The sequence below is a fragment of the Protopterus annectens genome, chromosome 7.part0 (assembly GCF_019279795.1).
Source record: "Protopterus annectens isolate FY-2018-M chromosome 7.part0, PAN1.0, whole genome shotgun sequence".
NCBI classification, from domain to species: Eukaryota; Metazoa; Chordata; order Ceratodontiformes; family Protopteridae; genus Protopterus; species Protopterus annectens.
This window is the reverse complement of record NC_056739.1, coordinates 1,535,309,036-1,535,381,124: the sequence shown is the minus strand read 5'-3', so window position 1 is coordinate 1,535,381,124 and position 72,089 is coordinate 1,535,309,036.

Sequence of the window (72,089 nt, the reverse complement as noted above, 5' to 3'; positions counted from 1 at the left end):
TAATCCATAGAACTGTACCCTGTAAAGCAGTAAATATACAACAAATACCTTTTGTGCAGACAAGCTTATAGCAGCAAGTTGGGTGTTGAGTTGCACTACTTACAGATTTAGCAGAACTCAGTACTGTGTAAACATTAAAGTTAGCAGAACATAGTAGTGTTTAGCATAATTTGTTCCAATAAAGCACCCTTAGTATTGTGCAAACATTAAAGTCAATAGAACCCAGTACTGTTTAACAATCTACACCAAGAAAGCACCCTTAATAGTCTTCCAAACTCAATACACCACCCCCTTGAAGATCAACAACCAAAGGGCTGGACAACAAGGATATGCAATTTCTTAACTTCTCTATAGCCTGCATGATGGATACAGGCATCTTGAGACAATGTAGCAATTGTCTCATGTTTATTGACAATCACTTAATCCTTAAAGATTATGGTAATTTGGGTTATCGGATTAGGTCTGTGCTTTAAGAAGGCTGTTATGCTGCAGTCCAGGGTTTGATTCTTCCAACTTCTGATCCTGAGGCCATCATTATTCCTGTGAGCTCTCTTCCATTGCTGCTGAAAAATCTGGGTTAAAGAAACAGACACAATATGTGACAGGTGTGCTTACATAGTGCCACTGGATCTAAGCTCTTGCATATAAGCGCACATGAAGTTGTCAAAACCATGCACACAACAAGCAGCACACACATTCTAATATTTAATGAGGCACCTAAAAGCAATCTTCCTAAAACAACAAATACTGCCTAAACCATCTATTGGCAAAGGTATGCTTCAGTAGGCACAAACAGCTATCATCACACATACAGTCACACTCAGAGGAGCCTCAAACACTAAACTCATAAGGCAAGCAAACACACTTCAAAGGACTCTCGATTAGGGGAAATCCTTTGTAAGATACTGATGCCCCTCTAACCAGGCTAAACATGGAAAAAATGACAGTTGCTTGTATGGAGCCAGGATATATCAGACCAAGCACACACTCAAGTCACTACACCATAGGTACAAGTATGATTCCATCATATTCCACGTAGATGTAAATGACCTGAAATGTATCTCCCTGGACTAAGTGAAGAGAGACATAAAAGACTGTGTGTCCCAGGCTGGTATGAGACTAGCACTGAGCAGCATATTACCATCACCAAGGATTATACCACAGTATGAGCAAAAGATGATTGATTTTAACAACTGTATGTATTTCTGGTGTCATTCTATGGGGATACAATATTTGTCAACTTGGGAAGACACAGTTAACAGATCGTCTGTACAATCATGTCGATGGCTGAAGAGAAGCTGTTGTACCTACAAGTAAGCCCAGAACCAGTGTCAGAAACAAACCTCCCTAACAGAATCCTCACTCAAGAATACAGCTGCAATGATAGGCCCCAATAACATCCCAGAGTGCCTGCTGAACAGTTTAAAATACGACTTATCAGAACCACTGGAGGCACTATTTAACTATAGTTTTAAAACCAGCTTTGTGTCATGAGAATGGAGGACTGAAACAGTCATCCCTCCCAATAAGGGAGGACCTTCAATAGATCCTGGAATCTACAGACCCACTAGCCTTATTTACAAAGCCATGGAACGAATTTTCATGGAAATGATCAATAAAGACGTGAGACTTCCAGACACTGGATCCACCCTAGTTTGGCTTTGTCAGAGGAACGTCATGCTGTCTGAACAAAGTGGACTTCTTTAACAAGTTCACAAAGGCAATGGATGAGAGGAAAGAGGTACATCTTGTCTTCCGAGATCTGGTTAAAGATTTTATAAAATACTCTACTCAGGCACTGTCAACAAACTTACAGAACCATGCATATACCCCTTTATAATATGCTGGATAGCTAACTGGCTCATGAATAGGACCCAAAACATTAGGATCAGTGAGAAAACCTGCACAGAGAGGCCAGTCACCAGTGGAGTCCCTCATGGCTCTGTGCTGGCCCCAGTCCTTTTTGGCATCTACTTCTCACACATCAAAGCTAAAGTCAAAGGCATCTGACTGACCAATTTGCAGGTGATTGCAAACTGGGAGTAGTCATTGAATGCACACAAAATGAGAACACTTCAGGAGGGTGAAACAGACAAATGCATCATGGCACAGTTATGGCTTAAAACTTACTTCTAAGAAATTCATTATAGTACTTTTTGGGAAGTCAGCCACCATGAGTAATGTCATCATTAATAAAACACCCCTAAAAGTTGATTCACTCATTAAAGATCTGGAAACTCATATAGATAGTAACCTAGCCTTTGACCAACATGTCCAAGGTACTAAGAAAATCATTGTATGTTGCCCAACTTATAAGTAAAGGCATGGCATCTAGGTACAGAAAGGTCATCATATCACTGCACTAAGCCCTCATCAGACCCATTATAAATTATGTCTCCATTGATATTTACCTTAGCATACATATGTAACTGGTACAGCCACAAAGGTTCCTTGCAAAAAGAATAATGGAAGTTAACAAAATTTCCTATGCTGATCACCTAAAAACTCTGCCTATTTACTCTGTATCATACAGACTACTGAGTGGTGATCTTTGCCTGGCATACAGAGCATATCTGGTCCCTGTTTTGACATCTGCAAAACAAACAGCATTAGAACTACTAAATGAAAATACCTAAATGTTGCTTGCAACATAAACAGGACATGTTGGAGAGACAGAAATACTTCTTGGAGAATTCCCATTCTCCGGAACAGGCTCCCAATTCATGTGAAGCATAGTTCCTCCTTAACCCTATTTAAGGACAATTTGGACCAATGGATAGGTAATCAGAAATTCACCTATGGTCTGGCCCTATGCTCCTGGTTTACAGAGGCAATCAGTAAATCTCCCTTGTGTAAATCAAATTTGTGGATCACATTTGGTTTGCATGGTTAGGTTTATAATGGCCCTTGTGCTCATTAGCCTAGTATCACCTATGAACCTACGATTCCATCTCACTACCATTTCCTTACCAGGAACAAGTCTACCTAAGTTGCATTTTGGTCACTGCTGTATGTGATCTTGTGACTCTTGCTGAGTTGTGTGTTGGCCACCATAATGCCATTTACTAGACTGAAGTCTAGAATGGTCTTTCCTTCTTTATTCCTGCTGCCCCACCCATGTGGACACAGGCAGTCCTATATCCTGTTCTGTCTTTCTGGATATGTACATTCAGGTATCCCATTATCAACTCTGATTCATGTTGTCCTGTTTTATCTCACAGATCCTGCAACTGCTGTCTGTCACTACCCGTGCTGGGGCAGAGGCTGCCCCATCATTATACTGGAGTCTGAATTCCATGCCTTCTGAAGCCTCTCCCTCGCTACAGTTCCCATGTGATTTCTAGTATGTCCTCCTCCTCAGTAGTAAAATATGGATCCAAAACGAAGTGGCTTTGCTGCACTGCCCTTCCATCTTGTCTCCTGGAAACATAGGATGTTCAGCCGCCTTTTTGTCATGTCATTTACTTCCAGTTTCCATCCTGTCAGTGAAACTACATTGTTAATTCACATTTGGCAGGTTGACTGGTTTTACACCCAGCTTTCACTCAACAAAGCTATTCCAGGTAACCCAGTCAAATAGACACTGGTCAGCCAAGAGATTACTGACCCAAGGCTGCTGGACTCTATGGTGGATACACACTGGCCAGTAGGGGCACATACACCCCAACCACCATTCCTGGCATAGGATGGAGTAGGTTGGGTCCTCAACCCAGTGATCACAGTCAAATATCCATGCCCATTTTGGTGACATTAGTCAACATGACTGAATCACCTAGGGTAATATATTTATGACCGAGCAGCTAGACCTGCTACAGCATGCAGTCTGTGAATAGTGTTCTCCTATCTTGAGGATACTGCGCACCACAGTAGATGCCCAAAGCAGTTAGTCTATATAACCTTTGAACCTACAGAAAAATGTGTAGTCTTTGTTCCTGCTCACATCTTCCCTCTTGGGGGAGTCTGAGGGAGAAACAATCAGCATGTTTTTGGGAGGTGAAAGGAACCTCAGAGATGCACAGGAAGAACATGCAAACTCCATACAGGCATTGGCCAGACGTCAAGATCAAACTTTTTATTTATTTATTTATTTATTTTACGTTTGTTGACCGGGAAAAGTTCAACTGAGCTAAAATTAGCCCTTTATCAGCAGAGGCCCAGGGAGAAAAGCCCCATAACATTATATAGCACAGTATACAAATAATGCAGTAGACAATTTAAGCCACCAAACATTATACAGTACAAAAGACAATTACAGACAGTTCTGTACAAATCCAGTAGCATGTCTATTATTTTAAATTTAACTTACAATTACTGAAGCAAAGTCCTAATTCTAAGACAGCAAAGCATTGATAACTAATGATTGTAGAATAACCAGACATGATTACTTTTGGGGTAGTAGTAATAGAAAGATTGGATTTTGTGTTGCTGTCTCCTAAACCTTCTGAATTCTCTCCCATGCAATGCAAGGTCTATCATCAGACAGCTAAAGATAATCAGAAGTCTTAGTTTGCAGGACTAATTTATGCGTAGAGAACTACAAACTGTATTCTACAGGGTTGCATACATAAAGACTATATTTAGGAACAGAATTAATATACATTTTTCCAGGCTAGGGGGAAACTAATAAAATATAACTAGTATATTAATGTGGAGGGAGCTAAACCTATGGCATTGCTTACAGTAGAGTATCCATCATGATTTGTGAATTAATAACTATCCGTAGTTATGTGTCAACAATTAGTAACAAAGAAATAGAGGATATTCTAGAATAATGGGTATGCAGTTAAATAAATTTACGTGGAAAGTTTTGAAACTAAGTTTACTTTGTACTATTCTACTCCTCTCAGCAATTACAACATATTCCACAGAACAGATAATGACCGTTAAGGGAAGGTTAGAGGAGGTATTAAGTCTAGGTTTGCTGTCAGCAGTCTAAAAATATAAGGGTACACATACATTCACAACAGGGAGAAACAGAATGACTATAGTTGAGCATCAGAGAAGACAGCTATGCTATGCAAATTAATTTGACTTAATCATCACAGCACATATAAAATAAGCTATGTGGGATGAATTGTATTAGCTGCAAAACTAAAAGTTTGTACTTAAATGAAAGTGAACTTTTTCACATATATTAGGGAAAATTGACTGACACTACACGCATTCAAGAGATGCATGTGAGGGTGAACATGGATGTAAAGAATGCAGACATAAAAGATTAGCCATATTCTGGCTGCCAGAAATGGATACAATAAGGGGGTAACTATTGTTGCTCACAAAATTAACAAAATATCAATAAGAAGTTTGACCATAATCGACTGCACATTGGAGTGCTTGTGCATACCCATAATGGGTCATTTCCATGTATATTCCTAGTAGTGTCAAGGTCTTATTTTACATATGATGGACCAAATACTGGAAGAGCATGCAAATAAACTTCTAGTAATAACTAGGGCCTAGAATATGACCCTTAACTCAATGAAGGATAAACTAAATTCCAAATGCAAGTGTGTTATCATGAGATTAGACTTGTTAAAATAAATATGCAGATCACATAAATTACATGATCGCTATACAAATACTTTGACATCAAAGAATATTATTTTTCTTTTCAGCACACAAATGTAATACAGGGTCAACTTCCTTCTAGTCTAAGAAACACTCAATGAGGGATGTAACAAATGGCATTAAAAGCCAAAGAATGATATCAGGTGAGAGTTAATAGATTGAGCACTTTTTCAGTGAGTGTTGATACTCTAAGTTCAACTCAATGACGCAACTTTCAGAGGCGATGCAGTTTTCTTTTTACTATGCTGTTGTCTGATGTGAATTCTTGAATTACGTATTCAGGAGGGTAAAGAGGTATCCTCCAAATTAGGTGGAGCAGAGGGCTTGGAATCTGCAAAAAAAAAATGCCTTACCCCAGTGTTCACTGAAAGTGATTTCAGTCAGTTGGCTTCCTTGGTTAATTAGTTGTTGATCAACTAAAATGATTCTATTCATCACCAGGATCCATTATTCTGAGCCAAAAGTACATAGTTTGTTCAAAATGACAATTAAATGGCTAACTATTAGAGGAAAAGAAAGTTAGGAAAAGGGTAAACTAGTACTTAGAAAGTTTTAATTAGTAGATAGACTGGGCTAAGGGCTTGTTCCCTCAACAAAAGGTCTGCCAACCCTTCAAAAGTGGTGACCTGATATCCACTCACCCACCTATGAAAATAAGCGCTCAGTTCAGCAACATATTCACACACACTTTCATCTGCCTTGCATCTATGCTCACAAAATGTTTTCCTATAAGTTTCAGGTGTTAGTTTAAAAAATTCTCACAAACAATTCTTAACAGCAGTATAATTAAAGCAGTTATCAAACAATTTGGACAAAATAGTTGCAGCTTTACCATGGAGTAAGGGGGTCAGGAACTGTACCCAGAGCCTTTGGTCAACATCATACTGTTTACATACCCTCTCAAACATATGAATGAAACTATCAAATTATCTCCCCTCTGTAAGTTGTGGAAGAAATTTACTGACCTTTTGTGCTTCTGGGGTCCAGTTACTCCCTTCCTCATTACCACCATGACTCTGGTGAAGAGTCAGCATCTCCTTTTCATGCTGCCTCTGCCTTTCCTTCTTCTCAGCTTCCAGGCATAGCAGTTTCTCATTCTCCTCATCTTGTAGACATCTCAGTCTCTCTGCTGCTTCTGTTTCCAAATGCCTGGCCTGCAATGCAAGTCTCTTTAGCTCCAGGTGGATTTTTAAGTCCTCTGCAGAAAGGTTGAGCCGTCCCATTCTCTGAGTGTTGTACATTTCCATGGCCAGTCTGATCACCCTCCTGATTGCTGTTTTCTGATGCAGCTGTGACCAAAGCTGCAATCATATCTGCCTTAGTCAGGTTTCCATGCACCAGTCCCTTAGCCTGGCACATCTCAGCCAACTGGCTCCTTGTCAACTTGCCATACTCCTCTGATGACATGCTTGCTTGTTCTCCCTGACTAACTAAGGTAACAAAACAAAACAATTGTGATCTGAACTCTGAATATTCACTGCGTGGCTGATTCAGAGTACAAAAATACCCTCAGTGATCACTGTACACAAGCTATAGGAATTCACTATTCACACCACTACAAGCCAATTGCCAACCAATTAATATGTAGTGCAGATATCCCACCACTGCCAAACAATTAATATGTGATGCCCATGCACTGGCCCAGCAATTAAGGAGCCTCAGTCCTCACCACTAACACCAGTGAGGGGCATCCACAATGGGAAGGATAACAGGTACACACAATAAAGTACAATTTTCCTTAAGAGCACACAGAGATCACAGTCAGTCTGGGGCTGGTTTCTCCCTTTCTCTCCAGATACTCAGTAAGACTCCTCACTGGCACAGCTATAGAGTGGGGTCCTTAACCAGGGTGCCAAGCCAAGTCCTCCTAGCACTCTCTTTGTCCAACCAGTGCTTCGTGTCCCTGCTCAAGTAGCTGACACACACACACAAACACTTTGAGAAATGATTTATATACAACTACACAGACACTCCTGGGGAAGGCTGTCACAGGTTCACTAGCTGTGCCCCAGCCCCTTCTGTCCAGACTATAAGGTGGTAATGACTGCCACCAGGATCCTTACTTATCAGCTACTAAAAATGCCCTTACCAAAGGGTGTCCAATTATTACTGTACAATATAATTATCCAACTGGTAAGTGTGACTCAGCAGCAAGACTTATTTGGAGTGGCTTGGACAGTATCACTACATATGGGCAATGTACTCTAGAGCTTAAATGATCTCTACACAAAGCAGCCACAGTTGAAAGGTTTAAAATATTTAATAATAAATAATAAAAACACAAAACAATAATTCTTACTACACCATGCAAGTCAAGAGTTCAGAGATACTTGAATCAAAGGTGAGGCAAAAATGTTGTTGAATGCCATCAAGCACGACCAGTCAGCAGTTCACCAAAAATGTTTAATAAATATCCAAGGTAGTTTAAGCGCTTTCATCAGGAATACATCAATGACTTCATCAGAAACATTAAAAAGAAGTTGTCCAAACATTTTAAAGCATTCAAAATTTCATCACATGATAAAAACCACCAATAAAAAAAACTGGTCATACATTTGATAAATTGAAGTCAATCAAATTCCTTTAAAGTAACAACCCCCCATTTTCCTTCCAAATAAAATAAAATGTATGTAGATGTAAAAACAATCTAAAAAAACAACCACAATTAACAAATGTGATGTCTGAATGGACTTAGGTTAGAGGAAATGTGCACATTTAAAGCTTCTAATTTTAAGACACTATTTATAGATACACTCTCATGTCATTCAAACCTGGTGCAGAATATGCATTTAATTTAATCTGCCAGAGTAATTCTTTGTACTCAAGTACAAATTTCCAAGGACCCTCCCCGTACCTCATTTTTTACCATATCAATACCTGAAAAAACAAAATGATGGATAGGAAAGTTGGAAATATGTTTAGCAAGAGCATTCTTATTGTCATTGTTTCTAATATGCTCATATATATGGTCCCGAAACCTTCTCTGGGTCTTACCTATATAAAAACAGGCACAATTCTCGCAGAGTGCACAAGAAACCAAACCAAAGGAATTGCAGTCAAAATGAAAGGGAATTTTAACATTAATGTTATTTAACCTAAGATGGTCACAGACATTCATAAATGAACATTGTCTACAATTCCCACATCTAAAGTTACCATTTCTTCTGTTGGAAGCTGTAAAGTGAAAAATGTTCCAATTTTTAACAAATATTGCCCTTAACATCTCTGACCTGAAATCATAAACAGTTAGAAACCCCCCTGAAAGTCTTTGTCAATATACTCCTCATTTTGGGGGGTGACATCACTCACACTTTCATCACTGATGCTTAGCAATGGTTTAAACAACCCCCTCATACCTCTTCTTATCCACCTCCCTTTCAACATTATGTATCAAGTCCTTGAGATAACCCCTAGTTGTAAACATCTCAATAAGACAAGTCACCTGGTTTTGGTACATTTGATCTTCTGAAACTAATCTAGCCAACCTAACAAATTGGCCTTTGATAACAGCCCTCTTTTGGTACACTGGGTGGTTACTTCCAAAGTGCAAGATGCTGTTGCAGTAAGTAGGTTTTCTATATAAATTACTGCAATATTTATTTAAACTCGCATCTTTGGTCACTTCCACATCTATATAATGCATCCTTTCTTCGTAAAAGGAATGTGTAAATTTTAGAAAGGAGGTCGTATTGTTTAACTGAGAAACAAAGATTTCAAAGTCATTAGGTGAGTGTTTCCATATAAAAAGCAAATCATCGAGAAATCTTGCATAGAATTCCCAAGGTACAGGCTTAAATAAACAAAAACTTAGTTTCCCACCAAAACATAATAATTTTCGCAAAGATGGAGGCAAAAGCTGCCTCCATCGCCACACCATTCTTTTGTAGAAAGTATTGCCCATCGAGGTAGACAAAATTGTGTTTTAGAACCAATTTCATTAATACAACCAAAACCCCCACATCATTGTTAGATAACTGAGTGGCTTCGAAGAGGAATTCTTCGAACCATTGCAAACCAAGTTCATGAGGTATAACATTAAACAGGTTGATTACATCTAAAGTACAAAATCCTTATCAAATTTGGCTGTCCTCAGTTTTAGTAGGAAGTCCCAAGAGTCACGGCACAAGTGCTGACTTCCATTTAATACTTTTTTTTAATCTAACATCAATGTATTTACCTATAGGGTGGATTTTTGATTTAGCTGCATTAACTATAGGTCTCATGGGTGGGTCATTGAGATCCTTGTGGATTTGTGGCAATCCAAAGATGGAAGGTACCACTGGGTACTGACAGTGTAAAAATGCCCATTCATCATAGGTTATTTGCCCCTGATCCAAACGGTCTTGTAGTGCAAGGTCAATTTTTGAATACGAAATGTTAACGCAGTTTAAAGAAGTTTCTTCATATTGATCACTGTCAAACATGAAACCATGCATTTTCTCTAAACACAACACATTTTCCATAACTATAACATCCCCTTCACTTGTCGAGTTTCATCACACTGATACTTTTGTTGGTAGCTAAAGATTTAAGAAGTGTAAATTCAGAAGGAGATACATTAAAATCAGAGTTTGATACTCTTTGATTCCATAACTTCCTAATCTCAAACTCGCACATCTTTTCAAATATTAACAAGGGGGGTGCAAGTGAGGGGTTGAAGGTACTACTTCCCTTCATAATGTTGTAACTGCATTTATTCAAGGTGTCCTTGCAATAAATTTTTAAATTGAGCTCTCTCAAATAAACGTTAAAATCAACTAAACATCTTTCAACCCAAGTAATAGGGTCAGGAACAAAATTAAAGCCCTTAGAGAGCAAGTCAGCATATTCAACTCCAATGTTCAAACTACTGAAGCTGCACATCTTAAAATCACCATTAAGGTTACAAATAATGGAAGGTAAAACCATGTTAACCCCTAACTCAAGTTCATTTGAAATGTTAACATCATAAGCAGTTGGAAAGTTAATAGTGTCAAAACTGTTGTCACAAACTAAATCATTTAAATCTCTAGTTGAAAGGTTATTGTCCCTTTCATTTATCAAATTATACCTCTGACCAGCAAAAAAACTGCTGTCAGCATAATTGTTGTTTGAGAAGAGTTAACCAAACATTTAGCCATTTCGCTGGTTTCAAATAATTTAAAAGATGTAGACTTGTCACTCAAGTCCATCGTTACAGTCTTACCCAGTTATTCTCATTTACTACATCACCAAAAAGCGAACCAGTAGGGATGAATCAAAACTATAGTTACACAATTCCATCTCACCTTGAGCCGCCGAACCACAGTCAAGTTGTTCAAGGTAAAGGGAAAAAGAATCACTATTGTTTGCCTGGCAAACAGAAGTTGTAAACCAAAATTCCCAAAACCAGGAGAATAAACAGTCTCAACATATCCATAAACCACATCAGTTACTGTCTCGCAACTCTCAAAACTAAAACCCTTGTTTTCCTGATGAAAGTTGTCCAAGGTTAACAATGTTGTAGCTTTACTACCAGAGGTGTTAAAAAAACTCACCTCCTCTTTGTGTATTGTGTCATGTTTCCCCTGTCATTCTTTTGTGCTGTATTCTGATAACCGGTTCTTTGGTAGTACTGAGCGTAGTCCTGCACCTCCATTTTCCTGATCCTCTCTGATCTCCGCACGCCCTCTTCTGGTAAGGGAGGATGTAGATGATCCACCTCCTGCCGAAAAGAAGCATTATCATTGGCTGCATTGTAATTTGAACGTTCGTTCTCCATCAGTGAGTCTAGTTTGGGATAAGCCACCCCCTTCTCGTAATCTAAGTGATCACGGTTCAATTTGTTTTCTTTTCTGGCATTTATACCAGAAATAATCTTATCCACGTTCGAAAAAACATTATTATAACTCATTGTATGTTGTTCAAATAATAAATCTCGGTTAATGACAGAATTAAGTTCAGTCGCTTCCAAAATCAGATTGTCAATACCCTTTTGGTTGCATTTGATAAGAAATTCAAGAAGTTCACAACCTTGTCGGTCATATAATTTGGTAAGTTCTTGGTAGAATTACACATTATTCTATATTCCATTTGGAATTTTATTTTGTCTCAAGCCTTTGGGAATTCTTTTTATCCTAATGCTCTCTGTGAAATAAGAGTTTTCAGTCTGTAATTTTTTAAGAGTTTGTTTTCATACAAATCAATGGAGTTTTTTAATGAACCAAGCTGACAAAAAATTACCTTGATTCATATGTATCGGTCTCTTCAGCCAAACCCCAAAGTTGAAGTCTAAATCATCATTGTTCTTCTGGTGGTTTTCTTCATTCCCAGTTAAAGGTGCCATTTGTTCTTGTCTGGGAACCTGGCCAGGTGGAATAGAAGAAGATGGAGTGAGACTCAAATCACCACCACCATGCTGAATTATAATGTCCACTGACTGGGACAGCTGTTGTACTAACTGGGTGAGTAAACCCACATTGGTGTTTAACTGCTCCAAGGTCAAAGAAGGTGCCACAGAATTCATATCTGCTCCATTGACTGAAGACATACTGGAAACCAAGAACCACACACAAACACTTGAATCAAAGGTGAGGCAAAAATGTTGTTCAATGCCACCAAGCACGACCAGTCAACAGTTCACCAAAAATGTTTAATATCCAAGGTAGTTTACGTGCTTTCATCAGGAATACATCAATGACTTCATCAGAAACATTAAAACAAGTTGTCCAAAAATTTTAAAGTATTCAAAATTTCATCACATGATAAAAACCACCAATAAAAAACCTGGCCATACATTTGATTAACTGAATTCAATCAAATTCATTTAAAGTAACAAACACCCATTTTTCCTTCCAAATAAAAAAAATGTATCTAGATGTAAAAACATTCTAAAAAAACAACCACAATTAACAAACATGATGTCTGAATGGACTTAGGTTAGAGGAAAGTTACACATTTAAAGCTTTTAATTTTAAGACATTACTTATAGATATACTGTCATTCAAACCTGGTGCAGAATATGCATTTAATTTTATCTGCCAGAGTAATTCTTTGCACTCAAGTACAATTTCCCAAGGACCTCATTTTTCACCATATCAATACCTGAAAAAAAAACAAAGGGATCAAAGTAATGGTTAAGAAAGTTGGAAATATGTTTAGCAAGAAAATTCTTGTTGTCATTGTTTCTAATATCCCTAAAATGTTCATATATATGGTCACAAAACCTTCTCTGGGTCTTACCTATATAAAAACAGGCACAATTCTCACAGAGTGCACAATAAACCAAACCAGAGGAATTGTAGTCAAAATGATTCAAGTATGTGTGTTTGGTTCTTGGTTTCCAGTAAGAGTTCAGAGATCACAGGAAAATGCCTAAAATAATACAGTAGAATAGTTCTGACATCAATACAGAAAACAGCTAGACTAAACTTACTATTTTCTATCTATATCTAAGAGAAACACTAAAGTCTAAGATCCTACTTACATACAGACAGAGCAAAGCAAGTTCTGGTGAGTGGTCAGTTCTGAAGACAAATCCAAAATGCTCTCCCTCTGTCTCTGAGAAAGTCCTTTAAATTATTAATACATCCTGCTGACTCCTTTTAGATTGCATCATTCTTAACAATTATCTCATTTCCCAGGCTAACAGAAGCTCTACATTAACATTTCTTAGTAAGCTTGCACTTGCTCAGGAAACTACAGCAACTAAAGACATTATATATGTAAAATCTAGCAATTAACTCTGGTCTCAAAACAATAGAAAGACTCTGCTGGTTCAGGCACTACGGTTCCGAGCCCTGAGATCAAAACAGTCATAAAATGATTGACTTATCAGCTTTCTTAGAGCAGAGTGCACTGTTGTTACATTTAACATCTAATACAGTCTTTTCACATTTAAGAGAACAAGCCTGTGGCTTATATTAATATTTACAAATTACAGAATTATCTACAAAATTCTATCTAGCTAGGCTGACAGCCCTCACATATCTTCACAAAAGCATCAACTGAATCCATTACTGCCCTCACTAACAACTGACAACACCATCTCCAAATCTCTCTTCCTTCAAAAATGTTCTCAAATCCCATTTAGTTAGCTCATGGATACACACCTGTTCCCACCCAGGCTAAACTACTTACACAATTTATACAGACATTTTTGCAATGCATGTGTGCTACACAGAAAGGCATAACTAGGATGTTATTCACATAAGGCTAACACCATCAGTTGTGCCTAATAGTATCTTTTTTCACTGTAGTAAGTCCACTATTTTATTATATTTCACTACCCCTAAAATCAAATCCTGTAATTGTATATCACCACAATTTTATATTGCATTAAGTGAAACACTTTGCGTGCTCACTTAGCTTGTTTGAAAACTAAGCTATTCTACTCTAGATTAACATATACAGGTCTGACTCAGCTTTTTCACTTCTATTTTTTATTCTTTCTTATCTCTGTTCTTATTCTTTTTTATCTCAAAGTGTTATCACTGTCACTTGTGTATTTGAATGTATCTTTGTCCACTGTATAATGTGCTATTTATTACTATAACTACTGCTAAATGTAACCACCACAAATTGTGTAAGACAACAATTTTATAATGTATTAAGATAAGCTTTCTATTGTACACCTACTGTGATGCATTATTCCTATTTTTATAATCTTGTACAGTCAATAATGTAACTTTTCTTCCTGGGCCTCTCCTGAAAATGGGCAGCCTGCCCAGGTGGACTTTCCCAGTAAACAAATGTAAAATAAAATAAGTAAATAAATAAATAGCACAGTGCTGTACAAAAGAGGCAGTGCAAAAATTTAATTGGCAGTATTGAAGAAAAAGATTAAGAAAACACAAACTAGATGCCAAATAGCACTAGAAAAAATAAATCTTTACCTAAGAATGTAGAGCAAATCTATTCAGTGTTTGTGCCACTAAACTGTCAATTTATGAATAATGTGTACCAGATGTGCAAAGCTGAGGAGCAAACCCCTGCCACACTTCTGGTAAGCATTCTAAAATTCTAAAATTAAAGAAACACAGAAACTGACCAAATAAAAGTGTTGAACAGGACCAATATTGTTGTCTAACTACAGCATTTATCTAACTACAGCATTTATCTTAAATATCTATACTTATCTCAAATTCCTTAAATTAATTAAATTACATCATATAATATATTTAACAAATTTGGTGGACGTATGATAAAAGAGGATAAAAAAGAATGGATACTCTAAACATTTATCCCAAATATGTGATTCCTGGGTTAGTGGAAGGATCATTGTGGTTACACTGTCATAAAGATTTCTCATTTCTCTAAGAAAGTGTGATCTCAGAGTCCTTTGATGAAAATGTAAAGCAGATTAGCTACATCTGATAACGCAAGTACAAACTAAATGGACTACTCAGTCAAAAAGCTGACAGTATCATCTCATCAATTTTATATTATTTTATGTAAGCCTATAGTCTATGATGTGTATATATGCACACAAACGTGCACACATACAGAGGATATAAAAGTTTACACACCCCTGTTAAAATGCCAAGTTTTTGTGATATAAAAAAATGAGACCACAATAAATCATTTCAAAACTTTTCCTACCATTAATATGACTTATAACCTTTACAACTCAACTGAAAAACAAACAAATCTGTTAGGGGGAAAAATATAAAAAAATAAAAAACGTACAATACGCTTGTTACATAAGTGTGCACACCCTTAAACTAATACTTTGTTGTGTGTGCACGCCCGCAAACTAATACTTTGTTTAAGCACCTTTTGATTTAATTACAACATTCATTCTTCTTGGGTTAGGAGTCTATCAGCATGGCTCATCTTGACTTGGCAATATTTTCCCACTCTTCCTTATAAAAGCACGCCAAATCTGTCAGATTGTGAGTGCATCTCTTGTGCACAGCCCTCTTCATTTCTCCCCAGATTTTCTACTGGATTTATGTCTGGGCTCTGGTCGGGCCATTCCAAAACTTAAATTTTGTTCTGGTGAAGCCACTCTTGTTGATTTGGATGTATGCTATAATGTATTTTTTTGCAAATTTTAGCCTGCCTGGATATTTTTCTGTTTAAGAAAAGGCTTCTGTCTTGCAACCCTACCCCATAGTCCAGACATATGGAGAATACGGGAGAATGTTGTCACATGTAGTACACAACCAGTAATTGCCAGAAATTCCTGCAGCTCCTTCAGTGCTGCTGTAGGTCTCTTGGCAGCCTTCCTGACCAGTTTTTGTTTTGTCTTTTCATCAATTTTGGAGGGACATACTTCTTTGCAACTTCACTGTTGTTCCATATTTTCTCCACTTTTTGATGACCGTCTTCACTGTGTTCCATGGTATATCGAATGCTGTGGAAATTTTTTGTACCCTTCTCATGACTTGATACCTTTCAACGATGAGATTCCTTTGATTTTTTGTAAGCTCTCTGTGAACCATGGTTTGGTGTAGCAGGCAAGTGAGTAAATGTCAGGAAAATCCTACTAGGACAGCTGAACTTTATTTGGGGTTAATCGGGGTCTCTTTAATTGATGGCAGGTGTGTACCCAAGAAGACTGAATGCTGTAATTAAATCAAAAGGTGCTTCAACAAAGTATTAGTTTAAGGGTGTGCACACTTATTCAACAAGCGTATTGTACGTTTTTTATTTTTTATATTTTTCCCCTAACAGATTTGTTTGTTTTTCAATTGAATTGTACAGGTTATAGGTCACATTAAAGATGGAAAAAAGTTTTGAAATGATTTATCATGGTCTCATTTTTTTAGATCTCAAAAATCTGACATTTTAACAGGGGTGTGTTAACTTATATATATATATATATATATATATACACACACACACACACACATTTTATATATCTACGTTTTTAAATTGAAAGGACGGTTTATCAAACCATACTTCCTTGAACACACTTCTGCGGAATAAAAAAATAAAAACTAACTAAAAAAACAAACAACACACTACACTTATTATGCATTATCCACTGAAAATGCACTTTAGTGGAATAAAAAAATAAAAACTAACTAAAAAAAAAACAAAACACACTACACTGTATTATGCAGGGGGGCAAGCCCCCCTGCACCCCCCACACCCCCACCTACTTTAATATTCTCACTGCGGGATCAAACTACAGTGGGGAAAAGGGAATATTCCCTTATCCCCACTATACTACAATCTCAAAAAGACTTTCCTTAGTTGTACATCAACAGTATATGTTGATGTGCAACTAATGCTACATGGAAAAAGTATGTTTTTTTTGGTTTACTTTAGTGAAAGTGCATTTTCAACAAAATCCACTTTCGCTAAAGTAATTTTGACAAAGTATGGTTCGATGAATATATATATATATATATATATATATATATATATATAGAGAGAGAGAGAGAGATTAGCATTTTGGGGAGCTGAATATTGTATGTGATATAAATACTGTAAAATGCGGAGTGGTGCAGCGGGTAGCATTGTCTCCTCACAGCAAGAGGTTCTCTGGTTTGATTCTTGGCTGTGGTGCCTTCTGTGTATAGTCTACATGTCCTCCCTGTGACTGTGTGGGTTTTGTCCAGGTGCCCTGATTTTCTACCACATTCCAAAGACATGTATTTGGAGAGTTTCTTGCTGGACCGCTGCTGAAAATGGGCTCTGCCCCAGTCATACTTTTCCTAGAAAGCAAATGTTAAATAAATAAAATAAATAAAATAAATACAATTTTGGCTTTGATACATTACTAATTCTATTATGTAACATAACATCATGCTTCTTTAAGACCTGTCTAGTAATTGCATATATTAGCCAGAGCACAAATTTCTTCATGTTGGGTTAATGGGTCATTATGAGATCAATTAATTAATTTATTCTTGTACAAAAGGAGTGTTATTCTAAGCTATGGCAGGCTGTTCTGAGTCATGGAGAAGGCTCACTGCCTCATGTACTGGAAGACTAGAGTACGATAGGAGACTCTGAGCATGCCTCAATGAGAGGTGGGTCTCCATAACTAGAGAGGGGTTCTTAAAAAGGAAGGATGTCTCCAACCTCCTGGAATCAGAAGGTCTATAAGAGAAAGATATAATCACGAGCACATACTGAAATGTTTCAGGTAAGGAACAAGCCTCCTCACAGTCTGCAAAAAATGTATGTTAGCTGGAGAAGAAGACTGCTTTCTATTTGTTTATTTTACTAAACAACTGAGAAATCTGTTCCTGGACATGTTTCTGCTAGTGAGAGATTTAGAATGGTCATTAAAGATAAATGAAGTTTGGAACAAACTAAGTTGTCCTGGGGCATCTTCATGGTGGGGAGGGGGGGGTTAGGTTAATATTAAGGGGAGTTAAGTGGGTTGGGGAGTTGGAAGGGTTAAGTGGAGACAGGGATGGTTGGAAGGAATTGAGATAATGATGGGGAGGGGCTTAAGAGGTTTAGTCTAGTGTAGTTGGGTTAAGCAGTCACATTTTAGCATGAACTTGCTAATTGCAGGTTTATGTCCATGACGACCAGTGGGTACTTGGTGTTGAGGTAGGCCTTGGGTTGAAAGTGGTGTGAATGAGGAGGTGAATTAAAAAAAAAAAAAAAGTTTTGGGTTGTGGGTGTGGATATGAAGGGGCTGGCTCTGGGATGTGGTTAGATGTGGTCCCATGCATTGTTTGTTTTCCTGGTATCCATTGGGATTGGTTCTGGCATACTGGTTAAGGATACCTTTCAATTTTTTATTTATTTATTTATTTATTTTTTAATGGTCCATTTCTGGCCCGAGTTATCTGTACAGCTTCAGTGGTGCTTGTTTGTGGAATTTTGAAGCCAGTGAGTGATGACTGTACAGCTTTATCGATGCCTGGGCATGGGCTTTTAGGGCCAGCAAGTAATGGCTATTACAGCTTTACAGCGTTATTGATGCTTGTCCGCAGGCTTTCTGAGGTGGTAAGCAATGACTGTTACGGCCGCTTGACTAGACTACTGGCACATGGGAAGAGGATGCATGAGTAGTGAAATACCTAAAGTAACTACAATTTTTTTTTCTTCAGTCAGGTTGCAGTGGTGCTGCAGGTTGGTCTGATGGATTTGGCAATATTAAAAAAATAAATAAATAAAAACAGAAAAAAGGGAATATTCGTACATTTCCCATCTGAGTGGCTGTTTCCAGGGGTCATGTTTTCTGTCTGAGTATCTGTTTCCACGAGTCACATTTGAAACTAGTAAGTTTGGTTGACTCTAACATGCAGGTATTTTCTGTGTCATCCTTGGTTGCTCTAGGAGTACGGCAATGGTTCAGTGTGTTCGGGGCAATACCAAATCTTGCAAGTCTGCATGATTTTCAAATAAATGGAAGCTTTTTGTCTTGCTGAAAAACACTTGTTTACAGGCTGTCCATATTTTGCTCGTATCCTAGGCCGATTTTCATGCAACTGCTGTTTCAGAAATTAAGGGTACTATTGGGTGATGAAGTGAGGAAGTGGCATCAGACAGCTTGAGTTCAGACTGCATGCATTACAAGAGAGTTATGGTAGTGTGAAGCCAGTTTTAGTTTGTTAATGCCCAAATAGTTCCAAAAAAAAAAAAAAAAAAAATGCTGTCTTTTCAGCTAAGTGTGAAATACATTTTACTTTTATGGGGTGATTGTGGAATATAGGTTGCCCGCATGCATGGTGGAATGAACTTAGCGTTGTTTCTGTAGAAGGAGCTCACCGGTCTTGCGAGTAACTTGCGATTGAACGGCATGGCTGAGTAACTGTTGTGGATCATGCTTCCTTGTGGTGGGGTATAGGCCTACTAGCTGTACTGACCATAAATTTTCTACTGATATGTTAGGGCTAGTTCCATTTACCGTTCGCTATGGTATGTGTTACTGCCACCGCATGCGCAGTGTAACATTTTATATTTTAGGAGATAGTTGAAGGAAATATTTGTAAGATAGCAGGCACAGAAGAGCATAAGAAACAGTTTACAGGGTTTTCTGTTCTCTTTAGCCGTATAAAATAAATAAAAAGATGGCCATTTCACGGGCTGTGAGTCTGGTGGGAGAGGAGTTTGCCAATGCATGCGCAGTGTAGGGAGGTGCTTAAAAAAAAGGGGGTGGGGCCCACAGGCTGCATGTATAAGGGTGACAAAGGGCAGACCAGGCATGTCTCTCAACTGTCTAATTTTAGCTTGGTGTCCTCCATTCGCCTCGTTGTTAGCGGGTCATTGCTGAAGGTGAGGAAATGGAGGTTTTTATGGCTTACAGGCAGTGATGTATTTCTATGCCAACATATGCAATTTGCTGAAGGGCAGGCTTTCTGTGGCTGACAAGTTCTCTGGGCTTCCTTGGAAGTAACCGTTGAATTTGTTGCTTTTCCTACATGTGAGGTGGTCTGTCGTTGAGGTAACTGCATGTATTTCAGCCAATTACGAGGTGATACTGCCATTTTAATAAAGGCAATCTTAATAGGTTAGGGAAAAAAAGAAAGGGATGTGGGGCTGCTTCACATGTCGTTTGCGACCTGTCTCTGTAGATCTACCATATCTCTCAGCTGTACAGATTTTCACAGAACGTCCAAATTTTGATCCTATTTTGGTGTGTTCCTCCTATAATATGTACTTTTCTGGCAAATAGGGTTAAAGTCATTAAAGAATGACAAACATGTGAGTTGAGACTCCACAGCCTTCAGAAAATCATGCTAATGCAAAAGGTGATGTCCAAGCAGAACCTCGTCATGTGTGTTATTGCACATGCATGGACTGGTTATTGTTATTTTCGTTGAGACGTGCCTGTTATGTCTTTATTGGCTCTGCAGCCTGATCCCATCAGAAGGATAAGTTTTCTTTATGCTATCTGATGCAGGTGGGACATAATGGCAGCAGGATAGGTGTATAAGAAAATGGAGGGAAGATTTAGGGATGGTGAGTTTCAGTTGTGCAGGGCTCAGGTATATGCTGTCAAGGTTCTTGGATGACCGGTTATACTGGGAAAGGGGAAGTTTGGAGGAGGCAGCCACCATGGTCTCTGTGGAGCACATACTAACAGCTGTCTAACTGTGATATGGTGAAGCCATGGTATTATAAAGCATCAGTTATATTTGGAGTACCATAGAAATTCACGGCATCTCACCGTAAAGGATGCATGCTGCTTTTCACTATGCTAAATGTGTGTATAACTTTTCCGTCTAGACACTGACATTGCATTTCTAGAGACTCTGTCTTTTGTTTTGCATAAATGGGATTTCTGGGGAGGGGGTATTCAGTGTAGGTTCTGTCGAGCTAGCTACTGAGTAAGTTGAGTGCAAGGGTTGGAGTTTGCCCGTAATGTTGAGCTTTCATCTCCCCAGTTCAGCAGGCTTGCGGAAGAATTAGTGGGCTTCCCTAATCACCATTATTTTGATTAGCTATTTATTGGGGAACATTGTAATAACTTTGATCGCTGAAACATTGTCTGACAGGCCTGAAAGGTCATTATCATACCTTTCAACTCTCAAGAATTTTGCAGAATGCCCAGATTTGCACCTCATGATTTGGTTCATGCCTCTTGAGATTTGTGTTTGCTGGCAAACCATTGTGGAATGCTGTCAAGAATGGCGCAGGTTTTTCAAGGAGTGAGCCAGGGGTATGAGGCCAAAAGATGGACATTGAGAGATCATAGGAAGTTAAGAGGCTGGCCCTGAGGCCCTTACAAGCCTAGCCAAGAATTTAGCCCATGTTCGCAACAAGTTATCACCCAATGCCATGGTCCAACAAGGACGCAGGTGGAATCCCAGGGGGTGTATCTTCTGTTTGCTTATCCAGGTGGCCAAATCTTGCCTCACATTTTAGCCTGGGTGGGTGTTTTTACTTCATACATTATCAATTGGGTGATGCATGTGTCCCCCTTTGGGGACACTGCAAGAGAATTAGATCAGGGGTCAGGGCTGGGTGAAGTTATCGTCCTAGTAGTAAGCGGTTAGGTTTTCTGCATTTTGTCTTTTGGTTCTACATTATGATGGCTAGTGTTCCTCATTTGGGGGATGAAAGGTTGAGAGTTAGGTAGATGGTTTTACAATCTAAGTTAGCTTGGCCTATACAGGGCGCTGATGGAGGTGGTATGGAATCACAAGGTTACCCTGATTTGTACATATCGATATGTCCCTTCATGTGTGGGGTTTAGTTGCAACATACTCAACCGATAAAAAAAAAAAAAAAAAAATTACATTAGGTATTTGATAGGGTATTAGAAGCTTAGTTTCTGTTACAGCTGCTTTGTTGTAAGGTGTTTGGTAGTGGTACATTCCTTTCCGGGTTGGCAGTAGAGGCTGTCTTGGAAGATGTTTTTGAATTTGCGGTATGTGTATTATATGATATATGTGTCCTCTTCTTTCTTGCAGATGGTTTTTTTTTGGAACACTGCTGTGATAATTTGGAATAGGTGGGTATAAGGTGGAATTGTCTCTCTACATTGTGGAGGATTCACAATTGTCCTTTTCAGATGGTGGCATCAGGAGTACCAGTTGTGGCACTACAGTGAGTTCGCAGAGAAAGCAGTGGCAAGCAAAGATGCTGCACCTGTGGAGGTCAAGGTGGCAACAGTTACTGACTGAAATTGCTGAAGAGCAGAAGGCATCATGCGGTGGCCTGGATCTGAAAGATGGGGTCTTGAGATGCTGTGGCTGTAGTTTGGAATAGGTGGGTTTAAGATGGAGCCTTCTCCTTACATATTAGAGGATTTACTTTTGTCCTTTTCTTTGTAGATGATGGTGTGACGAGTTCCAGTGGTGAGATAGAGCATTCCCAGATGATCATGCTTTGGTGGCAAATAAGCGGTGGGGTCATTGGACAACACTGAGCTGGCAGATGGGAGGTGCAGAGTGGACTTTACTGGATGGGCTAAAGGAACGTGGACTCGACCTGCAAGATTGAAGGCTGAGGGATGTGGCAGCTGATGGAGGGGATGAAAGAAGTTTGGTTTTCCAGCAGTGCAGCTGAATATGTACTCACAAGGTAATGTCTTGTTTGCATGAAATTGTTGCGGAGTATCAGATTTGAACTTCACATTATATGCTTAGCTGGGGTCTTCCTTGCTAGGGGTCGGGTAGTGTTGGTGATTGGGGTTGAGTATTCTTGCTCCAGTGGCTGGTGAGGTTTTGGTAAGCATTAGGTAATTCCCAAGGGCTGGTAAGGTCCGGGTAATTATTGTACACCAAATGATGTTTGGCTTGACCATTCCCTTTATGGGAAGTGGTTTGAACAATTTTGGGTAGAAGGGAGGGGGAACAGCCTGGTCAGGCTAGTTGGCGGGGAAGAGGGATAGGCTTGCCCTCTTCTGTTCCCCCTCTGATGTCTGGAAGTTCATTTCAAGGATCTGAGGAAAGGAAATGAGTATTTGGAGGAAGCTTGCTGAATAGATAAGCAAGCTAAGGTAAGGATCGTGTTTATTTGGTGGATGGTAATTCAATGGATGTTGTATGAAGTGAGTTGGACACTGCTTCATAAGTAAAGTAAGCGAGCAGAAGTATGGACCCTGCTTGGTTGGTAGGGTGAGTAGGTATGCTACCCTGACTTAACATTACAATGAATGGTGTATGAAGTGAGATGGGATGCTGCTTCATAAGTAAAGTGAGTAGAGGTATAGATGCTGCTTATTGGGGCAGGGTGAGTAGGTACGCTGCCCTGTTTAAAATTACAAGGATTGCTGTATTTAGTATCAATTATATCATGAATAGTTGTAATTAATAAAGTTGGTGATCAAAGCTATGTTATGGAAATCGAATAAAGGTTGTCAAATGTCATTTGGTGTGATGTGTGTTATTGAAGGGGACCGGGGACAATGTCATGCTTTTTGAAATTTATAGTGATGACAGCAAAAGCAGAAAAAGAATTTCCTCTCAGAAAGAAATAGATTATTTCCAAAATGCTCCACATAAAATTCAGTCTTCTTGGGCACCCAGTAAATACAAGTGCTTTGAATCTCAAGAAGACTGAAGTTACATCTTCTTTAGGTAAAAGATCCCTGTAAACCAAGTATTGTGTAGCTACTATCCTATTGACAGGTAGGCAGCTATAATGATTTTGGAAAGTCTGTGAATGGTAAGCTAAATTGTCATGGACACATCAACAATACCAGAACTATTATATAATATTAAACTGATTGCTGAAGTATTTAAAATTTAGAAGGCAGAAGGTAATACTAGAACTTTGTTGCATTATTATTTTATCTAGATTGGAGTGTGTAAGCTCTCTTTGGGTTGCTCCCTTGAAAAGAATTATAAAAATGAGTTGGAACATATGTAGAGGTTGGTCACTGCAAGTTCTGAATAAAGGAGGGTTAAATTGCCAGCTAAAATTGCAGAAGTTATACCTTTTTTGCCTAAATAACAGAATGCCACAAGATGAATGACATCCTCAAAAACAAATGGAACTTTTCTGTTCAAATGCTTTCATTGCACTGAAAACAGAGCTAAAAGTAAAAAAGAATGACAGTGTGGACAATTTCTAAAAGGATTATACAAGTATATCGCTGATAGACTTGATAAATGTATTCCATAGACAGCTTCGCTAGCAGAAGGACACTGTGCTTGCCTAATTTAGAAATCGGATTTAACATAAGAATACTAGTCAATGAGTGTGTGTGCGCATGCGTGTGTATACATATACACAAACAAATATAAAGAGAGAGAGAGAGATAGAGAATATAATGCGTGTGTGTGAAATAATAATGCCCCAAACATTAGTCATTATAGCAGAACAGCAGACTGCCAGAGATGTTATATGGATCCATTCTATGCCACAGTTGGAGGGACTCTTCACCTGTGTAATGTCTATTTCCTTATACTGACTATCATTGATGATGTTACTGAACTTGAAAATGTCCTTAGGGTTTTTTTTCTCTGCTTTTTTTACAGCATAGTATTTTATTCTTTTTTTGTATTTTTAAAGTATTCTCTTTCCTTTTAAGGGAAATAGTTCCATATTGTACTTCAGGAATTTGAAAGATAATGGTGAACATGCTCATCTGATTGCTAAAATATGCACCTGTGTGGTGTGCATTTGTGTAAATATATGTCTGTGTATCTATCTGCGAGTGTGTGTTTCCTTAATTTCTGTAAGCAAAATGTAACATTGGAGTGCTCATGTGATGGCAGATGCGACAGTCTGCTTTGTATTTCTATCACCAAAAACATATTTTCCGAGCTTAGGTATTATAAAACGTGCTGCCTTTAAACTTCCAAGCTGTACTTATCTGAATAGGGAAGGGACAAAGTGAATCTGTGGCATTTTGTATTGCACTCTGATTCAACTGACAACTACTATCCATTTTTTTAAATAATTCTGATTTGGCGTTTTAATTCTTTTTTGCTTGGTGTGCAACTGTGATATTATGCTTTGCATCTTATGAGAAGTAACATTACCTACGTTTTCTGTAGGAATAAACATTATACCTGTTTTGAACATCTTTGACTGGACCTGTAAATCGAGGTGCGATTCCTAGTGGAGCTGTGGCAGTTTGCATTGTGCATGTAAATACAAGGTTTTGTGTATATACTGCTTGCCAGATGCCATTGCTAAAACTATTGGCTAATAAGTATTGTTTTAATGTTTGAAGGTTTGTATCTTGACAGTTCTTTAGGAAATTGTTTTGACAACTTATAACTGAGCTGTTAGACTAAGGCATTTGACAACTGTACTAGCAGCTGAAATGGTGGCAGTTCAGTTTAAACAAGAATGGACAGCACAGATCTCCCTAGAGTGTGAAATCATGCCAATATGGATCTTATGATCATTACTGCACTATGGGTATGTAAGCATTCACACTTTGTATAAACAGACAGCTATAACACAATATTTGCTCAACTGTATTGTAAAAACTAAAATGGAGAACCAAATAGCCAAAGCAGTTAACTGCTGCAGCCAAGCATCTCTTGAATTACTTGTCCAAATCTCTCACTGACAATTGACAACCAGGTCCAAACTTTTAACATGTCCTAACAGTAAACGTTGTACTCCTGTGTTCAGTTTCATGTAAATTCAAGATCTTTGTTCCCATTCTGCCCATATTATTGCAAAACTGTCACATGCTATAAACATTACTGCCAGCAAAGCTATCCACATGCTGCAAATCATGCTAATGAGTAGAGTTGCCTGCTATGCAGCTGGAGTCATGTTGTATTATCAAATGATTAAAACATCGAACCTCACTTCACTGAGATGAGAGCATTGAATGTCTTAATCATCAAAAGTCGACATCAACAAATCTCACCACAATGAATAGTAAAAGTTGGCCAACAGCTGCAGCATTAGCATCTTACTTATTAGTTTTGGTATGTATAACATGATGGGAGTAAATATGTATATTCTGTGGTGGGAGGTTGGCATAATGGTTAAGGTGTTCACAAACATAAGGTGCAGGGTTCGATTCTCACATGGTGTAATTGGCTAGGCTGAAAATGGCCCAAAAGGCCCAAAAGAACCTATGAACTTACATTCAATTAGTGGCTAACTATTGCTATTCAATGTGATGAGATTAGCTGATCTCGGCTTTTGATAATTAAAACATTTGATACTCTCATCTTGCTGAAGTGAGGTTCAATGTTTTAGTTGTTTGATCATATGACATGTATCCCATGCTGCCACCTACTGGCTCAAAGGCTTGCTTGCACTGATTATCCTAGCTTGCTCAGATGTTAGCTTTCATCTCTCAGTAAGGATTGGTGTTTCTAGCCATCTTTTCATGTGACCATTCACACTTTGTTTTCATATCTTGCCCCATCTAAGCCATGTACTCTATCTGTCAGTGGTAACTGTCAGTTACCCTCTCAAGCACAAGAGATTAGGAATAATTAAACTTAACTCATCCAGCCTGTCAGTAACTGATGTTCTCTGCATAACTACATCCCTGTAGATAAGTGATGCGAGCCCCTGCTTACCTCAAAACTGAGTATCTGATTTTATCCCCTTAGACAGAGTAGCTGGTTTGCCTTTCATCCATGCTGTAGTGAATGGAGTGTAGTATTTCCTCAGATATGTTAGTAGCAGTTGATTTCTTTCAAAAACCCTAAGCTTGCTACTACATGCAGTGGTGTTTAGCTTATAACTGACCAAAACTATGCTTTGTCGCCAATAAACTTGCTACTCAGACTCTTACATCCATGTATAGTACACTGAGAGGATAAACATCATTAGCAGAATATTATGATGGTGAGAGACAGTGTACTGAGAGCATGAACAGCATTAGTGGGATGTTACGATGGTGAGAGGTATAGTGTACTGACAGCATGAACAGCATTAGTGGGATGTTACGATGGTGAGAGGTATAGTGTACTGACAGCATGAACAGCATTAGTGGGATGTTATGATGGTGAGAGGTATAGTGTACTGACAGCAAGAACAGCATTAGTGAGATGTTACAATGGTGAGAGACAGTGTACAGAGAGCATGAACAGCATTAGTGGGATGCTACGATGGTGAGACACAATGTACTGAGAGCATGAACAGCATTAGTGGGATGTTATGATGGTGAGAGGTATAGTGTACTGACAGCATGAACAGCATTAGTGGGATGTTACGATGGTGAGAGGTATAGTGTACTGACAGCATGAACAGCATTAGTGGGATGCTACGCTGGTGAGACACAATGTACTGAGAGCATGAACAGCATTTGTGGGATGCTACAATGGTGAGACACAATGTACTGAGAGCATGAACAACATTCGTGGGATGCTACGATGGTGAGACACAATGTACTGAGAGCATGAACAGCATTAGTGAGATGCTAAGATGGTGAGACACAATGTACTGAGGGCATGAACAGCATTAGTGGGATGTTACAATGGTGAGAGGTATAGTGTACTGAAATTATGAACAGCATTAGTGGGATGTTACGATGGTGAGAGGTATAGTGTACTGAAATCATGAACAGCATTAGTGGGATGTTACGATGGTGAGAGGTATAGTGTACTGAAATCATGAACAGCATTTGTGGGATGTTACGATGGTGAGAGGTATAGTGTACTGAGATCATGAACAGCATTAGTGGGATGTTATGATGGTGAGAGGTATAGTGTACTGAGATCATGAACAGCATTAGTGAGATGTTACGATGGTGAGAGGTATAGTGTACTGAAATCATGAACAGCATTAGTGGGATGTTACGATGGTGAGAGGTATAGTGTACTGAAATCATGAACAGCATTTATGGGATGTTACGATGGTGAGAGGTATAGTGTACTGAGATCATGAACAGCATTAGTGGGATGTTATGATGGTGAGAGGTATAGTGTACTGAGATCATGAACAGCATTAGTGGGATGTTAAGATGGAGACCAACAAGGACAAATTTAATATCACTAGAAGAACCACAAAAAAATTAAAATATGGGTGAAAAGGGTGCAGAATGTTTTATTTTTAATTGTCTTAGCTGCATGGCAGGTATTTTAAAGCACTTTCGTCAGAATGAAGTCTTCTGACGAAAGCGGAAATTAAACTGATTCTACGCTATTTTTTGGTGGTCAAGCCTCATTGCTTTTGCCTTCTATACTTGTGTTCTGCTTCCCCGCCTTGGATTTCTTTGGTTTATCAAGTTGTGGTGTTTTGTTTGGTTATTTTAAAGCACTGCTAATCTTTGTAGCTCAAGGCAGAGATAACAATCTAACATTTGTATCAGACCATGAAGCAAATCTTTGAAAGTCCTAGTAAAATATAAAAAGATAATTTACGTGCCAGTTTTATCTATTACATTAACTAGCAACCAAAAATGGTCTTCTGTAGGTTTAGGCACATTCACAATAGAATTAACTTTTTTTTTTTTTTTGCACACACATTAAAGAAAATATGCCTGTATTTATATTAATATTTGAGTTCCTAGGTTTTATAACACAAATTGGAAGGGTACTGGAAAGGTTCAGGAGAATAAACAGATGTATTTTATCTTTATTAGCCACCAAAAATAATAAAACAATATATTTAATGCTATGAAGTTCAAATCAGATTTTTTGTCTGAACACAGACGTCATCATAACTGAGTTTCCAATAAACAAATCAATTCTTATATAACCACCATAAAATAAAATTATTTAGACCAGTAAAAATAAGTAAACATTAGTGGCATTCAAAAGACATGCGTGAATGGGCGTGCCTTCATTGAAGGTTGAGTGCCGGGCTGGCAACTCGGCACCATAAAAAATCTACTGCCAATCACTAGTGGATCGGAGTTCCACTATGGTGACCCCAAACCGGGAAAAGCCAAAAAGACAAACAACAACAATTACAACTACTATTACAGCCACTCTATATGAAACAACTTATAAGAAATCTTAATTTCTTAAAGGGACATAATCAGTTGTGAAGCTACAAATAATAATTCAAACCCCATCTACAAGTATAAAATGCAAAAATTAAAATAAAGCAAATGACTGAAGGGTGGTCTGAAACAACTGAAAAAATCCAAGCAAAGCAAAGCAGACCAACCACCACAGCTAAAAGCATAAAAAACTATTAAACAAAAGAGATGTGGATAAGCACCTTCGCATACAAGTGCTTCATCAGATCCATACTAACAGATAAAACAGCTCAAATTTAAACCATGGTCAACCAATCAGAAGACAAAATTTCAATGAGCATTTAAACCTGGGGAGCTATGAGCCCCAAGGCATAAAATCCACCTCACTTCCATAAGCTGAGTTCTATTAATAGTGTCACCACCTCTAACATTCTGTCCAAGCAATTCTAAAACAGTAAACTTGAAGGAGTGACCCTCATTAAATGTAACATGGTTGAACAATGTATTGAGGGATTTTTTTTTTCCTATCATCACCCATGTATTGAAATACACGCATTTTATTTTAATTCTTATTGGTTTTACTCACATAGAAAGCTGTACAACATGTGCAATATGCTAGGTAAACCAAATTGGCGGATTTACAATCAGAGTAGAAATCAAACATATATTTCTAAGATGTAACTGGGTGAATAAAGAAATTATTACTTGACATAAACTTACAGGCACTACATGTCTTACATGGAAAGGTTCCTTTTCTTTCAGTCAAAGGTTTATCTGTTCTAAGACATTTGTGACATAGCTGCCTTTTAAGGAAAATACTTTCTCTAAATGTAAAATGAGGTCCTTCACCCACGATGCTTCTTATCCTATCATAATATGAAAAAATCGGCCAGTTCTTGTGAATAATGTCACAAATCAATCTAACATTGCTACTATAGGTGAAAGGAATAAAACAGTTAGGCAAAACCTTCATGCCATTCCCACTGTTAACAGCAGTCTTGCACTTCAAAAAAATAAGGCTTATGATGATAGCATGAGAACCATTTTGTTTGGAAAGGTATAAAATATAAGACATTTAAAGTGAATATCATAATAATGGTCCATTTAATTAGTGAACGGGTTTTGTACATGTTAAATAAAGTAAAACAATGACTATTGAGTAACAAAAAATACCAATAATTTATCTGAATGCTTAAATATACTTTAAAACCACTAATATTGTTTGTTGATAATACAAATTAAAATGCCTAATAAATAAATGATAAAAACATCTATTATTATACAAACTTTTCATGAGTGAATTTTCATTAAACAGTATAAAAACAATCTTTCTTCTTTCTTTCTCTCACTTAACTATTTAACATTATCAGAACATAATAAAATATAATCTGTCATAAAATTAAAACTTTGCTGCCCTTAATTTTAGTACTGGTGCAATAGATATACCCTCATTAATACCTGTGGGTAGTGACATTAAGTTACAACTGCCAGTACAACTCTTTATATTCTAATCTTGTCTTCCAACTACCTCCTCTAATGTCCAATTCAACTGTGTCTAGAATAGCAAATTTAAAACCAACAAAAGTGGAACAAGTGGTAGAATGCTTAAATAAAGTGGTGTTATTATTCTTGTTTACCACATCATACTTATGTTCATAAATGCTTCTGTTTATTTGTCTGTCTTGACTGTATAAAATGCTGGACAGGCAGATCATTTTGCAATATATACAACCTTAATGAATGTGCATGCTCCCTACGTTAATATATATATTTTTATGTGCAGTGTCCAAATATACCTTATCACCTTCTAAAATGTCTGTATAATAGTTACATCTACCACTTGTTACCTTACCTTTTATGTTGTGGTGTGAAATTCTAGAATTGTTTTTATTTTTTCCAAAAGACCTTTAATGTTCTCAGCTGTTGTATAAACAAATTGTGGTCCAGTCCCTATCGTAGAAAGTAAAAATGCATTCACCTTAACTATATTACAATTACTGTATACAATCTTTTTAATTTCATTTGTCCTACTGGAATACTTTAAAACCATCGATCTCTGAAATCATTTATCTTCCTTTTTAACTTTTTCTCTATGTTTATTACCATAAACTAAACTTTCACCTAATAAGGGCTTGTACTCAACATTCTGCCATTTTGTAATTTCCTGATAAATACTTTCCACTAACTGTTTTGAGTGGTCTCTAGATGTAAAGATATTATAATGTTTCTCCAGCTCTGGCTTCAATAGATCCTTATTAGAAATCATTCTAGCTATTCTAATACATTTCCCATGGAATATTTTTGAATAATTTTGGAAGTGTGCATGGCTGTTTCTTTCCATTTCTGAAATTCCTAAGTTTTCTTACTGAAAACTAAATTCATGGATCTCTTATGTACGCAGTTATTTACAGATAGAATTGAATTACTTAGGAATTAGAGTAAAAGGGAGTGACTGTATTATTTGTTTTCTAATTGCACTCATACAATCTCATTCTCTATAAAACACTGTTTGGCTTTTTTTCCTTTTCTTTCCTGTGTTACAGAATTGCACCACTCGTGAATAAGTTTAGAGCTCAACAGAAATAACCGGATGCTTATTAAAATGGATCGCTTTGATGTTGTCTTCCTCTTTTTGGCAGATTAAGCTTGACTTTTTAAACATTTTTACAGATTGTTAAATGAATGGCTAAGCATGTTAAAATGTCAAGATAGCTCTATAAACTCAAACTCAATTTAGACACAGATTTAACTTACTAACTTTCTAACTGATGTTCCAAAAAAATATCACTGAATGCCAGGCAATTCATGAGCCAACATACCTCATTCAGGAGCTCAACAATTGCCAGGAAACATAAGAAAATATGTTAAAAATGTTTTTTTTTTTTTTTTTTTAAGTGATTTAAGATCCAGTAGACATAGCTGCATATGTTTTCAGGGGCAGTCAAGATTTTCCTGGCTAACACACCCACCCACACACACATATTGATATATATATATATATATATATATATATATATATATATATATATATATACACACACATATATCCATCTTCAACCCCTTTTCCCATTTTGCACATGAGGTTGGGGTGTCACTACAGCAATGACCATCATCTCGAGCCAAGGTTTACACTGCTGGGTGGCTAGCCCTACAGCGGTATATATATATATATATATATATATATATATATATATATATATATATATATATATATAGATATGTGTGTGTGTATGTGTGCGCATATCTATAGATATATATATATATATATATATATATATACACACACACACACACGCGCATTTTTCTTATCAGGCTCAGGTGTATAGAATATAATTTTGTAGAAGCTTGATGTGTTAGGCCACTTTGTTACACTGCCAAATGTTTCAAAATATTATTGCACAGGCTATAGAATGCTGGATAACTTTAACTTCCATTATATATTTTTGCTGGTTATGCCTTCCAGGTCCACATGTCATAAAACCAGAACCTTAGTTTAACATGCAGACAGAAGACATCTCTGAAAAAAACTACATATGTTTTCTGCATTGAGTTGCTTGCTGGATTTTACAATTTTCCCTTCAGCCTAATTTAACAGTTTCTCTCAAACTCTAACACTATGCATCAGTACAGTGATTTAATGGCATCGGTGATTTGCTAACATTGCTTGTTGGCTTTCTCCAGGAGTTAAAATTGGGAATTTTTTTCAGTGTCCTTTCTGTTAGTTCTGTATTATGTGTTACCAGCAGAGAGGTGAAAGCAATAAGTGGTATGTCAGATAGGCGAATGCACTTCAGCTATGTTTTGAAGGAAGTATGCTGCTTTAGATGTGATTTTTGTCAGGTGACTAAGTGATGTGTCTGCCCCAGGTGTTGTAACATGGATATGTGAAGTCTTATGTTTCTTATTAGTAGCAGGTGCAGGTTGAGCAAACTATTATCAGTAGCACTGGAATGCTACACAGTGGATGCAGGAACACATTTTCATATCTGTGGTGTTTCCCCTTTCTTTATGGTTATGTAACTGTGGAGTTACCATATGTAAGTAAGGGGTCGAGGAGAAAAATCCATTGATGAGATGCTTATTTTATATTTTGTCTTTGTCAATGTTTGTGCTACATAATTGTTAATTTTTCAATGTTAGTGCACTTAGTATCTGGGAATGTATTTGAAATCTAGAAAAAGCTCTAATCAAACCCCTTCAAAAACAATCCAAACAACTTCCAGCCCATCTGTATCCTTCCAACTCTTAGCACAATCCTTGAAATCATTGTCTATCCTCAACCTTAACATTTGATTCAACAGTGCTACCTTCTTTCCCACAAACAGCATGGCTTCTGGCCAAGCTGAAGCTTCATGACTGCCATTTGAAACCGACAAACAATGTATTACTCAACACCAAAAAGGGCAATATTACCAGTGGACTATATCAACTTCAGTAAAGCATCTGTCCTCATTATCCAAGCTCTTCTACTAAATGCTCTCACTGACATAGGAATCAGCCCGGGCACTCTCCCCTTGTTCAAAAACTTTCTACAAAACAGGAATTTCAAAATCAAAGCAGGGAAAGCTCTCTCAGATACTGGTACTTTACTCAAAAGTGTCCCCCAAGGGTCCACTGCTCCCACTTCTCTTTTCCATTTTCATTAACAAACTTTTAGCAACCTTTCTCATTTTCCTCTAATTCCGTACTCTACTGATGTGGTTGCTCATAAGACCATTCACTCCCTATGACTTAAAACCAACCAGTCTGACCAGACCCTTCTCCATCAATATCTAACAAACTAATACTCAATACTTTTAAAGAAATGCTGTCCGGTACTCCCCAGAGACTTATAAATAGTCCATCCAACCTCATCATAAGGTAACCCAAATAACACTATTATCAAAACTACCTCCTCCTTCACATACCTAGGCCTGTGGCTTCTCTGAGCCCAAAGTTTCACCTCCACATAGGAAAAAAAAAAAAAAAAGCAAACATTAGCTCTATGCTATTCTGTTCCAAAAAATCTCCCCTTTCCTCCCACCTTCTGAAAGATATATAATATGTAAGAGAGTTTTATCAACCCATCTAGAGCATAACCTTCCCTTAATAGCTTCAGCCTCCACAAAAAATAACAAAACCATCCAAACTCTCTCTGACTCTTCTTGCAGGTTCACAAGTAACTATCCTCCATGCAAATACCACTGTGCCTGACCCAGGACAAAATCAAAATGGCTCCCAATGAACTTCAAAGCAGATCTTTTACTTGGTTCTGAGCTCTTCATATTATTGCACCTTCACTGCTTTCTTCCTCTCTCTCTTTCTTTCTGCAAAACTCCATCTAAAAATATTTACATACAACCTTCAATATTTTTTTCCAATCGGCTCCTTCTCTCCCCACCCCTAATCCAGTCCACTAGACATGCATTCTCCATACTTGCTCCTCTATCATGGTCACTTTCCCCACACATAAGAAAGTGCAATGACCTCCACATTTTCAAAACAGATCTTAAAGGCCACCTACAGCAGTGAGCTAGCAAAATGCTTCTGATTTCCTAATACAGACATAATCTAACATTTTTCCCATCTGCCATTCTTATCTCCTCATAACTTTATTCTTATTTTGCCTGCCATCCACTTCCTTAAATCCAGTGTTTTAATTACTTTATATAGTGTGTTACTACCATTAGTTTATATATACAGAACAACATGAAAAAGAAGTGTAACAACATAGACATAAAAACTAGAACTTTAATAAAACAAAAACAGAACAGGATAAACGCTTTTGGCATGTGCCTTCCTCAGATCCTGAAAACAATTCCTACACACATCTATTTAAGAACCAACTAACCAATTGAGTTAAAAGGCAATTAAAAATCAGGCAATGAAACCTAGCAGCACTTACTCCCCTTTTTACATAATGCACTTATAACAAAAATACACGTTTTAAAATGGCTTAGATCCAAGCTTAAAACAAAACTACAATTCGTTGAAGATAATCTGCATAAAATATAAAAACCTATATTAATTAAAACACTGCTGTCATAACCATTACACAACTTATATTATAGCAGGTTCACAACCATGATATTAAAGAAGCAACCATCAAAGCCTGGCATATAACAAACAAATAAATAATTATTCACAATGCATAGAAATCTGCTGAACGCTCAGAATTCATAGTATAGACAAAATAAGCACAAAACTCACCCAGTGATGGCGGGATACATTATAGCTCCAACCTTAAAAAGATATACTCACATCTCTAAGGAAATGAAAGCATGCACAAACGCCTGTTCTACAAAAGATATATAAAAAAGAATAAATAGTACAGAGCGGACATCTGTGACAAAATGGATAAAAATAAAGAGCTTCCCCCAATGGCAAAAAGTCAATATTCATTCCTTCAGGAACGGTGTGAGTGGAACAATACCATTAAGCCCTGGGAAACAGTCAGCCATTAGGTCCATTATCCATTTGGATTCTTCTATTTCCATTCAGTTTGTTAAATCCCCTTCTCTTATAGTTGGACGAACTATTGCAAGGACCATAAATCTGAATGTATGTGTGGCACTGTCTCGAATGTGAGCATACAATGCATTTGTGACATCCTTAATGCATATATTGGATTGGTGCTTAAAGATTCTTTCTTTTAACATCCTATTTGTTTTGCCCACATAGAAACATGAGCAAAAAATGAAGGTAGCAACATATATCATGTTCTTATTATTGCAGTTGGCATTTCCAGAAAACTGGCATGTCCTTCCTGTAACAGGATGTGCGAAGATATTACTGGTATTATTAACAGTACAGGCTTTACAACTGCCATATTTCCGTGTGCCAGAACGTGCATGTTCATTCCTTTTGGCTTTGCAGCTTGTGGTCCATTTTTACTATTGCAAAGCAAACTCTTTAGATTATTCTTGTTCTTAAAGATAAACTGAGGTGTAGTCCCTACTATTTCTTTCAATCTAGTGTCTGATGTTAGCACAGGCCAGTATTTTTTAATTATTTCACATATTCTTAAGTTATCACTACTATAAGTAAGGCTGACCCTCATGGTCCCCTGCCCTGCATTAGGACATATTCTATCATCTTTCATCACTTCACTGTTCATTCCATTAATGTGCTGTTGAGAATTGTAAGAGTGTGTTACTTTTCTTGAGAAAGGACTAAGTTTTATACCAGCTTTACGTTCACCGCTGCAAGAGTTTGTGACTGATATAAAGTGTTTTGGACGTAATGTGACATTAAAACATATTTTTGGGTCCAATTTGAGATCAGACCATGATTCTGAAAGACCAATTAGGAAGCCTAGCATGTTTGTTCCAGTAAGCCATCCTACGGTTGAGATCTTTATGCACTTATGTGAAAAAGAATTAGCCAAAAGTAGAACAGATGGCAAAGGTAAACACTATCAGAATTTGACTAAAGAAGAATTGGATGCTCTTAAAGAACTACAAACTAGAGAGAATATAACCATCAGACCACAAAGTAGGAGCTGTGGTGGTGATGAGTACGGATGATTACAATGAAAGTATGTTGGATATGCTTAGTGATCGAGCAACATACTCAAAAATTATGGAGAAAGAAGCTGATGTGATAAAAACAAGGATAGAAGATGTACTCTATGCGATGCTTATGAATATGAGTATAACAAAGGAACTATATGAATTTTTCGTAGTAGAACACCCTGTTATTCCCATCATCAATGGACTGCCAAAAATCCATAAAAATAGCTCTAAACTACTTATGCGTCCCATAGTGGCAGGCCGAGGATGGTCAATGGAACCCCTGTTTGTCTTTTTGGAAAATGAGCTGAAAAAGCTATTGAGAGTGATTATAAGAACATAGTAAAAGATACGGCACAGTTCTTACAGCATTTGTATGAAGCCACCACTAACATCTATGACTTATCTCGTTTATTATTAGTCACTATGGATGTTCATAGTTTGTTTACATCGATTCCTAACTCATATGGTATGGAAGCCATAAGAGATTTGTATAGAGAAAGGAAATTAGACACCTATGTTGTCTGCAGTCTATTGGAACTGGTGCTAGAGAACAATTTATTTGTAAATGGAGATAGCTACTATTGGAGGAAGTGGGGGGTAGCTATGGGTACCCCCCTGAGCAAATACCTATGCTAATCTTGTGTTGGCCCAGTGGGAGGAGCTATGGGCATTGAATGCTAAGCATCAATGAAAAAAAAATGTGCTCCTTTATAATATGTTTGTGGATGACATGATTCTATGGGCTGGAAGTGAGGAAGAATTGTAGTTTCATTTTAAGCTTGGAACTAAGTAATTTTAAAACATGTATTTTTGTTATAAGTGCATTATGTAAAAAGGGGAGTAAGTGCTGCTAGGTTTCATTGCCTGATTTTTAATTGCTTAATTGCCTTTTAACTAGATTGGTTAGTTGGTTCTTAAATAGTTGTGTGTAGGAATTGATTTCAGGATCTGAGGAAGGCACATGCCAAAAGTGTTTATCCTGTTCTTTGTTTTTGTTTTATTAAAGATCTAGTTTTTGTGTCTATGGTGTTACGCTCCTTTTTAGTTTTCTTCTAATTTGTGCACTGCAGCGTTCTTTGGTGGTGCTACTGGATTCTGGCATAGTTTATACACACACACACACACACGGTTAGTGCTTGATCAGTGCACTAACCAGTAAAGAAAAATAATCAAATACTTGTGCTCATATCAGTTCATGACCCGTGTCAAATATTTTATTAAATTACCGGTTTGTCATTTAAAATGGCATTTATGGGAATGGCTACATCTCTATTAAATAACTTTTTTTTGTCTTCAAGCAGCTGCTCAACGTATTCTACCTTCAGGAACATTATAAAATGATGTTTGCTAAAACAACTGTAGAACCAGTAAGAGCACCAGGTCATGCACAGCATACTGTTTTACATACAAACACTGTCTATTAAAAGCATGGAAAATCCTACATGAAGTAATGCTGCACTTGTTCTGTTACCTTACATATCACTGCTTTGTTAAAAAGGCTACACCTGCTCTGCACATTTAAGAGTTTATAATTAGATACTGTTTGACTATGCTATTAACAAACTATGTTGGACAAACTTGATATGAGCAATAAAATAACATGTACTTTTGAAACATATATACCACATTTTTCATAATTACTTATTTTGTTTTGTTTTTTTAGATTAGTAACTGGGATGGTCACGTATGTCTCAACATGCAGACATTTAAATTAGGAACAAATGCTCTTGAAAAATAAGAACATCTAGCTACAAATCTAGACATTAAATGTGCACTAGTCAGCATAAAATTGGAATACAAATAGCATATAACTCTTCCCAGTTCCAGATGGAATGTGGGATACTACTCAGAAACACAGGTTTAAGAAAAAGAGTGGCAGAAATAATGGAAAAATGTAAACATATCAATGATACAGTGTAAAATATTTAGACTTCAGTGAACTATTTTGCAAAATTTTAGCACACTAGGCCATTTATTTTTGCTTTTGAAAAAGGGAACGGTAACACGTGTGCCTTCTTTGTTTATATTGCTATTGACTAGTACATTGATCATGTACTCTGGTTTTCTGTGCAGTAGACAACTTCCGAAATCACATGTGATGAGGGGGATTTAGAAAATTGTATGAAGAGGTAAATCAAGCCTGTAAATACAGACATATCTCCAAAAATGGGGACATCCTAAATCAGGCTTGAAAATAGGAATGTTCTTCAAAAATAGGGACAGCTGAGAGTCGGTCAAGTTTTAAGATCTCCATTCTAAAACGAGCTACAGAATGTATAGTAAACTCCAAAGGTTTATACTTACATACTTATAAAATATTATGACTTTTGTGATAAAATGTACAATACTTGTGGTTGTTAGACTACTATTACAAAATCATATAATTTCTTTATGTCAGTCTTCATTTTGCACAATACTATATATATAGTAAGTTTGTAATGTTTGCAATACTGCATACAATAGTTACCTGCAGTCAGATATTATAGTGCAGTGAAAAATGTATTATTACAACTTTCTAGGTACAATTTAAAAATCATACAACAAGCACGTGTGAGCATTATATAGTAAAATATGTCTTCTGAAATATAGTCATCGGCCTGAACTGTCACACTTTCTGTATCACTGTAGTGTACATTGTATGTTGTTATTTTACATTCTATTTTTTTCGAACTGTAATTTGAATCGTATTTCTATGTGATATTTGTATCTTGTTTGTGGAGCTTTTCTCCCTGGGCCTCCGGTGAAAAAGGACCTGTGTCCAGTTGGATTTTCCTGGTTACCAAATGTAAAAATAAAATAAAATAAAATAAATGAAACTATTAAACCAGTTCTGGATTGACTAAAATCAAGTAAGTTAAACAGGGCACATTCTTCAGTTAAATCATGGCATTTATAGTCTCATTTGTTCACAGTATATTGTATACTATAAACAAATTAATTCATAGTTTTTTCCTAGCCTTACAGCCAAGAAAACCAAAAAAAACATTGCCTAAATTACTGGATATTGGTATCCCTAATTAAGTATATTATTCCCACGTATCCCATGTAGGAATCTGTCATGCCCATCCAATCATTCAGACTGTTTTTAAAGATTGCCAGGGAAGTATTTTGCTTGATAAGTAACTGTAGCCTATTCTAGAAATGTGTACGTGTGTATTGGGGTTGACACCTGTTGTGCTAGCTGGTATTATTAATATGACAGTATAGGTTTTGGTCTTCTGAACAGGTATTTATTTCAATAGTGTCTTTATTGAGGTAAAGGAGTTCATAAAGTGTGTGGTCATTCATTGCAACAAAGGCTAGAGAGGAGAAAAAGAGATCACCATTTAGGAGCCTGTATGAGACAGAGTATAGCTATATGGCTTTTTACCTATCAGAGCAACTGAAGCTAAAGACTTGAGATCCTTTTTATGAGGAATCAATGAGTGAGGGATATGCTGAATGAGACAGTATACAGAATGACTGGCCTAACAGGAAAACGAGTAAAGTAGGATTATAACTTCTGTGGACTTTGAAGTTGTGCAAGGCTGAAGGATTCTCTAACCATGATACAAATGTGATGGGCAAATGAGTTTACTTTGCAGTTACTCAAGTCTGTGATGAATGGGTCAGATTTAAGTGGAATGTTATCTATATGGTATCTAGGGGTACTGCTGACTTTACCAAAGTACTGAGGGCAAGCCCATGCTTAACACTCCAACATTTCTTTGGTCCAATTCCTTAAGAGAATTTAAGAATCAGAATGGCATTTGATAGCCATCCCCAATTTGTAATAATCAATTAACTTGGCTTGTGAGGTACTACTGGTGAATTTTTTTTCTGTCCAGAGCAAATACCCCCTAATCTTAACGGTACTGGATGCATCTGATATCCAGTAACCTATCTTGGGACTTGCTTATGGATTAATGATGAGTTAAGAGAAAGTTATCAATATTTACTGCATGAGGGATCATGTGGAAGACCTTGGTAAGGTCCAAGAAAACAGTGTGTGGAGTGGATGACCTTTATCCATGGCCTTGCTAACACTTGAAAAATTCAGCCAGGTTGAGCAGGCTTTTACAAAGCAGAACCACTGTGGTTCTGGGGATATAAAGTCACTAGTATCATTGTTCAGATACGTATATGCCTCATAGCGTGGCAAATAGTAAGAGAGAGACTAATAGACCTACTATTTCTGTGGTTAGGAAAGGGACCGCATTTATGCAAGGCACCACAACACATGTTCAACACAATACTGGAAGATCAGTAGTGGAGAGAGACACAAGTTTAGAGTTAATGGAGAGGCTTTTGCTTTGTGAGACTTATCACTTCAGAATAGACATCCAGGAATATGGTAAGAACTCATAGAACTGGTATTTCTAGGTTTGGAAAGTGTTGAAATGACTCTGTCAAGAGGGTTTTGGAGGAGGAGAATGAGAAGTAAGTAAGAGGGCAGAGGAAATGTGGGTGGGCTAAATATTATTATTAAAAAAATGCCAGAATATAAGCAATATTCTTAGGGCCAGAGAAAGAAATACCAGTAAAGATAGGTTCAGTACAGAATTGTTGGTTAATTCTAAGCTTCTTAATACAGTTACGTTTCGACTTGGTTGCAACCCAAAGTTTGCAGATGGCCTTGCATTTCTTAATGGCAGATTTGAGGGAAATATTTAATTATTTATTTCCATTCACAGACCAGGATAGCCTGAGTTGATAGCCCCTTTTAAGGAGATTTCTGGAAGAAAAGCTCCAGATATAAACTATACCACGGGTGCAGTTAATATTGTCAATACAATCAGTAAAATATCAACGTAATGGTAAAAGTTTGTAATAATTCCAAGGAGGTCAATGAACAATCAATAAGATGTCCACATGCTGATAGCAGTTCCAGTGGTCTGATACCAAATCAGTAAGAAAACTACATGTCGATGAAATTAGTAGCCGGTGGTGGTCTACATGATTTGATTACTTATAACAGCTTAAGGAAGTGATAACATTTAAACTAAAATTATTATATTACTAATACATCCTTTAGAATGTGACCCCCTAATCTGTAAGCTGTAAAATACATGTAATGTTTTGAAATGAAGAATTATGTTTAGAATGTATAATAATTTCACTGCTGGCCCCAGCTTTTACAGATGTATGAGTTCAAAGCTGCTAGAGCAGTATGAGTAAACTCTAAATTAAGGGGTGGGGAAAAATGATGGTTTGTTTCAGTATATAATGCCAAATGCATCTTTATTTAAACACGTTTAAAATGATTCATTTATTTCTGCCACTACTGAAAATGGGCAGACACCATTTTCAGAGAATAAAACACACTGATAAGATACAAAAGAAATATATACAAGTGGCAGACATCAAGAAAAACAGCTTGGCAATAAATATCCAAGATGACAAGATAAAATGTTATGTCTCCATAAGTAAGGCTTGTGATGACAACAGATATGGGACAACCAAATTGAACCTTAGTACTTAGGTAATTAATGAGATGACTGATTCACTGGATGGTGTAGAAATTACAGTAAAATGTATGGAAAGTAATTTAGTAATTACAGATTAGTATCAGCAGCCTGCAATCACCCCATGGATTAAGAGCACATAGTTGGGTCATGTGAGAACTACAGGTTTATGTTTCCTACAAATTGCTATACTATTCAGAAGAAGAATACCAAAAAAATAAAGGGCCAGTTAGTGAAACCATTTATTAAGTCCTTTAATGAACAATTAAAGAAAGGAAATGGTGCTAAAGGCCTTCTGAATAACATACAATCAATTTACTCAGATTACTCAAACGTATGTCGCGTTTGTCATCTGTGTTTTTTGGCACACATAAGCAATACTCTCTGGTTTGTATGCATCTCTGCAATCACTGCTTTGATCGCATAGGCTCCCAGTCAAACAGCAAGATGGGCCTTACAGTGCTATCATTGATTATTCTTTTGCTGAGGCTCAGTGACCTCAGTGTAAAAATAATAAAGCTCAGGAGGGGTTAGGGTGTTTGCTCACTCACACGAGGGGATAAGAGAAATCTTGTTTCCAGAAAAAACATGCTTTATAGGTGGTGTATTACATTATATTGCTGTGTAGTACAAGTTTGTGATTACTTTAACTTATGCAATATGAAATAATGTTACCAAGCTTCTGCGATCTAAGCTTGACAGGTTTGAGGCGATTCAGTGGAATATTATTGGAAAAGTGGAACCACTTACGGACAATCTCCAGAGGTTGAGAGATCAAAAACATTGTTCTGTTATCAGCCTATTAGTTCTCTTTCAGCAGCCATTAATTCAAAGGCTGAGCAGTTTTAATTAACTACCTAACAACATTGTGCGGAATATATGGAACAGCTCCTGGCTGGTTTAAACACCATCCAGCAAGCTAATCCTAAAAATTAAGTGTCGGACTAGCCAAACAAGGTTCTTTTAGCTCCTCTTCTGTTCACTGTTAGCATACTTCCTTTCTGGGTTTTACAAAAAGATACAGAATAGCTACCACGGCTATGTTAGTAATGCAGGTGTGAATTTATTTGGACTCCAAATTATCTCCTTTACTGGTCTGTCTAACAAACAGCTTTAGTTGGACTATTGCAAATGGGTTGTGACTTAACTCATGATTAAATGAGTACACTGTGGCAAGGTCATCAACAGCAGAACCCACACTCCACAACAGGTGAAACAATATGGCCACAGGATATAGACCCTTCACAGTACAGAAGGTAAGCTGGCTGTGGCGACACGTATGGAATAAGGACAATAAAATCAGAACATTGCATATAGATAACTCAGATATAAATGGAGCACACTTAAGGCGGTCTGTTATTACAGCAATGTAATTTGACAGCTCTATCCATAATAGCAATATTACACATACAGTTAAAGAAATATCTGAGCCATACAGGTAGAGTGGTGGTGTTATCACAGTTAATTACTATGCATATATGACACTGACATCAGAGTTCAACAAGGTATGTACTGCATATACAGATGCCAGAGATTGATATGCAATATCGCCTGTAATATCAAAGCAGCTAGAGCAATATGGTTCACATTTTCCCTTGCCTCCAACTCTGGAGCCAGTCTCCTGCAGCTTCCAAGCCTCTTTCAGTGGCCCTTGGCTAGCATGCTGCAGTACTTCACATTGTCACCTATTCTTTCACACAAACATCTGGCTGCTTCATTCTAAACAGCAGTAATTGAAACAGTGACTTCACCACAGTACCCCTAAAAAAGCGGAGCATCATATTTTCCATTATTATACAAAAAAGTAAGTTACAGAACTTTTTTCTTTACTTATACACACAATACTTTCAAATTATTTTAAGATTATTAGGAGAAAGAACAGCACCTATGAGACACGTGATATATGCTCTGCATTAATATTTGGAAATATCTCAAGATATGTCCTACAAAAATGACTCATTTGAAGATATGTTAATCATGAAACATGGAAGTTAATTTGATAGTTGTGTATCTGGAATGGGAAGTTGTGTGTATAGCTGCAGAAGGCATGTATGGATGAACGCAAACGTTACAAGCTAGGTTTCTTTTCCCATCTGACTTTCTCATTCTGTATGTCGTTGCACCTGAAATCAGTTTAATACTGCCTATAGTACTTGACTTATTCAGATGGACTGTGTCAATACTTATGCTATGGTGCAGGCATATGTGGACATTTTACTTGTGACACATGATGATGATGATGATGATTATGCCTACTATTATTTTATTTATATGGTTCTTGTCATATACATCCAGAGTAAGTCTGGTCTGTTCCTCTTCTTGCAGTAATAGACTTCAGATAGCCTTTATCAAAGCTGTGTTTGAAAACCTTTTGCAATCATGCTATTGTTAGAGCTTTTTGAATATATGACAGCTAACTGAAGGGCTCATTTTAAAACATTTTTATTGAATGCAGGTGGTTACCAAAACTCGTTGACAGATTCACAGTGACTATTATTACTGAAGAATTTGCACATTACAGCAGACCAGAAAAAAAGCCCTAGAAATGAAGCTGAGGAAGCAAACAATACTTTCTGCTTCTTTTTACCTTTCCTTTTTTTCTGTTTCCTCCTCCTATTATGATTTCATCATTCCAAGTGGCTTAATTAAAAGGAGGAGAACTGATCTGTCACTTATATTTCTATAGCATTTCTAAAGAGGCAATACTAAAAAAATGCAAGTATGTTATTTTTATAACCTAGATGGCTTTCCAGCATATTGCCAATCACTTCTGTGGGACAAACGTTGTGGTGAATTTTACCTTCCTGTATAGATTTCACTTCTGATATTATTTGCAGCATAGTTTGAAATATCTATTATTGAGAAATATGTATGGATGTATAAAATTATTCAGGAAGAGTGCTGTAATGGTTTGTGTTTTTGAAGGAAAGTCTTGGTTCTGTAGAGAACAAGGGTTAGTTTTATTTTTTTCATAATTTTATACACATGCACTCACACTTTCACATAAAATACACTATGTGTACATGTGCACAGTGTGTCTATCTAGAGCTTTCAGAAACAAACCAGTCTTAGTTTATCAAACTTTATATTTGTAGTGGTAGAAATTTATTTATGAAATCTAGCTGTCTTGTTGCAAATGGGGAAAACAGAAAAAACTGCATTCTGTTCAGCAGGCTCCAAAGTGAAGTTTACAATCAGGATCTAATGTTAAGTTCACAGCTACAACACTTCTTCCTGAATGGTTTTCCAAAGCCCAAAACAATAGTTAGGAAGTTCAGTTTTCATGCCTTCAGGAAGCCTTTTCTACTCATGAGACAGGATAACTCAATTACACTTTTTGTCCTCCTAGCCTTCTATTTCTTCTTCAGGAGTCTGCTTTGGGCAACACTTCTGTTACATCCTCAGGTCTACTGAAAGAATCCTACACCCACACCTACACCCCAGTTCCCTGAGACCTCCAAAGACTGCCTGTATCCAGAACTTTTATATCTTAAATCTGCACACCAGTCTAATAATGTTCATTAAATAATACAAAATGCACCAGTTCCCTAGCCTGGACTGCTTGCTGTATGCCAGTTCCCTGGCCTGGCCTGCTTGCTGTATGTTTTTCTGTTAAAAGCCTCAGTCCATCCTTCAGCAACTACTGCTATGACTCGATCTATCTAGAGAATCTTATGTCTGTGGTTCTAGTAATTTATGTTACAATATTTTTTTATATATAAAGGAGAGGAAATATCACACACACACATATATATATATGTGTATATATATATATATATATATATATATATATATATATATATATATATGTATATATATATATATATATATATATATATATATATATATATATATATATATATATATATATATATATATATATATATATACACACACACACACACGCGCACACACACACAGAAGCTCAACATGAGTAATTACATGTATATTCTTATTAAACATGAATGAATACTGAGGTCTTAGTCCAGTCCTACAGATATGATTTCAGTCCTTAACTTGACACAACCTTAAACTGCCCTTCCTGCCCCAAAATATGTGTAACTGCTGAAAACCTAATGGATATTTTATACCAAAAATGAAAAAAATATTACACGATAATTAAATTGAGGCACTGTATATTATACCATATTACTAAAAATAACCCTCTTAGTTCTGGAGCAAGATTTCCCTTTGACTTCTGATTTCATTATTAATTCCCATATCCTGTCAAATTCCACTTATCTCCATAAAATGTCATGTCATCCTTCCAGATATAATAAAGTAATAGAAAGCTGTAAAGTCACAACCATCCAGATATTTCACCTTCTCCATATTAATAGCCATTCTATAGAAAAATGTAACATTTTTTTCTACACAACTTGAACACAGCTTTTTAATCTCACCCCCATCCACAAATCAACTGAACTGAGGTGAATGAGCATGTGGCCCATTTCAAAAAATGCATTTAGCTATTATCTCTCAGATGACATTTACTCATTGAGTTACAAAGTTCATTACAATGCATGTCAGGTTGTTAATGTGCTATGAATTATAGAAACTTACAAACTAACAGTTATTTTACATCATGGCAGTGATACAATAGCTGTTATATGCATGTTTGACTTTCTCATTCCCTGTTAATGTATCACTTAACTCACTACATTTGAGTGATACCTACAGGTGCATCTCTAGTTAACTCCTACTGACGCCTCTAGGTGTCAAATATTGCTCACCCATATTTGCATCAATAATTCCAAAACCATGCTATGTACAAGGTTTTAAAAGATTTCATCTTTAAGCTTACACAATTCTTCTTCTCTTGGCTTTTCCCGGTCAGGGGTCGCCACAGCAGATCACCTGTCTCCTCATGATCGGCAGTAGATTTTTATGGTGTCAAGTTGCCAGCCCGGCACCCAACCTTCCATGGAAGGCACACACACACGCCTAGGGCCAATTTAATGTGTCCAATCCTCCTACAGCATGTCTTTGGGATGTGGTAGGAAACCGGAGCACCCGGAGAAAACACACGCGACCACAGGGAGGACATGCAGACTGAACACAAAAGGCACCCAAGCTGAGGATCGAACCGGAGAACCTCTTGCTGTGAGGCAACAACGCTAACCGCTGCACCACCGTGGCCACCCTTTTAAGCTTACACAATGGCAACCTCAAATGCATTAATATTTGACCTCTGTTTAGTTCAGGTAAATAGATATGAACAGTTGTTTTTTATGATATTTATATAGTTATAATTTTCAGATTTTTTTAAATATCTCAACAACCAAGTAACAGACAGAACAACTTAGCCTCATATGAAAGCTCTCAGCTAGATGAATAAAATGCTGCTGACATTATGTGGGTAACTTGAGTGGTTGCTGAGATATTTTCAGTTGTTTACAAAATATTACAAATGTAATAGTTGCTGTGTTTACTGTGACTTACAAAATTTGGTTTAAGACCTAGAACGTAAAGAATATTACCACTATAAAAAATAGTTTGTGCTGAAGGGTTTGCCATTTATACTTCTTTCATAACTCCTATGGTTCCAGAGATATGAGTATTTGTTTGAAATGTGAGGACATAATTTGATTCTGTCAAAAGGCATAGGCTCTGCCCATTGGAAGTTACAGTGCAAACTTCCTGAGCTCCATTGAAGTGAATGAGCATACATGAGATCATGTCTGGTTACAGAGAATGCAAGTCTATCCACAGAAAACACTGAGAAAAAAAGTGATGTAATACCTTTTATACAACCTGCGTAGGTTTTACAATACAGCTGCTTGGTTATTCAGACTACATAAGCCATTCACTGGGAACCAGCAAATGTATATAGTTCCAACACTGATAACCACAAAAACACAGTATTTTTTAGTATTAATGATTCCTTTAAAAATAAGCACCATGCAGTGTCTAAGAACTAACTTATTGTGCAGATCTTGCCTATTAACACATTTTAAGTCCCTCTGGTAATACATTTTTTTTCTGACCTTAATAGGTTTAAAACATGAGAGTATTATAACAATATTTTAGTCTGTATCTAACTGTCTTATGGAACAGCCAAATATAAAGTGGCATACACAAGTTATTTTTAAAATTTTCTGTGCACTGTGTGAATGTTTGACATTATTCATAGGTAAGCACTAAGCTAAATGCCCTTGTAGGCCATTTTAAGCCTAGCCAGTTTCCCCTTTATGTGTTTAAAATAACCAATCCCATTTGGTTATAGACTGGCCTTCCCCATCCCATGGTCAGTAATTATGCATTACCCCCAATGAGAATAACTGGGGTCACACCATAAATAATTTGAGGGTAACCCATACATGGAACAAAGCATTTAGGAGCTCCCTTTGTCCATTAGTAGTACAGGGGGCAGTCCTGGTGTGAATTTTATGTTTCCCATCAGTAGATACAAGTTGCACTTGACTATGAACAGGGATGAACTTTGTTTTGTGTGGATGGGGACTGTTCCAGAGCAGCTGTATACAATGCAAGATATACCTGTTCCTCCAAACCATTATGCTGATGTTGCAGAAGTAGTTTAGATCCTTAGCCTGAGTATTTCTAATGTTATTGTACTTGCCAATGTGCAGTAAATCCATCAGTAATGGGTCTGAGTATGCCATGCATGCCAGCCAAAGGTCTCCTCTTAGCAGTCTATAGGATACTGAGTATAATGACAGGGCTTTGCGTCAGTCCATGTAGGACATGTTGCTTAGGTCTTGTATCCTTTTAGTAGGATCACTGTAGGCATTCTAGTTGTTGCATGTGTCTGGACAGGTACAAGCCAAAGGGGGCATTATATTCAATTACTGGCCTAATGAGGGATAAGTAAAGGGGGATCTAGACACAATCCCTTTGTTTAAAAGCTGAACAATACAGAAGGACTTTCCTACAAGAATGGACATTTTAGTCAAAAGTTAGGTCACTGTTAATACAAGTTCTCAAATCCTGAATTCAGTTAACTCTTAGGGGTGTATTTAATTTTATTTATTCTATTTTACATTTGTTTACTGGGAAAGTTCAACTGGACACAAGTCCATTTTCAGGGGAGGCCCGGGGAGAAAAGCTCCAAATAACAATACAGTTCAGAGGAGACAAAACGATAACATATAAGAAAACATAACATCGAACATGTTAAGAATACAACTGAGCATAGATAGTAGAGATTAACAATGTCTACATTTGTGATAGTAAGCCACTTCCATATAAATATGAATAAGTGAGAGTTAAGTTACTTTTGGGAAGTTTTTTCAATTGGGAAGTAGAGGTGGTGGAATTTAAGTGGTTTGGGAGGGAATTAAAGGTTCTGGCAATGGAGCAGGCAGAGAGAGATTTACCAATATCATTTTTATGTTTGATGACATCTATGGGGTTCTGCTAACTAGATCTTAAGGTTCTGGTGGTTGTATGGGTGTGAATTAGATTCTGAAATGCTGAGGTTTTGTCAGGAAGGTAGTAGAGCTTGTGTACTATAGAGAGTTGGTTTAGTAAGAGTAGTTGGGGAAACTCAAGCCAGTTAAGATGCTTGAGGGCTAGACAGTGATGGGATCTATGTGAGGCATTGGTAGCATACTTGGCAATCTTGTCGTAGCAGGATTCCATTTTGCTTAGTTCGATGTGGCGAAGGTTAGTTAAGATAGGGGAGGCATAAAGGAGGATGGATAAGAGATGAGTCCTTGCAATAGTGGCTTTGGCATGTTTAGTGATGAACTATCTGTTCCTGTAAAGGAGACAGAGCTTTTTGTTAACTTTCTTGTTTGGGCTATGTGTATGTCGAATTTTAGATTATTATCAATTTCCACACCTAATAGTTTTGTGTGTGTTGTTGGGATGATTTGTATATTACCTTTAGATGTTATGGTAAAATCATTATTTAGTAGAGGAGATCTACCAGGGCTAAAAAGAATGAGTTTGTTTTTTTGAGGATTAAGAATAAGTTTTGTGTTGGTGAACCATGCTTCTGCTAAGGAAAAGTTATTTTGGGTTATGGTTTTTAGCTCATGTAGGGTGGGGGAGGCACATCTAATAGTGGTATCATCTGCGTATTGCACTACTGAGGCAGAGAGTGAGGATGAAGCTATCTGGTTAGTAAACAGTGAGAACAGCAAAGGACCTAGGATGGACCCTTGAGGAACACCTATGGCTACTAGTAATAGGGGGGACAATTGGTCTTGCCATAGAACTGTCTGCTGATGGTCTGATAAGTAGTTATTGAACCATGATATGGTTGAGGAGCTTATCTTAAGGGAAGATAGAGTTTCTAGAAGCATACTATGGTTGACCATATCAAAGGCTTTTGATAAGTTTAAGAATATTGAGGATACAAATAGTCCATTGTTTCTATGGTGATTGACAGTGTTGGTAAATGAGAGCAGTGCTATGGGAAGGTCTGAAGCCATGCTGGGATATGGATAGCAGGTCATTTTTAGGAGGTATTGCATTAGTTGGGAATGAACTATCCTCTCTAATATTTTTGATAAGGGTGATAGAATTGCAATAGGGCGGTAGTTGGTAAGCTCAACACACTTACTTCCTCTGTGCAGTGGTATAATATGTGATATTTTCCAGGAGTGAGGTACTTTATGTTCTTATATTGACCTATTTATGAGAATGGACATGGAATAGGCTATAGCTTCAGCTGTTATTTGAAGGAAGTCTGCAGGTAGATTGTCCACTGCCAGAGTGGCTGGTTTATGTTTTTTGAGGAGTTTAGCAGTTGTATCAGTGGGGACTGGGTGCACGGAAAAACTAGAGGAGTTGTTTGTTGTACTGAGATGGGTAGGGGTCTCTGCAGGTAAGGGGCTGCTAGCAGTATTTTGGGTGTTGGCTAGGGCTTGGACTGTTATAGTAAAGTATTTGTTAAATTGGGTGGGGATGTTGTCATGGTTGTTTGACAATGCAGGAGTAGGAGTGGTGGATTTTCCTGGGTGCAGTAAACTATTTATTGTGGCCCAGAATTTTTGAGGGTTGTGAGCATATTTTTCTTGCATGGTTTTATGGTAATAAGTTCTGTCGAGTTTTATTAGTTTTTTAGCTTTGTTGCGGAGTTCAAGATAATTCTGTCTCAAGGTAGTGTTTTTTTGTTTGTGAAATTGTAACCAGGCTTTGCCCCTTTCTTTCATTATGGTTTTAGTATCTTTTGTTAGCCATGAGGCATAGTTAGTTTTGATTCTAATGGTTCTGGGGGGTGCATGACAGTTTAAGATTTTTAGGAAGTTTGAGTTAAAGTATTGTACGGCTTCATCTAGAGGTAGTTTTAAGGGAGTCCAGTTGCAGCATTTTAGTGAATTGATTAGGTCATTAGCTCTGAAGTTCTTTTTGTTACGTACTACTCTGAGGATGGGTTGTTTATTGTGGTGAGATTGGTTCCTAATTAGGTAAGTTGCTTGATGGTCACTCAGACTGTCAGGAAGACAGCCCGATTGTTGAGCTAGTGTGGGGTCTGATAGCAGAATCCAGTCTAAGATGGACTGGTGTTTGGAGGTTTTGTCAATTCTTGTGGGGACAGTTATAATTTGATTAAACCCATGGAGGTTAATATAGGTGGTGGGATTTTGGCTGGAACAATCAGGCCAGTCAATGTTAAAATCACCTAGTAGTATGGTTTCTTGTGGAAGGGAGGATGACATCCAGTTTAGTAGGTTTTCCAGTATGGTAGTATTATTACCTGGTGGGATTTATCTGCCTGCAATAATTATTTGTTTGTTGGAGTTAAGTTTTAATTTGGCTAGAATTAGTTCTATGACTTTGACGTCTTTGGAATTGCACTCAAATTGTTCAATAGTGAGGTGGTTTTGGAAAAGTATTGCAACACCACCTCCCTTTTTCCCTGATCTGTCTCTATGTATAATATTGTACCCAGGGGCAGTAATTTCATTATTGTGATGTTCAGGTTTGAGCCAAGTTTCTGTTAACACAACATCTGTTTTGTATAGAGCGAGTAGGGCATGAAGGTCCTGTGTTTTGTTAAGAATACTTCTTACTTTAATGTTTAAAAGAAGGAGAGATGAGGTTGGTCTTAGCTGTTTTAAGTTTCTGTTGTTAGATTTGTTGGGTCCTGGATTAGGGTGAATGTCCCCACAGCAAGTCAGTTTTTGGAGTAGGTATAGATAGAGTTTGTTTAGTTTGTGTAATATCTTAGCTTGTTTCTGGGAGGACGGAGGACTAGTTTTGTATTTAAGAGCATTATAGTTATAGAGCATCTTCTGTGTGGCGACATGCGTGAATGGGCGTTCCTTCATTGAAGGTTGTGCGTTAGGCCCGGCAAGCCAGCATGTAAAAAGCTACTGCCAATCATTAGCGGACCAGAGTTCTGCTGTGGTGACCCCTAACCAGGAAAAGCCGAAAGACACACAAAAAAATACAGGAAGGAAAAAGGTTGGGTGGAGGTAAGGTCGCAGGGTGATATAGGTGAAATGTCCTAGTTTTATTGGACTGGTTATGGATTCTGTTTGCCATCGTGGTGGGGAGGTGATATGAAGTTGTGTGTGGTAGGAGGAAAGGATGGACAGCAGGAGGAAAAAGAAGATAGTTAATGAGAAAAATAATACTTTTAGTAGCTGGGTGTGATGTTTATAGGACATCTTGTTGAGTTGCAGGAGGAGTTGGGTGAGTGTAGGAGTGATATCAGTAACTATACTGGTCAGATGTTGAATAGGGGTGTGGTGAAGTGTTCTAGTGTGGGGGATGATAGGTGAGGTCTGATTGGATAATTGGGAGTGAGGTGTGTTGGGGTGTGGTCTATAACTATAAATGTAGTTGATGTGGGGGTGGATGGGGTAGCGAAGTGAGCCCGAGTGTTAGTAAGGGCGAACGAAGCAGGGCAGCATGTTCCTGTAGCAAACGAGAAGAAAAAACAATTAGTGAGGAAGTCAGATACTTCAGCACAGGAGAGAGAACATCTTAATTAATGTCAGAGATTCCTGTTTTTGCACAAATCTAAGCAGAGGAACTGACAGTCGCTAGGCTGGGAGCAAGGCTAGGGAGGTGAATGAAAGAGACTATGGTAGGGAAAGATGAGAATAGAGATTCTATGTGGGAGAAAGAGGCCAGAGTGATTCTGTGTAGGAGAGAGAGGTCAGAGGGAGGAAACAAACAAGTGGTATGTAGAGTTGTGAGGGACTGTGCCAGTAGGAGACAAGAGAGTACAGAACAAGAGCTAGCAGAGGAAGTGGATGGGTGTAACTTTATGTGGGAAGGTGGCTGAATAAAGACTAGAGAGAGCATGGGCGCCGGAACCATAGAGTGAGGGGGGTGGGGAGCCCCCAGACTTTTGCAGATCATCCATACCTCCCAACTGTCCTGGAGTACTTCTTTATTTCTGAATTATTTTCATTTTTCACACTTTAGCTGATGTCATCTGCTCGTCAGGGCTACCAGCCTGTCGTTGTTGAGCTCATGACACATGTATTTCCAGGTTTCTGGATGGTTTTTCGAGTGGGAACAGACTGTCGGTTTTATTTAGCTGCTGCTTATTTACTCGGAATCAGAGAAGGATTTATTTTCAGAAGCTGCTGGTTCTTGGAGGACTGAGGATGGTGTCTGGACTGGCTGTTGGAATTTACTGGGAGATGTATATTGTTTTCAGCTGCTGGGTGAACACTGTGTGTGTGTGTGTGTGTGTGTGTGTGTGTGTGTGTGTGTGTGTGTGTGTGTGTGTGTGTGTGTGTGTGTGTGTGTCTGTGTGTGTGTGTGTGTAAATGCCCTCAATGGAATACATCTGGTGGCTAGAGGTACTCGGGCTCAAACCCTGTACTGTGGGTACAGGTAAAAAAGCCTACAGTCCCTCACTTGTGAATATATGTCTCACAGTTTTGTTCTGTTCCTCTGGTTTCCAGGAGTGGTAAAACAAAACCTTTTATTTTAGCAATTTTCTAATGTTATAAAATCAGTATTTGAAATGTGCCCCTATTTTGGGGCTGTATTCCCCCATTATTGGCTTTGTTCTGTATTTTCATGCTAAGAGGTTGAGAGCTATGGTGAGAAGTGAGAACTGAATTCACTAAATGATATGATAGCCATTTAACTTTGTCTTCCTGGCTTTCAAGAAACTGCTGGTTTAGCTTAGTGGTATGTTGCTCCGACTATACTGCACAGGGTTCTGGGTTCAAGACTTGGCAGTGAAATGCATGGTGGTAACACAACATTTTATGCAAGCAACTTTCCAAAATTATACAATGTTTAAAATGTGTTCCTGGTTTTTGGCCTTTTGCCTCCCCCCAGTTGAAAATAAGTTCAAGAAGCTGTGCAACGTGCCTATGGCTTATACTGCTGTGATTCTGTATTTATATATTGTGTGTAGAAGTAGACTGTTTTCATGGAAATGTTCTGAATAGGGCAGTTTTGTCATTATTGGTGCATGCATTTTTCTTCATTGCCTACTGGAAAAATGTTCAAACAATAAATTTAAAATGCAGTTGTGTGTGGAAGTAGACTGTTATCATGGAAATGCTCTGAATAGGGCAGTTTTGTCATTATTGGTTAATGCATTTTTGCTTCTTTACCTACCAGAAAAATGTTCAAACAATATATGTAAAATGCGCTCTAACTTAAGTCTAACATGTGTGCTGTATTATACAAGGAATATAATTTAATACAATCAGGAAGGTGAATCAAGGAATGCATGCATGTATGCATGACCCTAAAAATGTGTTTGAAAACAACCCAGAGGAAAGTGTAAAAGGCTCAAAATCATGGGCAAATTAAGCTTTACTCTTGTTACCAAAGCAATGGATGAAGGTAAAACAGTTCACACCACATTACCTTGACCTGGCCAAGCCTTTTGACACAATCCCCTACTCAGGTGTAGTACAAAAGATGAATAATGTAGGAGCAAACAGTTACATCACCAGCTGCATTGCCAACTTGGCTCACAGGATGCAGGAGATCAAAACAGGGGAAGAGACCAGTGACCAATGGAGTCCCCCCAGGGTTCGGTGCAGAGACTTTTTCTGTTTGGCATATACATCTCAAAAGTAAAAGGAAATACCAAAGAGCTTTGGCCAGCTAAATCTGAGATGACTGCATGCTAGGAGAAGTTATTGAGTCCCCAAATGACTTAACCATCATGCAGGAAGGTTTGTCCCAAATAATAACTGGTGTCAAAATCATGACAATGCCCTCTGAGAACTGATCCAATTGTTTGGCATTTGGGAACTTGTGTGTACAGTGACGTAACTTTTGACCAGCATGTGCCCAGAGTCGTAAGAAAGCATTTCTATATTGCACAGCTTATAAACAAATTGATTGTGACTAGATCTAGAGATGATGTTGTCCCCCTTTCCAAAACTCTCATTATGTCAATCATTTTGTATAATGCTCACTTTGGCATGTATCTGTCCAGCCCCATGCAACAACTGGAATACCTTCAGAGATACCTTACTAAAAGGATACAAGTAATAAACAATAGGTCTTGCATGGACCACCTCAAAGATTTATTACTATACTCAGTATCCTACAGAGTGCTTAGAGGTGACATGTCTGGCATACAAAGCATCCTCCGACAATACAGAATATATAATACTGAATAATACTGAATATATATATATATATATATATATATATATATATATATATATATATATATAATATATATATAATATATAATATATAATATATATAATACTGAACATCAGCAAGTCAAATGGCATCAGAAATACTCAGTCCAGGTATCTAAACTGAATGTTGTGAAGAGATGGATATATATCACAGAGGCTACCACTGTTCCGGAACAGACTATCCATAAAAATAAAGCAAAGCTCATCCATCCATATTCAAGTGCAACCTGGATCTAAGGATGGGTAATAGAAAATGTACTCCAGGATTTCCCCTCATACCACTAATGGATAGAGGCAGTTCCTAAATGCTGCACCCTTTGCATGGCCCCCTCAAATTATCTATGGTATGATCACAGTTGTTCTCACTAGGGCTAATATACAATTATCAGCCATGGGGATAGCAAAGACCAATCAAAAAATGTTAATTGAAGCACCAAAAGGGAATTGGCTAAGCTTAAAATGTCCTCCAAGTGAACCTATGTTGTGGTAGCAAATAGTGAACTAAAAAGGGTAATTATTTTATAACTAAGTGCCCCTGTCACCCTCCCCCCCCCCCAGTCTAACAGCTTCCGGCATCTATGGATTTTGGCATCACTTGCTTATTTGGGTCAAGCCTTCCTGCAGGATGGCCAAGTAATTTGGGGAGTCGGTGACTCTCCTAGCTTGCAGTCATCTGCAAATTTTGTCATGCAGAGCCTTTTGGCATTTACTTTTCTGAAGTACTGGACAGACACCAATACAGAACTCCAGGGAACTCCACTGCTGACTGGTCTCTTTTTTAAGTAACTTCCCATATTTTGATTATTTGTGTCCTATCTGTGAGCAGGTAGCAATCCAGCAGGTGACAAAGGGGTTTATTTCCAGTTTAGCTTTTCTACTATGCCTGAGTGGAGAATTGTGTTAAAAGCTCAGGCCAAGTTGAGGTATGAGGTGAATACCATTTTGCCTTAATCCATTGCTTTGTTGTAGATGGGTAAACATGACCTGCATTTGACGATTCCAATCTGAGACAGGTCCAGTATTTGGAGATTCCCTATGTTCTGATTGGTTGCCAAGCCTTTCCATGGCTTTGCATATGATCTGGTCAGAAATCTACCAATTTATCACTTAGGAGTAGGTAGTATGGCTTAAAAAAACATCTAAAGGTACCCGGTGTGGAAGGGATCTCTGGTTTTGCATGGAAGGGACCTCTGGTTTCAGTTTTATTTCAAAGAAGACTGCTTTATGATTAGACATAAAAAGTGAAGAAAATACCCAAGGGATGGTGCAAGATACTCCCATATTAGTAAGAACATGATCCAAGACATCTTTCTTCCTACTAGGCACTCTGACTTATTGTTACAGGTAATTTGTATTGACAAAGTCGAGGAATCTCTGTGGTTGTGCCCTGCTGGTGGTGTAGGATTCCCACTGTATAGTAGGATAGATTAGATCATCTAGGAAAATGGCACTGTGTTTAATACTGAGTGATTCCACTTGCTGTAGATAGGTGTTGTGGCTTGCTTGTGCCATAGAGGGAGTTGTATAGCTAACTAATATATGGCATGGGGCCTTTCTGATGGTTATTTGGACAAGAAGAAGCCCTATTGCATCATGCTGCTTTACCAGCCTTGATTGTCTCTCTTCTGGATGTAGATTGAGACACCTCCACCTTTTTCCCCTCCTGTACAGTAGCTGGTCTAAACATGTGGAAGGAGTTATAGCCCTACATAGATGAACAGCTCTCCACTATTTTAAACCATCTGTCAGTCAGTACACATTTGTCGATGCCCTCCAGGGATGAGAATGGTTTATAGGGAGTGGAATTTCTTGTTTAGTCTCCCAGCATTGATCAGTAACACTTTCATATTTGCTTTGCTTGTTTCGTTATGTTGATAGATTTATCAGGTTATCATTGTCTAAAAAAGGCACTACAAGGTAGACAATGTGTTTGCCAATAATAAAAACCCCAAAAAAGGCAGATGCTTACTATCCCTGGTGAAGCAGCATGATCCCTCAATCATATCCTCCCAGACTAATAAAAATTGGAACTCATTTGAATGACACCAAAATAAAGTCAATTATTTTATCCTCATAACGTGGCATCAGCCTTGGAGAAGGTAGGATGCTACTCAGTGTTAGTCTCCTACCTGTCTTGGACACACAGTCTGAGAGCTCCACCATGTCTCTCTTCATATAGTCCAGGGAGGTACAGCTCAAGTCATTGACACTGGCATCAACTATGGCAGAGTCATACTGGTACTTGTTGTTCAAGGACTTGAGTGCATGCATGATCTGACAGATCCTGTCACCAGGCAGGCAGCTAAACATCACTCTTTCCTCAAGCAGACTGTTAAGAGGCACGTGTGTGCGTCTTATAATGGAATCATCTAGAACAAGAATGTTTAGCTAGGTTGATGCCTGCCTTATGGGCTCAGCATCTGTGATCATGGGACTCCTTTTGCTATGTGAGGAAGTAGACTTAATATGCTGAGTGTGCTTTGTGCCTGTGTTGTGTTTTGGTGGTCTTTGTGGATTAGGCAAGTTAATTTTTAGAGTCTCAACATTTGATGGATTATGTGTATTACGGAGGCCTTGGAGAGGTGTGATGTGTGGTGTACTGCTGATGATTTAGCTGTTTGAGTTTACTCTCTGTGAGATTTTTGCCTACAATTATATTATATATGTATATTTCACGCACTGTACTATGCTGCTTGAGTAATAGATGATCATCAGACATGATGAGACAGTTGTTACAGTGTTTCAAGATACCCATCTCAATCAGGCTGGCTAGAGAAGTTGAGGAGAAGTGCTTGTCCATGATGCGAACAGGAATGACTCTGGGGGCAGGGGTAACTACAACTGCTTGGAGATCGATTTAAGAATAATGTTTCAGTGGACTTGCTACTGAGTATTTAAAGTACAGAACAAAATAACCAGCCTGGAAATCTCTGAGACCAGCAAGAATGAGTAAAGTAATTATAGTAAAAAATCTTCCCTAATTTAATACTAAAATTAGTGCAAGTAGTATCAGTACTTTCAATATTAATCAATTTTATCAAATGTCCTTTAGCCTGGTGAGTATTTTAAGGGGAGAGACTTTGCAAAATGATACGTATGTGCTTATTGTTAACAGCCAATAAACAGGAACAGGGAAGGAATTATGTTATAAAATAATCATAGGAGTCAGGCACATTAGGTTTAAGGGCAGAAGTAGAGTAGGGTGGGTGAAAGGGGAAAAACAATTAGACCCTTAGCTCTGAGATGTCCAGACCGGAACTGCCTTAATACAAAAGATAAATCCTGAACTAGCCTGACATACACTCAGTACACACAAATGCAAATAGGATTTAATACTAACAGTTAGACCACTTAAACATGAAAATGCAGTACAATTATGTGTTAGAATTTCTAATATAGGCATAAAGACTTTAGTTAAAGCAGACACATACTGTTAAAATGAACTTAAATAACAGATCAAGAAATGAACACACATTTTTCCACTATATAATGGAACTATTACAATGCAACAGTAATTTAAAAGATCACAGCAAACGGCAACTTTGGAATTCTTAGCCCTGAGCTGACTGGCCTGAAACTGCCTTAATGCAAAGGCAAGTCCTGAACTAGCTTGACCTACACTCAATACATTAAAATGAAACTAAGGTTTAATACCAACAGTTAGATCAAAAACAACAAAATGCAGTGCAACTATACACTGGAATTACTAACAGAGGCTTAAAGACCTTAGCTAAAGCAGATACAGGCTGTTAAAATGAATTTAAAAATCAGATCAAGAAATGAAAACAGTAATCCTTCTTTCTCTATGTAATGGAACTATTACACATTATATTTAAATTATATTACTATTATATTATGACTATTCATAATTTTTATTAACCATTGTTGACATTTTTTTCCTAAGCACCCCATATGTTCCATTCTCCATGGGTTCACCTTATGAGGTATAATGCAAATATGTCCCTTTTGGGGGGACTTCTCTTTTCAGTAAAGAAGGTCTTGTACATGCTGGATTATGAACATATCACAAATGGAGAGAGGAACCCAGCCAATGGGGATGCACAAGCCAGTGCATTTCTTTGTGCCGGTCCCAAGCCCGGATAAATGGGGAGGGTTGCGTCAAGAAGGGCATCCGGCATAAATTTTGCCAAATCATACATGCAGACAACAGTACAGAAATACATACCGGATCGGTCAAAGCCCAGGTTAACAATGACTGCCACCAGTACTGTTGGCCAACAGGGTGCTGGTGGAAATTGGGCTACTGTTGGCTGAAGGAGGAGAAGATGGGGAAGGCATGCCCAAAGGCAGGTAAAGGCTAGGACTGTGATAGTGAGGGTCGGAACTTTGAATGTTGGCAGTATGACTGGTATAAGGAGAGAGCTAGCTGATATGATGGTCCGAAGGAAGGTTAGTATATTGTGTGTGCAAGAGACCAGATGGAAGGGGAGCAAGGCTAGGTGTATTGGAGGCGGTTTCAAATTGTTTTATCATGGTGTGGATGGGAGGAGAAATGGTGTAGGCATCATCCTGAAGGAACAGTATGCTAAGAGTGTTTTGGAGGTGAAGAGAGTGTCGGATAGAGTGATGTTTATAAAGCTGGAAATTGATGGTGTAATGATGAATGTTGTTAGTGCATATGCTCCGCAAATTGGGTGTGCGATGGATGAGAAAGAAAAATTTTGGAATGAGTTGGATGAAGTGGTGATGACTGCACCTAAGGGTGAGAGACTGGTGATTGGAGCAGATTTCAATGGGCATGTTGGTGAAGGGAACAGAGGGGATGAGGAAGTGATGGGTAGGTATGGTGTTAAGCAAAGGAATGCAGAAGGTCAGATGGTAGTGGATTTTGCGAAAAGGATGGACATGGCTGTGATGAATACATACTTTAACAAGAGGGAGGAGCATAGGGTGAGATACAAGAGTGGAGGAAGATGCACATAGGTGGATTATATCTTATGTAGAAAGGCCAGTCTGAAGGAGATTGGAGACTGTAAAGTGGTGGCAGTGGAAAGTGTAGTTAGGCAGCATAGGATGGTGGATTGTAGGATGACATTGGTGATCAAGAAGAGGAGGATCAGTGTGAGGGCAGCACCAAGGATCAAATGGTGGAAACTGAAATAGGGTAATTGTGAGGTGATGTTCAGGGAAGAGTTAAGACAGGCACTGGGTGGCAGTGAAGAGTTACCGAATAGCTGGGTAACTACAGCAGAGCTAGTAAGAGAGATGGCTAGAAAGGTGCTTGGTGTAACATCTGGAAAGAGGAAGGAGGACAAGGAGACCTGGTGGTGGAATGAAGAAGTACAGGAGAGTATACAGAGAAAGAGGTTGGTGAAGAAGTGGGATTGTCAAAGAGATAAAGAAAGTAGACAAGAGTATAAGGAGATGAGGTTCATGGCAAAGAGAGATGTGGTGAAGGCTAAGGATAAGGCGTATGAAGAGTTGTATAAAAGGTTGGACACTAAGGAGGGAGAAAAGGACCTGTACAGATTAGCTAGACAAAGGGACCGAGCTAGTAAAGATGTGCAGCAGGTAAGGGTGATAAAGGATAATGAGGGAAACATACTCACAAGTGAGGAGTGTGTGTTGAGCAGATGGAAAGAGTACTTTGAGGGGTTGATGAATGAAGACAATGAGAGGGAGAGAAGGTTGGATGATGTGCAGATAGTGAATCATGAAGTGCAGTGGATTAGCAAGGAGGAAGTAAGAATAGCTATGAAGAGGATGAAGAACGGAAAGGCTGTTGGTCCAGATGACATACCTGTGGAAGCATGGAGGTATTTAGGTGAAATGGCAGTAGAGTTTTTAACTAGATTGTTTAATGAAATCTTGGAAAGTGAGAGGATGCTTGAGGAATGGAGAAAAGGTGTTTTGGTACCAATTTTTAAGAATAAGGGTGATGTGCAGAGCTGTAGTAACTACAGAGGGATTAAACTGATCAGTCACAGCATGAAGTTATGGGAAAGAGTAGTGGAAGCTAGGTTAAGAAGGGAGGTGATGATTAGTGATCAGCAGTATGGTTTCATGCCAGGAAAGAGCACTACAGATGTGATGTTTGCTCTGAGTGTGTTGATGGAGAAGTACAGAGAAGGTCAGAAGGAGTTGCATTGTGTCTTTGTGGATTTAGAGAAAGCATATGACAGGGTGCCTAGAGAGGAGTTGTGGTATTGTATGAGGAAGTCGGGAGTGTTAGAGAAGTATGTAAGAGTGGTACAGGATATGTACAAGGGTAGTGTGACAGCGGTGAGGTCTGCGGTGACAGTGATGGATGCGTTTAAGGTGGAGGTGGGATTACATCAAGGATCAGCTCTGAGCCCTTTCTTATTTGCAATGGTAATGGACAGGTTGACAGACAAGATCAGACAGGAGTCCCCATGGGCTATGATGTTTGCAGATGACATTGTGATCTGTAGTGAGAGTAGGGAACAGGTGGAGGAGACACCGGAGAGGTGGAGATATGCTCCAGAGAGAAGAGGAATGAAGGTCAGCAGGACTAAGACAGAATATATGTGTGTGTATATGAGAGGGAGGATAGAGAAATGGTGAGGATGCAGGGAGTAGAGGTGGCGAAAGTGGATGAGTTTAAGTACTTGGGATCAACAGTTCAGGGTAATGGTGAGTGTGGAAGAGAGGTGAAGAAGACAGTACAGGCAGAATGGAGTGGGTGGAGAAGAGTGTCAGGAGTGATTTGTGACAGACGAGTACCAGTAAGAGTGAAAGGGAAGGTCTACAAGAGGGTAGTGAGACCAGCTATGTTATATGGGTCTGAGACAGTGGCATTGACAAAAAGGCAGGCGTCAGAGCTTGACGTGGCAGAGCTGAAGATGTTAAGATTTGCACTGGGTGTGATGAGGATGGACAGGATTAGGAATAAATATATTAGAGGGTCAGCCCAGGTTGGAAGGTTTGGAGAGAAAGCCAGAGAGGCAAGATTACATTGGTTTGGACATGTGCTGAGGAGGGATGCAGAGTATATTGGGAAAAAGATGCTAAGGATAAAGCTGCCAGGTAACAGGAAAAGAGGGAGGCCTAAGATAAGGTTTATGGATGTGGTGAGAGAGGACATGCAGGTGGTTGGTGTGACAGAACAAGATGCAGAGGACAGGATGACATGGAAACAGTTGATCTGCTGTGGCAACCCCTAACGGAAGCAGCCAAAAGAAGAAGACAAATGGAGAGAGGAGAAAGTACATAGGCCTGTCATCCTGCAGCTGGTTAGATTCTTCAGTTAAGCTTTGTCCTCTGACATGTGGAATTGTGTACTCACATGTAGAAATGGAATGAGCATTACAATGCAGTCATCCCCACCTACCCAATGATGTGGTCCTCTTTCTGACTCGCCCAGTGTGATGCATCAACTAAAACCACTGTCAGAAGCTCCCAGACTCCAGCAAAAATGAAGATATGGGTTTACATAAGGGACTCCTCAAAAAATGAGCAGAAATTGTCTCATCATCATCTGTCTCTCACATCCCACATGGGCTCAAACAGCAACTATGCCAGAAATCTAACCCGAGTTGCCTGTTCCACATTTTACAATTCATCCCTATGTGCAACAAAGGCTGCTCACAGTCTTAACAAGGAAGATACTGAAATATTGATAGCAGCATGGTGGCATTCCTATTTCAGACAAGTTCACAGTTTCTTATCACATGCTTTTGCTAAGCAAAGACTGAAGATTTGGTGGTTAAACATACTGTCTTCATGACCTTTCTCATCAGAACCTCTAGGCAAATGAAATACAAGAATTAGATGTTTTCTCATAGAAAATATTACTTCAGAATTTGCAGTGATAAATCTGCATTAAATATTTCCCATTTACTATTCAAGAAATCTTAAATAAAATTTTGCATTTCCTTTGTTTCTACCCTTTGTTTATGTATCTATGCATTAAAGTGGTGTCACAGCTAGACCTTATTTTGCTTCTTATTGTATCTGTGAGTTCACTTGCTATTTTAGCTTTGCTGCTTTGTTCAGTCTTGGAAACTTATAATTTTAACAGACACAAGCATGTTAACTAGAATCTGTAACCTTCATTTGACCTGTTTCCTTACTATTGACATACTGTCACAAATGCATAAGGTATACAGAGCTATATGCATGATCTCCTATGCAGACTTTGGCAAACTGTATGAAAGTCGACAGTGATATATATTTTGCTAATTTCAGATATTGCTACAAAAGCAGTCTGCAGGGCATTTTGATTCGCACGACCATGAAACATTAAACTGTTCCTTCAAAATCTTTATCTTTCTTTCAACAAGTCTGCATAGCATATGAAAAACTCAACTCATATGATTCACTAACCACAACACAAATAATCCTGCAGTGCCTTAGCGAAAGTGACTATGGTAAATGTAACTTCACAAATTTCAGCAGCAGTTGGGGGCAGGGTTTATCGATGTGTACTCAGATTTAGACTGATTCAGTAATAGTCCAAGACAGAAACATACTGTTGTGAAACACATACAATTTCTGTAGCTAAATGAAAGTGAATGTTCCACACAGTTCACAAATAAATTATAGTTTTTATACTGTTTACTTGTAGAACCAAGGTAACATACTCCAGGTCTGACTGATTACACTTTCTCTAGTTTATGCACACTTAAATGTTATCCAGTGCATTAACAGTGCAACACAGTAATACAGTTTGCATTTCTCTCTCAAAACCACAGAGATCTCTCCACCCAAAGATAGAAGTAAGTAACCACTTAGGATGTGTCCATCTATAGACCACCATGATAAAAAAACAAACAAACAAAAAAGACTCTTTTACCATCCAGCTACACCACTATCAGCATGACATTAAAAAAAACAAAATATAAATAGCACTTAATTCTGGAAAGCCTGGGTTAAAATCTGACTGTAATTAGGATGTAGCACCAGAAACTTCACATTCTTCCAGAGTGACATACCAAGTACACACACTACAAATCACATGTTGTGTTATGTTCTCATTAATGTCTGCAATGTCATGCTGTAACGTTTGCTATTCACGACCTTCACACAACTACATTACACTTCATGGAACTTTCCTTGTTAAAACAATCTGAAATGCATAAACCAGTATGTTGGCAATATTTTGAATTCTATTTAATTTAACTTACTCATTTCTTAAGCTGGTAAGTGACTGACTAATGACACAATGGAAAAGCAAAATGGAATATAGATGGCTAACTCAGTGTAACCAACAGAGACACATGCTTCTGGAATGACAAAGGAAACCACAGAAAAGTCATGCAAACATAAGTTCATAGGTAAGTACTAGGCTATTGGCCCTGGGGCCTATATAAGCCTAGCCCAAAAAGTTTCTTGGCTTTCGCCACCCAAGAAAGTTATCTTCCTGCGCCCCTGTCTAGCAAAGCCACAGAAGTGATCCCCTGGGTGAATTTCCTATTTCCCATCCAGCTGTCGAGATTTTTCTTAAAGAGGGCTAATGAGGAGCTTTGCTTGACATGAATGGGTAGTTTGTTCCAGAGAATGAGAAGTCTCTGAGACAGGACTCTATCCCTCCAGCATGTTCTGTTTATTGTGGTGGCAAGGTTTAGGTCCCTGGAGCATGTGGCTCGGAGGGATTAGGGTTTCTTTAAGTGTAACATGTCCAACAGATCTGGGTTTGACATGGCTTTGCATGTTAGGCAGAGGTCGCCTCTGAGTAGCCTATAAGAGACAGAGTAAAGCTGGAGTTTTTTTTAAACAGTTTGTGTATGGCATCCGTTTGAGGCTGGTAATCCTCTTAGTGAGGTATTTCTGTGGCCTTTCATGTTGTTGTAAATGTCTTGTGAGGTACATGCCAAATGGGGCGTTGTACTCTATAATGGGTCTGATGAGGGATGAGTAGAGAGGACCAATGACCTCTTTTTTTCTGGAGGTGAACATTGGAAGCATATGCAAAATACATACAGACAGTAACTAAATACAATGCTGTAGCCATATGCAATTAATTTTAAAAACTTTAACATTTAGGGAACTGAATATGAACTCCTTTCACTTCTCAGTGTTTATAAAACACTCATGGAAGCAGTACATGAAGAGTGCAGCACTATATCAAATATATTTGAATATTTAGGATGTTCATCAATTTCTTGAAAGTACTGGGGTACATATTTAGGAATGCAACAATTTTAGAATAAAAAACATAAATCATATTTGACTTCTGATATACAACTACAGTTTGCAAACTGGAAAACAGTATAAAAAGAAAAATTCAAAAGTGTGATAAACTGAGGCATTTCAGTATTTATTTTTCTAGGCGCAAAACACTGGTTGATAAAAACCTTGAACTAATATTTTCTGGAGCCTGTAAAATCTTCAAGTGAATCAAAAGAAGCTTAAGAAATAATATGAAGCATTCTTTGTTCCAATGTCAAAGGAGGGATTACTGCTTTCCATCGTTTTTCCAGGGTCACAATGCAAAATAACGATTCTCAAAGCAAGACAGTTAAAAATAGATAGGTGGAACCAAGGTCAGGTTCAACAATTCATAACAGAAGAATTACTTCCTATGATTTATTTTACCAGTCTATCTATAAAGATAAGAACAGTAGTATTAAAAAGAAAGAAAGAAAAAACATATTTCTCTGTTTGCCTCACTTGAACTACCATCTGGTATGTTGTTTATTATGTCATAGCTGGACTTGTTCATATTAAAGTTAATCAAATAAATGTACTGTTTATTAACAGCTATCAGTTTTCATACAACTGGGGTGCATTATTCTCTTTTCTTCAGATACAAAGGATTCCCATGTGCATTGCTGCAGGATTTCATATGTCAGTAACATGTCTGTTGAGACAAAATAGATAAAACATACAGCAATTTAAGAAAAAGGAGTCTTCAATATATCGTACGTGTTATTTTTCGTTTTAACCAGATACGGAAGCAATAGGTAGGGAAATGTATTTCCTTCAGTCCTGCATGCCTCAGTAAAACAGCACGATGATTTGAGTTCCTACAAAGTGTGCAAATGGAAGGCTGAGTGAAAAAAAATCGTCTGTGCCTGGTGGCTACTTCTAATACAAAATAACATTTACAGAAGTTAAATAGCAGACATAAAATAGGGCTAAATATTCTTCTCAAACTCACCAGACACTGGAGCTTTGGGTAGCAGCAGAGAGTCTTCATGGTGCCCTATAGGGGGAAGAGTTGTACAGACCAACCACTTTGGGCATATACTATGCTGTGCAGTATCCACAAGATAGGAGAACATGGATCACAGACTGTGTGCCATGAAAGGTCTACCCACTGAATCATGTAAAAATGGCTCCAGGTGATTTGGTCATGTTGACTAATGTTGCCAAATGGGAATGGGTAGTTACAAATGATAAATGGGTTGAGGACCCACCCTACACCACGGACCCATGCTAATGGTCAGAGGGGTGTATGTACCTCTATTAGTCGGTGTGTGCCTGCCATAAAGCCCAGCAGGCCTGGGCCAATAAGCTACTGGCTTGTCAGTATCCAATTGCCAAGCCTGGGTTACCTGGGATAGCTCTGATGAGCAAAAGCTGAAAATAAAACCAATCAACTAGTTAAACATGAGTTCAAAATTGCTACACTCAATGTAGGTTCACTGACAGGATGGAGCTTGGAAGTGGATGACATGATGAAACGGAAGAGGCTGGATATCCAATGTATCCAAGAGACAAGACAGTCTCTTGACAGGGCAGTGTAGCAAAGCCACTTGGCTTGGAATCCAGAGTGTACTACTCAGACAGGCAAGAAATGGTGTAGGAACTGTGGTGAGAGAGGCTTCAGAAGGCAATAAGGGATGTAGAATTAGTGACAGGTTCATGGCAATCAGACTCCTGCCTAATGATAGGATGGCATTTATAATCTCAGCCTATGTCCCACAGCAGAGTTGTTGTAGTGAAGAGAAGAGTGCATTCATGCAACAGTTGCAGGGCCTTCTAGATAAAGCAGGACAACATGAGCTGGTGTTGATAATAGGTGACTTGAATGCACATATCAGGACAGACAAAACAGAATATGAGAGCTGCCTGGGTCCACATGGGTGGGACAACAGGAATAAAGAAGGAGAGGTCATTCCAGACTTCTGTTTCGCAAATGGTTTCATAGTGGCCAGCAAATGGTAAGGAAAAAGAGAGTCACAAGATTACATACAAGAGAAGCCAACATGCAACTCAGGGAGACTTCCTTCTAGTAAGGAAAGGGCACTGGGATAGCATCAGTGATTGTAAAGCCATTCCCAGTGAAACAGTTAGCCTACAGCATAAACCACTGTTTGCAACAATCAGCTGCACGCAATGGTCAGAGAAGGCTCTAATGTCAACACAGATCAGGCTGAAGATCTGGAAGTTAACTGGAGAGAAAGTACAACAGTTCAAGGAATTACTCAGTGCTATAGCACCCTAAGAAGAGGAAGGAATATGTGGAGTGGAAGTTGAATGGCAGCACTTCTAAACAGCGTGTGTGAAGACTACAGAAGAGACATGTGGCTGAACCAGGTAAGGAAATAAGGTGCACAAGGAAAGCTGGTGGTGGAATACAGCAGTCCAGGAAGTCATCAAAAGAGAGGAGGAGTGCAGGAAAAAGTGGGAGATAGAAAAGGTGGACCAGATTAGGAAGGAATACTTGTCGGCTAACAAAGAAGTTAAGAAAGGAGTTGCAATAGCAAAGAACAGGGCATCAGAGGCACGCACTTTACCAACTTCTGGAAGGTGACTCAGTAAGTGGCACAAAAAAACTATAAGGTTGCAAGATAAAGAAGATAGTCAGACACCCTTCATAAGGAATGCCAGCGTAACATGGTCACCACTCCACAGGACATCAAAGGCAGATGGAAGGAGAACTTCCAGCAGTTTCTAAATGAAGAAAACTTCACAGAAGCTGCACTATCCCAGGCACAGCCTATGATCATAGAAGAAGAGGAGCCCACCCTAGAAGAAGTAAGCATTAAGGAAAATGAAGTTGGTGAAGGCAGCAGATTCCGATGAGGTTACAGCATACATGATAAAGGTGTTGGGTGACACAGTGGAAAAATTGCTCCTGAGGGTACTCATAGCAGTGTGAAGAGAAAGGCATATTCCAGATGACTGGACAGTAAGTATACTAATGCCAGTGTACATAACAAAGGGGACATCCACAACTGTGGGCAGTACAGATTTATCAAACTTCTGTCACATTGCATGGAATTCCTGGAGAGGGTGCTGGATAAACAGATACGCAGAGCAGTAGAAAGTAAGATAGGAGATGAGCAGTTCAAATTCAGATCAGGATACAGCACAACTTACCCAATGTTTGCAGTATGACAGACAACTGAGAAGAAGCTAGGGATGAGGAAAGAGTCCAAATGGGCATTCTTAGACTTGCAGAAAGCATATGACAAGTTCCCAAGAAAGCTGATTTGGGAAGTCCCAGAAGCATTGTTAAAATTAACGCAGACTATGTACAAGGATGCAATGACTCAAGTATGAACAGTGTTCAGTCTCACAGAGGGGATTCCTAGGAGGAGTGGGTGTGCACCAGGGTTTTATTCTGACCCCACTGCTGTTCATACTTGTGATAAACTACATTAGCAAACAGGTTGGAGAGGACAGATCAAAAAAGTTGCTGTATGCAGATGATGTGGCATTACAGGCAGACTCTGTGCAAAAATTCAGCAAAAGATGGGGAATGGAATGCAAAACTGAAGGCACATGGGATGAAACTAAGTACAGATAAGATAGCTATAATGGCAGCATTCTTCCAGTATAGAAATGGGCCCTTTTGAGGGTGAGGGGGGGGGGTATAGTTAGCACTGAACCTATCTGCCAGGATGTTGGCAATATCAGTTGGTTCTGTATATTTAGTGCCATTGTGCTGTAACTCGGAGCAGATCTGAGTGTTGCCATTGAGATTCTTGACATAGCTGTAGAATGCTTTGTGGTTGTCTTTAGAATCAGTGGTGATTTTGTTTTCGTAACTAACTTTGGAGAATTTTATGAGAGATCTCAGCTTCTTACTGAGGCTGACCTGGGAGTTCCTCCAATCATGGGATTTTACTCTTTTTTGCAACAATTTCTTTCTTCTGTTGTAGAGTTTGTTTATGGCAGGGGTCCACCAGATTGGCTTCCTTTTTTTGGTGGATAGCATCTTGGTTCTGTTATGGATAGCACAATCCATGCACTTGTGTAAGTGCTTATAAAGTGCATTTGTGTAGGATCAGCAGTCATACATCTATTGTCTGTCTGCATGGGTGTCATGAAGTTTGCCACTTCTGTCTTAAGAAGCGTGAAGTTGGCTTTGGAGAAATTTTTTACAGTGGTTTCCCTAATGGAGGGTTGGGGAGGGATGTGGATGTCTAGGGTGATTAGCTTGTGGTCGGATCTGACCAACGAGGAAGTGACCTCTGATATGGAACACTGGTCACCCATGTTGGTAATGACCAGGTCTAGGATATTGCTGCCCCTGGTGGGGGTGTGGATAAGTTGATCCAAGACGTTGGAATTTATGAATTCCAGAAAACGTTGAGCAAAAGAGTTGGTACATGAGTAGTTTTCCAAGTTAATGGTGGGATATTTGAAATCACCCATTATTAGGGTGTCGGGTTGTACCCTAATATTTTCCAGTGCATCAAGAAATGAGGAATGGGAATCCTGGGTCATGGTGGGGGATCTGTAGCAAGTTACAATTTGGATTGCAGTCTTGCCCAGAGTTAGTTGCACTTGGATAATCTCGGATACATTATGCTGAGCAACTAGCCTGGATGTGTGGATATCCTTAATGAATATGAACACGCCTCTGCCTTTAGTGTTTTGGTTCAGGTTAGATGGCCAAAAGGTGTGGTATGAATTCTAGCCTGGTAATGCAGTATTTATATATTTGTACAACTTCAGACTACTGGACATCTTTGACTTTTGCATACTATATTACTTTTGGATTTGTCCTGGTACGCTTCCTTTTATTATTATAGGTAGGCTGATTGGCCTATAATTGCCTGGGTCAGTGGATGCTCCACCTTTGTGTAGAGGGATGACGGTGGCTGTCCTCCATTTGGCTGAGATGAAGCCAGTGCTCATGCTTTGGTTGAAGAGAGTGCCCAATGGAGCTGAGAGTTCATGCAGGACACAGCCAGGGATGTTGTCAGGACCCATGGAGACTGTATTTTTTGCCTTTGAGAGAGCATTAAAGACTTGGTGATGAGGGGGGAGGGCAGGTGCTTGGGATGTCCTGGTTTACAGATGGGGAGTTTTCACTGAAGCTGTCTACCAGCAGGTTGGCTATATCTATGGCTTTTGTGTATGTGATATTCTTGACCATCAGTTCAGATTTGGGTGTTACCTTTGAGAATGCAGACGTATGCGAAGAAGGCCTTGCGATTGTCCATAGTGGATGTGGCCATATTAAAAAAAAAATTAAGCTCTATCCAAAATATAAAGACAAGAATGGCTTATGGATTAGAAGAGGCTGTTATGAGTTTGTGGTAGCAAGTTGATACATATTAATAGTGTTTATGCATAGGAAGGGAGTGATAAATTGTTGATAGTGCAACAAAAACACTGGTAGCACTGTGGGAAGCTGATGCATATACAAATTTAATGTTATAAAAAGATGCTAAATATACCAGGAAAAGAGACATACTAAATGTAACCGTAAAATCATCTGCTGCTTATGTGGAAAGGAGGACTTTAATGGCCTTCTTGCAATTCCCTAAAAGTAAACAGTGTGTGGAGGGGAGTAAAGTATTTAGTGTAAAATCAAACAGAATTAGAAGACAAGAATGGCTTATGGATTAGAAGAGGCTGTTATGAGTTTGTGGTAGCAAGTTGATACATATTAATAGTGTTTATGCATAGGAAGGGAGTGATAAATTGTTGATAGTGCAACAAAAACACTGGTAGCACTGTGGGAAGCTGATGCATATACAAATTTAATGTTATAAAAAGATGCTAAATATACCAGGAAAAGAGACATACTAAATGTAACCGTAAAATCATCTGCTGCTTATGTGGAAAGGAGGACTTTAATGGCCTTCTTGCAATTCCCTAAAAGTAAACAGTGTGTGGAGGGGAGTAAAGTATTTAGTGTAAAATCAAACAGAATATAGTATTTCTAGCAGACAATTTGAGGTTGGAAGTCAGCATGAAAAGGACTTACCAACTTAAGAATAATAGCAGAATGTAAAAGTCAATATAAACTTTGTCATTTAGAGCCACACGAGTGCAGAATAAACAACATTGTGTTGCTTCGAGATGAATGTGCAGACAAAAAAATATAACAATATAAATATTAAAACTAAACTACAGACTCTATATATGAGATTAACTATGACAAGAGCAGAACTACCAGATTCTATATAACATTAATATTGACACAAAAACAGAACTACAGACTCTCTATATGAAATTAACATGACACTAGGACATAATTACAATTTTTGTATGTCTATCTATAGCATCACTTAGTATTGCACAGTAAATATTGCACTTAAATGCTTTAAGCAGTGGTAGACTAGAGACTATTTTGTCCATTGCATGGAATGTAGCTTGTATTTCAAGTTATTGCTCAAAAGTAATAAGCATTCAGTGAGCTACTGCACAACTGAGAGAACCTAGTAATGAGTTATTGCACTTTGAGAAAAAGATATTTCCTTCAGCCTGTGTGGCCACTGACTAGGTGACTTGTTGGCTTGCCTTGCTACTTAAGTTTAATAGTCTGATGGCCTGAGGAAAGAAGCTGTTTCTGAATTTAGTCATTTTGCAATGTATGATTCTGTAGTGTTTGCTCCAAAGACAAGCAGGAGAACAGTCTCTGAGCCGGGTGGGTATGGTCTTTAACAATCTTTGTGGCTCTTCCATGACACCGTGCAGAGTGCAGATCCTGTATAGATGGAAGAGTGGACCTCATTATTCT